General features: G+C 36.3%; 1 protein-coding gene across 2 annotated transcripts; it reads right to left on the bottom strand.

Annotated features, from left to right (window-relative positions):
- Nucleotides 1-14,757: 14,757 nt before the first annotated feature.
- Nucleotides 14,758-59,546, bottom strand: LOC149539584 (uncharacterized). Of its 2 annotated transcripts, none has more exons than XM_089800816.1 (4): nucleotides 59,284-59,546; nucleotides 59,007-59,183; nucleotides 56,537-56,646; nucleotides 14,758-15,239 (listed from the first exon to the last, which is right to left on the bottom strand). In XM_089800816.1, the coding sequence occupies exons 2-4, from the start codon at nucleotides 59,158-59,160 to the stop codon at nucleotides 14,865-14,867; spliced, it is 639 nt and encodes a 212-aa protein (XP_089656942.1). In that variant the 5' UTR covers nucleotides 59,161-59,183; nucleotides 59,284-59,546; the 3' UTR covers nucleotides 14,758-14,864. The 2 variants fall into 2 exon arrangements, with proteins under 2 accessions (XP_089656942.1, XP_089656943.1); XM_089800817.1 differs by having other exon boundaries at nucleotides 59,305-59,442.
- Between the last annotated feature and the right edge of the window lie 12,543 nt (nucleotides 59,547-72,089).

The following is a 72,089-nucleotide window of genomic DNA, read 5'->3' as shown; positions in this document are numbered from 1 at the left end:
TTCAGTGTGTAGCATTTTGCACAAGTCACATCTACATAGCAACATTGTAAATTTGCAAGTGAACCTGCATGAAGTAATTAGTAATCGATACCACTACTTACCATCATTTATATAAATTAAATCATGTGACAAAATACAAGCTTAATAGCATAGTATCTCATTTATATTACATAGAAAATTATCATGTTGAGGAACCTATATATTTTTCAAAAAGATTTTGATTGCAACAAAATTGAAGTTCAAAAATTTATAATATTAACAACTAGTTTAAGAATCTTGAGCATATGTTTATTTTTTTGTTGCATAATCAATCCTCAGATTACTTTCCTTGGTGTGTTACCTCGACATTAAGAAGCTTTTAGGTCTTTCTTATTACAATTAATAATTTCCACAATGTTTTTAAAATCAAGTAATATATTGTTTCAGGAAAAACATTCTTGAATCATAAACAATAATTCTGATTCTTATTTCAAAATTATGTTGCTTCTATATATCAAAATTGTTTGTAAATTCTCTTCTTTCTTAATATTGTTTCCTCATTGGGATTCATTTAGATTGCTTGGAAGAACTTTTTCTAACATGAGTTATTGTGTAGGTAAAGTTGTGTCTAAGTTTTGTGCCAAGTTTCTACATCAAGTTGTGAAAGCTAAGAATCATAAAAAGGGCAATATATGTGAAAGCCTTCAAGCGACATTTTTTAGGTGCTTTTCTTTTCATCATTTTGTAATGAATTGATAGCACAAGTTTTGTAGATTAGAATTGGAGAGAGATTTTTCATTTCTTGATACACTTTTAATAAAATATGAATGTCTGAATCTTATGATGGTTTGATCATCCAAATTCAACTTTTCTACAATGAAAAGTGTATAAATTGAATTTCATTGATAGTATCTTTTAATTATCATTTGGACTATGGTGTGGAGACTCCTAGGTTAAAACCTCTGCCAACTCGGTGCAAATAGAAATTCAACCAAGCTTCTATGTCCTAATCTACTCCAATGGTGTTTGTCAAACCAAAAGATATTTATTTGTTTAGGCAGATCTTATGCATTTCTCTATTTGGAGCTTGTATATACATCGCATAACAAAATATTAAGAACCAAATCTTTCAAAGTGGTGAATCTAGAATCTCCTAATCTAAAAAATTATATTGTGAGCTACAAATAAGGGAAAATGCTAAATGACTCAGATAAGATTGGGGTATCTTATCAAACTACCCAATCTTGCAGCCTTAACATATCATTCAACCCAGTATATGAAAACAAAACTAAAATGTATCTTGATTAAAACTTTCATTTGTATATTTATACAACACAATACCTGAAGAACAATTGCACACATTAAGGATTTACATAAGAAACAAAATACAAAAATTTTACAAAGGTTTCTAGACATCTCATGCCTAGATGTCTTCAAATCCTCATGTCTTCAAACCTTCTTAACTTCAATCATCTCTTCAAATTTGATTTTTTTCTTTATCCTACAGCTCTCATGGTTGTCTTGTACATCTACAACACACCTACAAAACACTTTTTCTTCTTCTATTTCTCTTCTCCTCGCAAGCTGATTTCCTACACTACTCCTTATGAAACTCACTAGATAAATCTGCAATTTCTTTTCCTTCCATTTTAAGCATCCAATTTGAATGAATAAGACAAGAATGGAATACCAAAATTCACTTGTCTCATGAACACTTTTAAAGGAATGAAAATTGATAGAATCATAAAAATAAATATTAAGTCTTCTTTACAAGTTTCCTCTAACTTGCTAATGGACCCCTTCAACCTTTCAAATCTTGAAATTGTGTAATATAATCACATTAAACAACCTAGTTGCCTTTGATTTTTGAGATGGAAGCCAAGTTTTGTCAAAAAGAATTTTTTTCCTTACAACACTCCACAAGATGTTCTTGAAATCACAACCTATACAAAAGATGCAAAGCATGAACATGAGAAGAAATTTGTTTTTTGGTGATGCGGGATTATTTTCAGCTTGGACTCTCTTGCATCACTAAACAATACTAACATATTTCATGTATTGGTATCAACTACAAGGAGTTAAGGAAAGTGGGTGAAAATGAATTTGGTTAGTTTTGGTTAAGTTATTTGTATTTTTTATATTTAGTAGTTGACCCTCTGTTGCAGACTAATGCTTACAATGCCAAGTTTTGCCTAGGAACAACATCAATAACAGGGGGCTAAATTAAAGTTTCCATTGATGCCACCCATGAATCATAATTCAAGTTTTTGGGTTCAACTGTACTTCCAAATTTGCTTCTTACCAACATCTTTTCACCATAATACTTGTCTCATCACATTCTCAGGAGGTCCACTTTTGGATCTGGAACCTTGAAGGATGGGAGTTAGTCCTTGTGTACACATTGTTAATGGCTAGCAATTGTTTAGTAGTGTTATGGTATGGAAGTTGGGTGAGCTTGACATCATCCACAATATACAATAAGTGTTATCGTGTCAAATAATTAATATAACAAATGTGGGGCAGAGTTGACAAGTGATCTTCCAAATCCTTCTCTTCCTATCGATTGCCATGTGACAAGACCCATTAAGGATGCATAACAATTGAAACTATACCCTTCTTTAATTGTATCCATGGTGTGAAGGGAAAGTAAATGTGTAGGGAAGCTAGTCATCCACTTTAAATTTAAACACCCAAATATTAATATCTTTTAACATTAAGAAATACAACTAATGTCTTGGTAGATTAAATGAGTTGAAACTCTATGGCTAGCAACAACAATCTCTTATCAACAGATGGGTCATGTTATTCACTATTTGGTTAAGACTGTATATTTTAAAATCTTGAAATATGTTTCCACAATAACATTCATGACACCCTATGCACAAATTTGCAGTGGGCCAAGGTTAATCTATAAGGCTTGAGCATAATTTATTCATCTAAAATTCTGAATTAGTAAGCTATTTCACCTCGAGACACAATTTCCCTTCAAATTTTAAGTACTTTCTAATAGATCAACGATTTGGTATTTACCTATTATCATGATCCCTACACACAACAACAAAATACAAAGACTTGAAATTGGTTAGTAAATTGTGAGTAAATAAACAAAATTATGCCCAAAGGCTTTTTTTGTCTTTCTTTTCTTCAAAGCTTTCAATTACTTGAAATAATTGTCATGTATGGCTAAATGGCTCAAATTCTATGGCTCAAAGGCAAGAATGATCCTAACCATAATTAATAATAAATAATAGTAAAGATTTAATAATATATAATAGCAAGGTTTCAAAATCTATGCTTGAACTTGGCACGAAGGCCTTGGTGTGCAAATAATTCATTCACCTTACAATGATGGCTTACCAAACAATATGTTCTGCATTATTGCTTTTTGGATACAGGTAACACCAGTCCAATTGCAGAAGTGAACATTAAACAAGAAAATGCACAATTAAGTGTTACAAGCAACAATTTTTTAAAAATTATTCGGCTATTCATCACAATTACAATGGCATGTTCCGATAGATAGCCATCGCTCCTACACCATAGTTGTCACAAAACTGTTGTAATTATGATGGTTAGTTCTGACGGTTCAATATTGCTTCCATAGCACAGTTGTCATTAAGACTGGAAGATTAAGACATCATCATTACGACAGTCTATTTTTGCAATTGCAATGGCGTAACATGAACTCTTTCTTTTTCCTTCTTCCAAGTTATGATAGTTTTATCCGTCGCAATTTGCGACAACAAAAGTCTAATGCATGTCTGACAGGAGCCAATTTGTGGTTCTATCGCTTGGGTGACAGGTGACCGTCGCAATTTGGGCCCAAATGTAGTAGTGACAATAGTATATACAATGAACATAATACAAATTATACAAGGTACTAGTAAGGCCCCTTATGAGCTTTAGTTTGGATATGCACCCTTAGTTAAGTATTTCATAATCTTTGGAAGTAAGTGGTACATTAAGAGAGAAGATCATATTGGTAAGTTTGATGCAAAAAGTGATTAAGGTATGTTTCTTGGTTACTCATAGAAAAGTTAAAAACACATGTTTTAATCAAAGAACTAAGGCTATTGTTTAGAGCGCAAGTGTTAGAATTGATGAGAAGTTTGGAATTTAGAAAAGGATACTTGATTCTAATTTTGATGAAGAAACTAATCCAAAGGCTAACCAAGAGAATGTTGAGTTGTTTTATGAGATTGACACATATTTGCAGAATGACATATTGATTGTGGAACAGGGAGAAGAACCAAGGAGTGAACCTAGAGTTGAAGTCATAATTGAGACAATGTGAGCATCACCTAAATCCAATGAGTGCTAAGTGTTCCATTTATTTCATGAGAGATGGAATCATGTACGAATCACTACTCTTGATACATGAGTCAATGAGTTTGACTCAAAAACTACACAGTTAAATCCTAATAGCAATATCACAATTTGACTTGTTGTGGAAAATATCTCCTACTTATCAATTGATGAGCTTAATGAGCTTTCTAATGAATGGTTCATAAGGCACAACCCTTGGTGAAGGTTTTCCAAATGGGATTGCAAGCATAGTGGGTTTAACCATGGAGGGAACTATGTAGTTAAGTGCACTCGAGCAGGAGTAGTATTGGGATGGGTGACCTCCCAAGAAGTCTCGATGCTTCACTAGTTTGAGCATCAACTAAATCCAATGAGTGCTAAGTGTTCCATTTATTTTTGTGAGAGATGGATTCATGTGTGAATCACTACTCATGATACATGGGTCGATGAGTTTAACTCAAAAACTACTCAATTAAATCTTGATAGCAATATCACAATTTGATTTATCGTGGAAAATGTCTCCTAATTATCAATTGATGAGCTTAATGGGCTTTCTAATGAATGGTACATAAGGCACATCACGTGGTGAAGTTTTTGAAAATGGGGTTGCAAGAAAAGTGGGTTTAACCATGGAGGAAATTTCATAGTTAAGCGCGCTTGAGCTGGAGTAGTACTAGGATGGGTGACCTCCCAGGAAATCTCGGTGCTTCACCTCTATGAGCATCACCTAAATCCAATGACTACTAAGTGTTCCATTTATTCTCATGAGAGATGGATTCATGTGTGAATCACTACTCATGATACATGGGTCAATGAGTTTGACTGAACAACTAAACAGTTAAATCCTGATAGCAATATCACAATTTGACTTGTGGAAAATATATCCTACTAATCAATTGATGAGCTTAAGGGGCTTTCTAATGAATGGTTCATAAGGCACAACACTTGGTGAAGGTTTTTTAAATGGGGTTGCAAGCAAATTGGGTTTAACCATGGAGGGAACTTTGTAGTTAAGTGCGTTCAAGCTAGAGTAGTATTGGGATGGGTGACCTTTCAGGAAGTCTCGATGCTTCACCTCTGTGAGCATCACCTAAATCCAATAAGTGCTAAGTGTTCCATTTATTCTCATAAAAGATGGATTCATGTGTGAATCACTACTCATGATACATGGGTCAATGAGTTTGACTCAAAAACTACACGGTTAAATCCTGATAGCAATATCACAACCTAATAGGAATCTGATAAAGAATCACTTTGTTGATCATATTTTTGGCAACAAGGACAAAGGAGTGATGACAAAGAACAAGGTACAAAGAGAAGAACTATGTTTGATTTCTCAAGTAGAGCCTAACGGCGTCGATGAAGCCAATAAAGATGAACTTTGAATTCAAGCTATGAGAGAAGAATTAGATCAGATTGAGAAGAATGATACGTGGGAACTGGTTCCTAGACCTAAATACAAGAATGTTATAGGAACTAAGTGGGTTTTCAAAAACAAGATGAATGAACAAGGTGAGGTTGTGAGAAACAAAGCAAGACTAACATGTAAAGGTTATTCACAAGAAGTAGATATAGATTATGAAGAAACATTTGCGCCTGTTGCTAGAATAGAGGCAATTAGAATGTTTTTGGCATATGCAGCTAACAAGAAATTCAAAGTGTATTTGATGGATGTGAAATCAACATTTCTAAATGGAGGACTTGAAGAACTCTACATTGAGCAGCCTAAAGGATTTCCTTTGACTAAAGGAGATATGGTATGTAAGTTGAAGAAAGTGTTGTATGGATTGAAACAAGCATCTAGAGCCTGGCATGTGAGATTGGATAAGTATTTGGCAAAATTGGGATTTTCTAAAGGTACTGCAAATAGTAACATGTAATTGAAGGAAGTTGAGAATGGTTTAATGATTGTTGAAGCATTTTTGGATGACATAATTTTTGGAGGTAATGATGAAGCAAGTGAAGCATTTGTTGGTAAAATGAAGAAGGAATTTGAGATGAGCAATGATTGGTGGAGTGAAATATTTCTTGGGATTGTAGATTGTGCAGAATAATGATGATATTTTCTTATCACAGACTAAGTACTTGAAAGATTTATTGAAAATATTTGGTTTGGAAAGTTGTAAACTTATTGGTACACCTATGATAACTAGTCATAAGTTATCTAGCAAAGATGAGACACCTATTGTTGAGTAGAAAAAGTATAGATCAATGATTGGAGGTTTGCAATATTTGACTCATACAAGACCGAATATAGTCAATGCAATTAGTATTGTTGTAAGATTTCAAGTTGATCCTAAAGAATCACATTATAAAGCTATAAAAATGATTTTCAAATATTTGAAGGGTACACCCGATTTTGAGTTATAGTATGACAAATCAAATGACTTTACTGTGTGTGCATATATACTAATGTGGATTGGGCAATCAGTATGGATAACAAAAAGAGTACAAGTGGTGGAGCATTTTTCTTAAGAGGAAGATTAGTTTCTTGGCTAAGCAAGAAACAAGATTGTATTCACATAGTACGACAAAAGCAGAGTATGTAGTAGCAACAAATAATTGCAATCAAATCATGTGGATGAAGCAAAGGTTGAAAGACATTGAAGTTGAGTTTATAGAGACTGTTATCATACATTGTGATAACACAAGTACATTATGTCTAAGAATCATGTGTTACATTCAAAAACAAAGCACATATCTATTAAGTGTCATGTTTTGAGAGATAAGATAAATTTATTAATTTCCAACAAGAGACTAATGAGGGTCTAAGGGACTAGAAATAGTACAAAGGGGCAAACACCAATAGAGGAGTACCAAACGGTGTTTGCAAAAAGAACATGAAAACAAAATAACAAAATAACCAAGAAAAGGGAATAACAATCGCTAAGAACTCCTCGCAGGCGAGAAGTAGTCTAGAATGGAAAGGTGGACATTAGGGCAATCAGGTACTTTGGAAGGTCGCCTCTGAGGTCTACTAGAGGGATGTTGCCAAGTGTAATCTTTGCGGGGTCTCACAGATCTAGTGTGAACAGAGATAGTGCAGAGAGGTCGCTTCGATCCTCGTGTTGGAACTATAGGACTAAAGAAAGAGGTGATAAAATACATAGGGGTTGATGTCGAGAAAAGCTAGAGTTGTATAGTGTGCTCATGAAGCTGCGTGGTCTCTTGAAGATAGAGTGCAAGATAATGTTGGTCAATATATATGAAGAATGAGGGAGGAGACCGACACTCTTTGAACAAATAGTAGAACCTCCCTTGGACCTCATAGTAAACAGGACAACAAAAAATAAAGTGAGACTCGATGTCGACCTCCCCGATGTGATAAAGCTGACAAATCCTATCCTCCTTACCAATCTGGTGATCAATCTGAATATGTAGCTGGTGAGAACCCACTTTGAAAGATCCCAAGGAGATGCAAAGAGTGTGAGTCCAATGACGGGTGAGGTACCAAGGATGTAAGATGATCTCGTCCCGGATCTCAAGAAAGTGCTCAACATAGAAAGCCATGCGTGAACGGAGCCCACCTGGGGAATTCCTCCAAGTCATGATAACATATTGTCTGTAGATGTCAAGTCTAACATGCTCATTCAACTCCCGCTGAGGTGGAAGAAGATGAGCTGGAGCATCCAGAGAAAACTGGAAGGGAGGAAGTTGATCCAAACTAATACCAATCGAACCCAAGAGAGCAAAGACCTGGGTGTACCAACAACAAGACCTGTGACCAGAGTCTAAACTCACTACTTCCTTAGAGGAACAATAAGCCAAGTAGGAATATCTATGACGATCATCTGAGGAATCAATGAAGCTTTGGAGCCAGTGAAGTAGCCAAACTAAATCAAAGATGGTTCCCAATCTGAAAGGGTAAGCACCAAACTCAACCAGAATGATGTTGTGTGGTGTGAGCCAGTGACATCTGATAATACGCTAAAGGAAAAGAGTTTGGACTCTCTCAACAGAGGCCCAATCAAACTCCAAGAGAGAGGGGCCCCAAACAATAGAACCATAGAGGACAGTTGGCCTGACCAGGGAGTCAAGAAGAGACATCTTAATCATGGTTTCCTAGAAGTGGTGTCAAAAGCACTATCGCTCAAGAATAGCAAGGGAACTGAGCCCCTTGTTGACTCTGGATTGCATGCCTGGTCTCACGCTGAATTGAGGTCTAGAAAACTTAACCCCCAAGTAAGTACATGAAGATGCAATCTTGGTCTCGGTACCCTAGAAGTAAAAGTGGATATGGGATGTCCTTAAACAATTGAAGACCATAACAGGAGTCTTGCCCAAATTTACAACTAGCTCATGTAAGTCGCAAAAAGAGACAAGCCATCAAGGAGCCCCTAAAGACCATTGGGAGAAGATGCTAGGAGAATCACATCATCAGCAAATAAGAGAATAGAGATCAATGCCTAATGTAAATAACAACCATCGCCAGGGAGCAAACAATCACGAAGAAAAGCCTTAAGCTCGTCGATGTAGATACCAAAGAGTGGGGGAAAGAGGACAATCCTGTTTCACCTTGATAGTGCTCTAGATAAGATCAAAGAAGCCCTGTGGAGACCTAAATCTGCCCACAACATGCTCGTATAACCTCATAATAGTTGTAAGAAGAATCTTTGAGATCCTAATGTCCCTAAGACGTTAAAAGAGAGCCGCCCGAGGAACAAATTCGAAAGCTTTTCGGAGGTCAACAAAACAGCAATAAACTTTCACCAAGTGGTGGTGAGCCTCCTCAATGATGGCCCGTAAAGTCAAAATGTGATCAGTGGTCCAAAAATATGAACGAAAACTAGCCTGACATCTAGCCCGACAATGTCGTTGATCGAGCTCACTGGAAAAGATATCATTCAGCACAGTCGCATAGAGTTTGGCAAAGGTATGCCCAACCATGATGGTCTTGTAGTTTCTAGGGTCAAAGGCTGGCCCAGATTTATGGATCGGATAGATAATATGTCATGACCAAGAGTCAAGGAAGCTGACACAAGCCACTCAATTAAAGAGCACTGTAAGAAAGGGACCTAGGACAAAGATACCCAACTTGAAGAATTCAACTTGAAATCCTTCATCATCTGGAGTTCTACTACTATTCATAACTCTAACTGCCTCACTAATGTGGGAGAAGGAGAAGAGGTGATAACGGGTGGGGGGGAGGATGAGATGGAGAGGGAGCTGGCTAGGAATATCATAGTGTGGATGTGTGGGAGGCGAGGGAGTAAAAGTCAGAGTAGAGGGAGGGGGGGTGGCGAGGAAACATGGTGCGCCAAAAGAGCTTTGGGAACTGGAAGAACATGGCACAAAGAGACTTACACTACATTAAAGTGAACTTTCGTTTCTTATGGCGAAGAAAGCAGTGGTAGTTGAGCCTCAACTAAGAGGAAGAGGAGGAAGAAGTAGTGGGTGGAGCAGAAGGAAACATGCGATGAAAGGATTTCCAGTCCTCATCGAACCACTGATTTATGGGGTAAGACTTATGAGTGGGACAAGGGGTGAGCGAGGAGGTACAATGGGGAATGGAGAGAAGGGCAGACTCCCACAAGGCCGACGCAAGTAAGTGAAACATGGAGGTGACGTCTCTAGAATTGAGGAAGGGGTCCTGAGGGCGAAGTCGTCAGAGGTGATGGATGAAGAGCTCAATGTCACCATTGGAGAAGTGAAAAGAAGTGCGAGCATGGGGGGAAGGGAAGAGGGGGGCAAGAAGAAGAAGATAAGCAAGGAGGAGAAGGTGCCAGGGGTCCCAAAAGGGTGATGCTAAGGAGGCATGGTCAGCAAGAGGAAGGTGAGAGATGGTAAAACAACAAATGAGGGGGATGAAGGAGGCAGTAGAAAGAACAGTCAACAACGCTAGCACCACCACCATGTGGCCAAGAAGTGAAGAGTTCGGATCCAAGAAAGCAAGAGAGTCCATTCAAGATCACTAAGTCAGAAGACTCACAAAGATGTAACAAATTACGACCATACTTGGTGAAGGGCCCCTGACAATCCTCAGAGAGCCGAAACAGAACCACAGAACTAGGATCAGAAGCAGTCGTACACATGGGATCAGACCTACAATCATGGAGAGGAGATTGTAGGTCTCTAGTCCGCGCGTTAAAGTCTCCCAAAAAAATGATGTCCCTCATAGCAGAGAATTTGGTAATGTGCTCAAGAAGGTTTTAATAGGGGTCCCCACCATCAGTGTTGTGGATTGCATAGTATGAAGATGTTGGCGGGAAGTAACAAGCAGCTATATAGGTATCTCTATAGAGCAAGGTTCTTTGATCAATGCGAATCCACATGAATTTGGCATAATTTTCAGAGTGAACCAAAGAAATTTTACTAAAAAGGTGGTCCCGAATAAGACAGGCGACCCCACTAGAACACCTTACTTCATCTCTAAAAGAGGAGAGCCACTGATAGCCAGAAATACCAGGAAGAGGACGCATGGGACTCTCATGCGTCTGTAATAAAAAGGTCAGCAAAACCAATAGCATCATCAAGTAAGCCAAACATAGACCAGAGGATACCATTACCATTCCAACAGCTGAGACACAGAGAGCCTGTGCTCAACTACCATTGAGCGAATCATTTGGCCTTAGAGGCCACCCTTGGAACCCAGCCTGTAGGAAAGGTGTCGCGGATTACTAGTTTAAGATTTTTGATGACTGCATATTTACCCTCTTTTTTTGTTGCCACAACGAGGGCATGAGCTTGCTTGAGTTCAGCCACCTATGAGTGGGTGAGGTCCTCATCTAGGTAGATCTTAGGGGAAAGAGAGAATAATTTTTTCTTTGCCCTAAGAGCTCGCAACTTGTCAGAGAGGGAGAGGAACCGAATGAAGAGAGTACCATCAAGGCCTAACCAACACCTGTCAAGAGTGATGTTTGAAATGTCCAGCTGATCCTTGAGGAAAGAGTATCCAACAGTCGAGGGATCATCAATGGAGGAGAGACCACGGATTCGTAAGTTTAGTTCATGGATCCACCTAACCTACTCATCATCCATCTTCCCTTGAACTAACTTCTCAACACCTGAAAGGGGAACCTCAGTCGCAAAACTGCATAAAGAAGCCCAAGACTTCACCTTTAATTCAATATCTGTTAACAGTGAAGAATGCCTATCGACAATCTCTGATTGTTTCTCCTTTATAGTGTCTAACTCCCTAAGTTGCATGGTAGCATATTCCAAATTAGCTTTGAGGCCTGTATTTTCAGCAACTAGAGATTGCACAGTATCTTGTAGAGTGTGGTTCTCAAATTCCAACAAAGCCAACTGTAACATAGAGTGAAGTTGACTGAGCAACAACACTTTGTAGGATAACATTAGCAGACTCCATTGTAGCCAAGCGATCAGCAAGCTGCTGGAGTGTAATTGGATCAGATAAGGGTGTCATAGCTTATAAAAGAAGAAGGTGCCCCTAAAAGCTTGTCATATTGGACCTAGACATCCAATATATTGTGTCTGAAATGATAGTTGTTGTTGTCTTGGGCCTGGATTGATGCGTTGGTAGAGATTTGCAGATTTCGCAACACTTTGTCTTACTGTTGTCTCTGTACAGGAATATTGCCACACTCCATCCATCCACGTGAGAGCCACAACTAAAAATGTGGTACAACAGTATGGGCAAACAGTTTCATTTTAAGCAAAATGTCGTAAACACAGCCGAGCCAGACAAATTTCAGGCAAACCCTCGTGTACGACCACAAATAGTTGGATCACGACTAGGGCACGAGACAATCATGGCTCTAGATCACTGGATCACTGGAAGGAGTTATGGCATCACGGTAGTTGAAGAGGGCATCACTGGAAGGAGTTACTGTCTTCAAGCAGGGTGCATGTAACACCACGACCAAGACAAGCCCAACAGATTTCACGACTCTGCAAACTAGAAAAGGCATGATCTGCACGAGATTTCATGGCTCTGCAAATTTCTTACTAGGGGATGGGACAACCACGGCAATCACCAAGTTGCAGAGAACGATAAAATCTCACTCGCGACTCAAAATGATCTTCACGGCTCTACAAATTTCTTACTAGGGCACGAGACAACCACGACAATCACCAAGTTGCAGAGAACAATGGGTCAGTACTTCCATTAATGAAGCCCTTACGTTCTGGAGAAAGTTGCAGAAAAGGAAATCGGACTTGAGTATATTATTACAAAGGAGTAGATAGCAGATATATTTACAAAACCTTTGTCGAAGGATACATTTGAGTATTTAAGTGAAATGTTCGGGGTTATCCCCCTGCATACTTATTAGTAACTAATGCAGAGATTGCATCAATCCAGTGGTACAAAGCATTATTGTTTATCTGGACTGGATGTTGGATGCTTCCTCTATGGGGAAGTATCTGTGTTTGAGCTAAGGCATGAATGACTCTTGGAAGCTAATATCTAAAAGTATCTTTAGACACTTGAGCTTGTAGAAGATCATATGCAACAGATTGACGTAATGGTGTTTTTATCAATGGGGGAGAGAAGTACATAGAAAACGTCTTTTGGATATGGCGGAGAAGTTGTTTCTATAATTGGGAGAGAAGTGTACCTAAAGATTGATGAATATTGATGGAAGTATATCAATGGGGGGGAGATGTTCCTATAAGAGATTGTTTTGATTAATAAAGAGGATTTGAAAAGAAGATGAATACAGCAGTGGAGCAATTGTAGCAGAGATACATTTGATATACATGAGACTTACATGTTTTTCATCTATATTGCCATCAATGCCAAAGGGGTAGATTGTTAGCATGAATGATGATGATATTCTTATGGGGGAGTATCCTAACATTGCTAGAGCATTGGGGAGATTGTTAGCATGATTGTATGTTGCATTAATGGTAGTGTTTGTCATTAATGTCAACACATTGGTAATTCTGTGAAGAATGACAGAGCAACAGACAGAGATTGACGTCATGAGGTTTGAGGCCTGCAAATGAGATGTTGCGCAATTGAGGACATATTCTACAAAGCATCCTGATGACGTGGTCAAGAGCGCATGCAAAAAGTCATAGACTGGTGACAATTATTCGAGATTTATTGAAGATAGAATACAGGTAGAGTTCTTGAGAAGCACATTCTAGTAATTGGATTATATCTCGTAGCAGAGATAAAATCTAGTTAAGCGCAGTTAGACAAAGGTAGAAGATGTGACAATGATGGCATGGTTGATAGCGCGAAGTTCAAGATTACAGGTGTGAAGATTTGTGAAAACTGTGAGCCAACAATGTTATGTAATTATGAAAAGATGCAACATAAAATGTATCTTTATGTGGTCCTATTGTAATTGTAATTGAGAAAGCCTCAAGGCCGACTAAATAATTAGTCTAAGGACTTGGTACAAAGGAAAGTTGTTTTCCTTGTGGTTAAGTGTGTAGAGTGGCAAGTAATTGTGAATTATAAACGAGTAAGCAATCTAAGGGATTATTTGAATGAGTGAACTTGGATATGAGATCTAGTTAACCTAATATTGATATTAGATAAGTGTTTGGTGCAGCAAAAGCATAGTGAGAGAGCAAAGTAATTGTATTTGACAGAGAGTGCTAGTGGATAGTTGTTTTGATAATATTCTGCAAAAGATAGTATAGAGATAAGTTCGACGGTGAGTTCGATGGTCTTGCCTTGAAACTGTTTGGACATTGGGTCCTTCTACCTTCCACAACAAGGTTGAAATCTCTTCACAGGGATTCAAAGTCTCCTAATAGGGACTAATATGTACTAAATGTATTTCATTGACTCCTAATAAGGTCCATCCTCTTAGAAGGAATGTATTTATTAGTACATCATTTTGTGAGTACCATCCCCCCCTAAGTTTTCCCTTTGATCAAAGGTTTCCCTAGTTAACAAATCTGGTGTTATTGTGTATGATTATCTTCTTGTGGTTATCAACCTTATTAATTACATGTTTCAGATTTGATAAGGTCAATAAGAGTTGTTTTAACTGGATAACTGATTGGCATTTCAAACACATAGCTTGCCTACTGCAAATTCTATAGGATTAGCTTTTCATAAAAATGTTATTACAGTTCTCACCTCCCTTTCACTTCCAACAGTTGATCTAATAAAAATGGCACAATAAACAAGTAATGGCCATCGACATGCTCCTTGAATTCTTATCAATTAAATTATATAATCAGATAAAGTGTTGTTTCTATCAGCCATTAAACTATATCCATAAAAGCAAAAATTCAAGTGGAAAAAACTAATACTATGCTACCATCATACATTTCCCATCTGCAGACGAAAGTTGAACTTCCATCACTCAGATTTACACATCTTAAATATGAAACCCCTGATAAGTATAATGACTCTTCAAATTTAGCAGAGTACAAACAATAATTCTGACAACAAAATATAATTTTTGAACTTCATTGTTTCCTCTCCAGATAAATGAACATGCATTATAGCTTTTAAGTTTCTATTTTCATAAAATTTGGATGCCAATCATAAAGAGTTTTAAAAAATAAGACGGCTTTTATGAACCCATATGGCAGCACATCAAGTACAGGAAACAAAATCCATATATTACCAAATAAATCTCTGTAAGTTTAAAGAAAAGTAAAAGCATAATTGCTTAGCGACCAAAACATGATGTGAATTCAAACATGCCTCAAACTACATGTTCTGCCAATGTCAAAATTTTCAAATGCTTGCGTTCTCGAAGTTCATGGGGTACAGGGCCAAATACTCTAGTTCCAACAGGCTCCCCCTGTTTACTAACTACAACCACGGCATTGTCATCAAACCTGATATGGCTCCCATCACATCTTAGTCGCTGCATAGCAGCACGCACAACCACACAATACACCACATCTCCCTTCTTGACTTTGCCACGTGCATGTGCTTCCTTTACTGATGCAATTATTGTATCCCCTAGTCGAGCACCTTTTCTCGACTTGAGGGCCTGAATGCACATCACCCGCTTTGCTCCTGAGTTATCCACGACTTTAAGACTGGTTCTCATCTGTATGAATGTTCTTCTTTGCTGTCAAAATATTAAAAAGAATCAGCAGATCAATATATGTCAAAAATTCTTATGCTTTCTATCATTAGAACTATGGTCAAGCAAAGTTACAACCAAATAGTCCCCCCATATAGCTATTCTGAGCCTCAGTGGTTCAGAACACCAGATCAAAAGGGATATAAGACAGATGATATGAAATAAAACATATACATGATTTTAGACTTCAAATGTGATAAATCATAAATGTTCAGTAACCACATACAAGAAATGTGTCAAATTCAAGTTACAAATGACACACGGCAGATTAGCAATGGTGGAGCTAGATCAAAATTGGCACTTTAAAAGGATGACCCAAAACAATGGGAAAAAAGAAATTGCCTCTTTGCAGAGAATTTCATCATTTATCTGTCTGGACTCTCTACTTTTCTAAAATTCATGATTGCAATGGTCTGGAAATTGTAAGGTTAATTTGGGTCGCAGATGCAGGTATTTAAAGTTTAAACCAAGTGCAAAACCTAAAAAGACAACTTCACTGGACCGAGCAGGTGCCAAAATCATTTATGTAAAGCTATTGTGAATTACCACCTACCAAAAGCAGCAAAAAATGCTTCAATCTTGGTAATTTAAATAACACAACCCAATGAAAGCAGCATATTCACCACAATTCAAATTGGAGGTGGAATTTGAAATGCTTTTCAGAGGTCCCTTCACGTTTTTGACCTTAGGTTTTCTCTTAGGCACTAGGGAAAATTGCAAGAGTCTATATATACAGAGTGTATGAGATGCTAATGAAAGGAAACTATACTAGATCCACTTTAGAACTATCACAGAAAAAATACAAGTCCATCCATATCTATAAGGATTTCAACAAAGTAACAACTAAGAGATAACACAAGCAATTAGACATATCCCTTAAAGGGCTCTTCTGGGAAAAACTCAGGCTTCAAAGAAAACTCAATGTACCTAATCTCAAAAATAGGATTACAATTCTATATAGCATATCAATGCTCTCAACAAAAGGTACAGGAGATCTTCAATTTTGTATTCCAGAGTTGATCCATTAGCTTAACCTTTCTATGAACAAACCATACAGGAAGATGCTTCAGAAAATAATAACCTCAATCCATGTGAACTTAATTATGGCCACATCACAATAGGAAAGCATTGAGTGGCACTAGAAAACAATGGGCATAGACCATGAGTAAACTAACCACCTTAAAAAAAGCACCAAGATATGTCATGATATTGCCCTAGCCCCAAAAATTAGTTGAGGACACAATCCATTAGGGATGTAAGTCATGCAAAATATACAAAACATTCCAAACAATATTAGGTATTACCCTCCCAAAAGCATTCATGTTCTATATTGACTGTTGTTAAGTAGAGAATTAGAATTTCCATGGTTTAAGAATCTATTGCAAGTTGTTGTTAAGCTGCTTGTGTGTGAAGACATAGCTTATCCTTGCCCTAGAAGCTTTATTAGGACTGGTAGACAGTCGAAAGAGTATCTCTAAACTTACTCTTGCTAGAGATTTCCCCCATTTAAGGTTTCTTCAAGGGATATGGTATGTTCCAGTCATTATGTTATGTTTCTTTGCACTTGAATTCTCTATTATGCATTCAATATGTTGTTGATGACAAAAAGAACAAGGTAAATTGTTGTTATCATGGTAGCATTACACTTTAAAGACTCCCAAGCAAAAATGTTTCTGACATTCTTTTGAATCTTTTATGCATACCTACGGTTAGTGATATGTAGCTTCAGGAGATATTTTTAATGCCTGCTATAGTGTTCTCCGTCTGAGAAAGCCATTTCATCTTACAGCTTGCTGGTCCCTCATTGTCCATGCTGCGTATAAAGACATAAGTTACGTTCAGCTGACCGTCTTCCTTGTATGCCAGCGATTACTCTTTCTTGTATCCCATTATTTATGTTGAAGATTGTAGCTGTGATAGAGATCTTTATCTCTGATTTTATGAAATAGAAATATGTCTGTTATGACTGATATGGTCATCTTCAGCTGAAAGAGACATTTTGTGATAATATTTAAGATGATTTTATATAAAAAGATGTGTCATATATCTATCATGCAAATAGGTGTGCGTATGGAAATATGAAGTGTTGAATATGTAGAAATATGAAGGGTCTTGTATAAGAAATTTGAAGAGACTTCATGTATAATTTGAAGAGTCTCATTTCAATCTATTTATGTGATTGCCCAGTTTATTGTAAGCAATCAAGTGAAAGCCTTGTACTTAAACATTTTATTTATCAATAAAAGACATTTTTCTGGTGTGGCTGGGTTTTTCCCTTCGAGTGGAAGGGTTTTCCCAAGATAATCTCATGTCTTTTGTTCATGTTTTTGTTAGTTCTTATTGCTGTTTATTTTTATTTCTAGGCAAAAATTTAACATGGTATCAAAGCAAGGTTTGATAACAACAATAAGAAAATTGTTTAAAGACCATATGTGATAGTTATTGTAGCTGTGAGAGGATTTATTCATGCCTCTTTTGATATTATTTCCTTCTATGTTTGGAAACTATCAAGGAAGGAGATTTCGAATTATGTATGCATGTGCGATTATTCTCTTGCAGGAATTTTTAACAGAGAAAAAGAGTTTTATGATTTCTGAAACTGGTTTGAGAGCCAATATCCTTTGGAAGGTTTATTGGAGGGACAGTGTACCATGGTCTCATGGCGTTGCCTTGACTCTTCTTTTTTATTTTTATTATCAAGGCTACTGCTCTGTCAGAGCTTATGAAGGAGGAGAACGCACTTCATTTGTGGTCTTTTGCTTGAGCATCATTGAGAAGAATTCAATGGTTTATGTTCAGGGCCTTTTGCCTCTATTTTTTCTTCTTTTCTCTGCAGCGATGTAGTCGTGTTGGGCAAGTATTCAATGCCCTCCGCATCCTTTCTTCTGTTATTGAATTTTTTTGTAGAGACACTAGGATAGTGTATTATGGTAATTCTCATCTGGTTTGTTGGGTATTGCTCTCAAAACCATCAGACTTTATATATTTCCTGCAATGAACTCCTTCTTTAGCACATTCATCAATATTTAGGAAGACAGAGGAGAAATACAGACAGAAATGGAGCTCGTGTTATTGAGTGAATAGACATGCAGTGGTAATTGTCGACTGCTCAATGTTTGAGCGGAACTCTTCAATCTCAACCTTGACCGTAATCAAGGAACTTGTGTGGTGGACAAATTTGTTTCAAAAGACAGCATATCTATTGTAGATTCATTTAAAGAACATTAAGCCAAGAGATTCAGAGCAGAGGAGAGCAGAGATGTCAAAGCGCAACATGCAGATTATTCTCCATGTCAGAGCATGTGTACAGGCACCGCTTGACAGAGTAAGTGTCACAAGATGGAGGAAATTTTAAGGATTCAGATCGACACCATACCACATCATGGAGATAGCAATGTTCAATCTTCAGTCCCTGGCGATACCGACTGACTGGCAGGGTGCCGTCTGCTCCGGTATGTTCATGGTGTTAGTTTTAGTGATCTCTGATAGATAAAACTATTACAATAAATATGAATAACAATAGATATTCTTACTTGAATAACTGCAGTGCAGATTTGTTCTTCAAATGATGAATGATCTGTAGTTGCTGAGATGCAGGATATCCTTCAATGTATATCGCTGGTAACACAGACTGTAGAATGAATATGGTGATAGTCTTCCAAATCAGATCGAAGAGGGGAATGCTTAGAATATATTCTGCAAGATTAATGTGCAGATCACTGGGTCTGTGATGCCTTCAATTGATGACATTCCCATCAGTCTGCACTTGTTTATATAAGTATGAGAAGGGTCATGCCCCGTCGAGTCATGACTCTACGTGGCCTTTGGCCAGGCAGGGTCATGCCTCTAGGGAGGCACAACTAACTAATGTTAGTTACACTAAACCAACATAATCAGTATTACCAAAAGACTCCCGATGGCATATAACCCCAACATGTTAAGATGTCTGCCGATAATCTAAACATGATACTGACTGCCGATAATATTATCAATCATCTAATACAAGTAAGACAATTATCTAAACATATATATATGTAGGTAACATCAATGACTGTTATCAGATAAACCTGATACAGATTTGCACATGTTGATGAACATCATTACTTCTACTGATGCTATACATCAACACTCCCTCTTAGCAAGGGAGAAGTAATACACCTTTAGATTTCAGAATAGAATATCTAAACACTTTATCTGATCTTAACACTCTAAAATAGTGACCAGTCAAATAATTAAAATCACCATGCTATGAACACTATCATAACATATATGTATGATCTCTAATTGTCTAAAAGAATATCTAGAGTAATCATAATGAAAGCGTTATCTATGATCTCTAATTGTCCAAAACAATATTTAGAGATGTCCATGATAACATAATGGATTTGTTATCTATGATCTCTAATCGTCCGAAACAATATCTAGAGATGTCCATGATAACAGACCTATCATTTGCAAAATTGTCACCTTACAAATGATTACCTTCTGAATATATATGTCCATGAAAGATTGTCACCTTTCATTACATATCTGATGCGACTAAACAACAATAGAAGCATAAACTCACATGAATTGAAAACGTAAATTCAATATTCAATATTACACTAAAACAATATCTAGAGATGTCCATGATAACAGGCCTATCATTTGCAAGATCGTCACCTTACAAATGATTACCTTCTGAATATATATGTCCATGAAAGATTGTCACCTTTCATTACACATCAAATGCGACTAAACAACAATAGAAGCATAAACTCACATGAATTGAAAACTTAAATTCAATATTCAATATTACACTTTAATCATACCAAGTTTTCCTCTGAAGTATTTCAACTTCACTTTAGCAAGAGGCTTAGTAAAGATATCTGTTGTTTGCTCATTAGTACTGATGTACTCCAATTGAACGATCCCTCAATCCACTGTATCTCTAATGTAGTGGTAAAAAATTTCAATATGTTTGGAATGATTGTGAAAAATTGGATTAGCTGAAAGCTTGATGCAGCTTTGATTATCATAATGAATCACGGTGGGCTTCAAAGGTCCTTTGAACAAATCTACTAACAACTTCCATAGCATACCACTTCTCTAGCACCCAAGGAAGATGCAATGTATTATGTTTCGGTAGAACTTAATACAACTAAAGACTGTTTTCTACTGAAACAAGAAACCATACCAAATAATAGACTGAAGTAACATTTAGAAGTACTCTTACGTTCAGTAGGAATGCCTACCCAATCAGAATCGGAATATCCATGAAGTTTGATGTTGACTTTATCATATTTGATTCCCATGCCAATAGTACCCTTTAGATATCTCAAAATGTATTTAGCGACATGTAGATGTATCTTCTTTAGTGCACGCATAAACTGACTCAAGGTGTTAGTAGCATAACATATGTATAGACCAGTATTCACCAAATATATTAAAGATCCAATAATCTGCCTGTAGTAAGTAGAATCTATAGGTTCTAATTTGATCATATCATCCTTCAACTTGTGTAGATTGACTTCCATAAGAGTAGAAGTTGGTTTACATTCCATCATTCCAAATTTTGTTAAAATGTCAACTGTATATTTTCCTTAATTCAGAAAGATGTAGTTGTCCTGTTGCCAGACTTCCAATCCCAAAAAGTAGTGAAGAAGACCTAAATCTTTCATTTCAAACTCTGTTGTGAGCTCTTGTTTGCATTTCTTTATGAGATGTTCTTCACCTGTTATTAACAAATCATCAACGTATAACACAAGAATAATCATATCATCACCATCTATTTTGAAGTATAAGTTAGGATCAGCTTCATTTTTAGAATATCCTAACATCATTAGATAGTTGTCTATCCTTTCATACCACGCTCTGGAAGCCTGTTTGAGACCATATAAAACTTTCTTTAATTTACAAACATGAATTTTGTTATCATGAGTGTTGAATCCTTCTGGTTGCTCAATATAAACTTCTTCTTCAATTTTGTTATCTAAGAATGTTGTTTTAACATCCATTTGATGAACCTTCCATCCTTTGGATGCTGCAATAGCCAAGATGATTCTAACTTAAGTATATCTAGCAACTGGTGCAAATGTTTCTTCATAATCGATGCCTTCTTTCTGTGAGAAACCACGTGCTATGAATTTGGCTTTGTACTTTTCAATGCTGCCATCAAATGCATGCTTAATTTTAAACAACCATTTAGAAGAAACGACTGATTTGTTTTTAGGTCTCGGTAAAGATCCCATACATCATTTTTTAGTATAGAGTTATATTCTTCAATCATTGCTTCTTTCCAAGACTGATTTGAAAGTGCTTCTTTAACATTTGAAGGTTCAGTTTTTATGAGTTCAGTTAATAATGCAACATAACATGATTGATTTATTGTTCTTTTACTTTCTCAAATCACTTCATCAGGATCAACCTAATTTTCTTCTATCATTTTACTGGCCCAAAGTGGCCTCTTTTTATTGTTGACATTTTCAAAATCTTCATGATTAGATGTAGTGGTAGAGGATGGTTCAATATCATTCTCCCTCTCAATTTCTGCTTGGTGATTTTCATCTACTTCAGGAATAGATTCAATAATAGATTCATCACTGTTTCTAGAAATATTAAAGGCGATATCTTCTTCAAATTTCACATCTCTACTAATCTCAATTGTTCTTTGACCTGGAATGAAGACCCTGTAGCCTTTTGTTGTTTCAATGAGTATCCCCTTCTTTCTGAATGGTTCTAGTTTTGTTCTTTTCTCTTTAGGAATGTGGATATAAACAAGACATTCAAATATTCTTAGATGACTTAGATCTGGTTTAATGACCGTAAATACTTCTTCAGGAGTGGTGTTCTCTAATACTGAGTGTGGACATCTGTTTTGAATGTAGACTACAATGTTAGATGCTTTAGCCCAGAAAGAAGTATGAAGGTTTTGATCGTGCATCATTGCTCTGGCTGATTCAACAATTGATTTATTTTTACATTCAACAACTTCATTTTGTTGAGGATGGTACAAAAAACTCCCTCTTAATCCCAACAGCAATACAAAAGTTTTTAAAAGTTTCAGAGATGTATTCAACTCCATTGTCTGACCTTAGAATTTTTATTTTCTGTCCTGACTGATTTTCAACTAGGGCTTTGAATTCTTTGAATTTTGATAGTACTTCGACTGATTATTTCTGTTTCAGAAAGTAGATCCAAGTTTTTCTAGGGTAATCATCAATAAAAATTACATAAAAGAGGCACCTGTTAAGAGAAGATATAGACATAGGACCGCAAAGGTCAGTGTGAATCAGTTCAAGAATGGATTTTGATTTGTGAACACTTTTAGGAAATGATTGCTTAGTGTTTTTGCCTAAAGCACATCCTTTGCAAATGATTAAGTGATCAATTTTGAAACTAGGTAGATCTTTTACAATTTTTTCTTATGGATGATAATGCACGATAGTGAAGGTGACCTAGCCTCCTATGCCAAATTTCGGTTGAATTTGATGTTTCATAACTAAGAGCTAGGTTTTGATTATTACAAAGTTTATATAGACTTCCATCTCTTAATCTGATGGAAATGGCTTTCTTGATATTATAGTTCTTTGGCCAAGATAGGACTTTGTCCTCTTGAAAAGTGATTCTAAGTCCTTGATTAACAAGGCCAAAAATAGAGACTAGATTTCTTTTTATTCCAACTACATATAAAACATTTTTGAGTTGAAAGTAATTCTTGAGTTTAGATAAATTGAACAGGAACCAATGCCTTTGATGGGATGAGTAGAGTTATCTCCATTGGTAACTTCTCCTGAGGAGTGTTCTGAGAAAGTTTCAAAATTGTCTCTAAAACTGGTGATATGCCGAGATGCTCCACTGTCTATGATCCAAGTGTTGTTGTTTTAGTTTAATTTGCTTGAAAGGGCTAAGTAAAAAGCATAGTTTTCTTTTTCTTCTTTCTCTACTTCCTCTCCTTTGATTTCTACTAAGGCTGCTTGAATTCTCTTCTTTTTAGAGCAGAAGTTATGGGAGTGACCAATTTTATCACATTTGAAACATCTAACTTTGAACCAATCATGTTTCTTATATCATTTGTCAGTTCCCCTTTTATTATGTTTGAATTTTCTTTTCTTGTTTGAATTTGCATGAAGTGCTTGAATATCTCCCTCTTGATTTATACTTAGCCCTCTTGAGACTAATCTTGATTCTTCTTGTGTGCATCCATTTTTTACTAAATCAAATTTAGGAAGTTCAAGTCAAGAGCTTAATCCTCAAATAAATGTTTCTCAAGATAGAGGAAGACCTCTTAGTGCTATCATGCTGAATTCTTTGTCATCAACTCAATTTTCCATTGTTGCAAGTTGATCTTTTAATTCAGAAATCTTTAGAAAGTAGGATGTAATAGATTCTCCATTTTTCATCTTTATATATAGTAGATCTTGTTTTAGGGATAATAATCTACAAGTATTGTTGATTTCAAATGTATCTCTTATAGTAGAGAACATTTCAAATGCAGTCTTGAAACTAGATATGGATAGAAGAATATGATCTTTTATAGACTCTATTATAATTTTCATTGCTTTGTTATTGTGTCTTTTCCATGTTACTTTTTCTGGATCATTTTCAGGCATGGATGTATTTGTTTCAATATACTCCTCTAATTCCATTTCTCTTAATATTATCATGACTCTAATTTTCCATGATGAAAAAATTGATGCACCCTCAAGCCTATCTTCTAACCTTACATGATTCACCATTTTGATTTAAGAATATAATTTAAATTTTGTAAATCTAAGACTTTAGATTCAATTCTGAGTAATAGATTTTCTTATCAGAATGGCTCTGATACCATGTCAGTTTTAGTGATCTCCAATAGATAAAACTATTACAGTGATCTCCGATAGATAAAACTATTACAATAGATATGAATAACAATAGATATTCTTACTTGAGTAACTGCAGTGCAGATTTCTTCTTCGAATGATGAATGATCTCTAGTTGCTAAGATGCAGGATATCCTTCAATGTATATCGCTGATAACACAGACTGTAGAATGAATATGGTGGTAGTCTTCCAAATCAGATCAAAGAGGAGAATGCTTAGAATATATTATGAAAGATTAATGTGCAGATCGCTGGGTCTGTGATGCCTTGGATTGATGACATTCCCATCGGTCTGCACTTGTTTATATAAGTATGAGACTCTACGGAGGCACAACTAACTAATGTTAGTTACACTGAACCAACATAATCGGTATTACCACAAGACTCCCGATGGCATATAACCCGAACATGTTAAGATGTCTGCCGATAATCTGAACATGATACTGACTGCTAATAATATTATCAATCATCTAATACAAGTTAAGACAACCATATATATATAGGTAACATCAATGACTGTTATCAGATAAACCTGATACAGATTTGCACATGTTGATGAACATCATTACTTCTACTGATGCTATACATCAACACATGGTTGACCATTCTCTTATTGTTTTTATTTTCTTTTGATCTCTTGATTCAACCATTGAGTCAGTTTTCATACTCATATTTGGCTTCGATGTGGAGAATGTAGCTATCATCAAAGTTTGTTTTCAGACATTTTTTATTTAGTTTTTGGTTTTGCTCTCTTATTGATGTAAGTGAAACTTTAGATCTTGGTCCTACAGATCTTCTTGTCCGTTCCTCTAAAAAATCAGTGAATTTTATTTCTTTTAATTGTCAGATTGATCATACCTGTTAATCGCCATCTTCTTTCATAACTGCTTCGGAGATTCTTTTCTCTTTGTGGATTCTTTGCTTCGTATCAGCAAAGTTTCTGCGTTCCCACAGCTGTCGTGTTTGATTTTATTAAATTATGGTTATATGTTATATGTGTCGTCGTTGATTCCGGCTACGTGGGTCAGAAGATTTGCTTTTTGTATCGTGCAGTCTGTATTTGTTATGGGGCATTTTTCTTAACAGTAGCCTTTGATTCTTCTTTCTTTCATCATGTCTATGTGCTTCCTTGTTGGCCTTTATTATGGTTGGAGAACTTCTTCAATTAGACTTGAAAGTAGGTTGCCAAAGTTTAAGGATTATATGCTGGTGCAATCACACTTCTGTATATTTTTGCTCTGCCTAACACCCATATTCTAGATCATTGTATCCCATCTTCTGGATATTCTCTCAGATTATCCTTCCAACCAGGCGGACTACAGAGGAAATTAGAATACATATTGCCGTGATGGGGTCTGAGACTTGTTACCAAAGCTACTGATTTGAGCTTCAGTTTATGCATTTCAAAGAACTCAGGGGGTCTTCTTTCATTCATCGCATATGTATTAACTCTTTTATCATGGATTAAAATGAGCGTCAACAAATGTTTAAGGATTATGAGAAATGTATGTCTGTGAAGAAGCTAAGTCAGAGGCTATTGCAAAGGCAGTGGATGTTATTTGCATACAGATCACAGCCAAGGTAAAAGTCACCTCTTGGCATGAGACTGCAATGATTTAATTTCTGAGATGGCATTAATCATTTTCTGGCAGAAATATAAGTTATGGACCTGCAGTTTTAATTTTGGTGGTTGTCTAAGTCAAGTGTTATCCATTGCATTATTTCTGAGTATATGAGGTGCATAAAAGAGAGATCGAATAACTCCAAGGTTAAAGGTGTACGTTGTTGATCCTTGTCACCAAGGAGAGACGCGGCTGGGCATTTTGAGGTTGTGTTGGGTGTTCTGGAGACCACGACAAGGAAATTTTGTCCCATTTGAAAGCTGCCAAATTTGCAGGTCAACTAATGTCGACCATAGTATGTCCAGGTTGCTGCGGATTGGATTGAGGAGAATCTATATCATCTCAGCCTTAACAAGAAGCTCCAACAGAGGTTGGAGAGGTAAATTTCATGTGTGCTGCACCTGCAAAGCAATCCCAACTGATTTTCGTTTTCATCTAATCTATTGACTTTGCTGCTAACAAAGGAATGATTAACACATTTGAAAGATAAGTATAGGCACTCTTTAAGTATTTTTATCTCTTTGAATATGGATCGTGAATTTTAGTTAATTTGAATTCATGCCGGGGATAACATATGCTTTTAGCATTGATCTATATATTTCTCTTCATGATAGTATGATTCTATGAACTTCTACTAATCTCTCCTAAAATGCTCTAGGACAAATTGAGAAGCAATAGGGTGATAAGAGATTGCAGCCTGAGCCAAGATTCTTGAAGAAGAGTCAAACCCAAATGCATGGAGCAACATCTAGTATGAAATCTTGAAGCTGGATCAGACATGGAAGAAGAGGATACTCTGGTATGGAAGAAGCCGGATCATGTGAAATCTTGGTGTATGTTGCTAGTATAAGCCTGAACATTGTCAGTGAGCTTCATGCTGAATTATATGACTTGATGTGGAGTATTTTGGTGTGTTCTTTGTATGGGATTCAAATTCTTAGAGATCACTTGGTGTGAGATCCTATCATGTGATGGTTTCTTGGTGGATCTAGAGACAGCTGATTCTTGTTCAAACTCCATGGTGCGGTGGGATAATTTCAGTGTTAAAGCTAAAGCATGTTCAAATTTGGCGTTGGTGTTATTCTTGACAATCTTTGTTGCTGTCATGAATTTCAAGCTTAATTCTCTGTGCTAGTAGTCTTGTGCACATCCCGATTGGTGAGGGATTCAAAATTCTTTCTCCAGTTAACAGTGCATTTCAGATTGGCTACCTGGAAGTGGTGTAAGGTGACTTGTCATTCCAGGCTTGTTGCAAAGGTCCCAGGATGCACTATAGGAGTGCAGATTGGAGCACTGTACACAGTCCTATTAACAAGGTTGAATTTGATGAAGAGGATCTAAAGTTCAGCATTGCTTGCATCAAGAAGTTGCCTGATTTGAGCGATTAAATGAAAGATCATCCAGGCTGTTAAAATGAACATGAGGACACTACTTCAGCCATGGGACTGATTTGGTGTCACATGTCTTCTTTAAAGAGGAAGAATCTATACAGTTTGTCACTGTGATCAATTTATTCTAAGACAAGGAATTAAGATTCAGAGGGAGCTTGATCAACAGAGGGAAAGTGCCAAATCCTTTTGCTGAGAATCAACTAGCTCATGTAGCAGTGTGACTGCTAATACTCATTGTTTGGTCAACATTGGAATCAACTCTGATTTATTGTGCTAATAAAAACAGTGAGTTTGCTGCCCCTATTGAGAGGGAGTCTCGGCATTTAAACAGTCCCTTGAGAATGAGTTCTTCTCTGTGAGAGAAGTTCGAGGTGCAATCCCTTGTTAATTAATGCATTCTTCTCTAGGAGAAGACTGAGGTGAAAGCCCTCGTTCCACCCTTTGCGAGTAGGTACGGTGGACCACCCTCTGCTAGTAGGCATGGTGGAAATGCATTCTTCTTTAGAAGAAGTTTGAGGTGAAATCCCTTGTTCCACCCTTTGCGAGTAGGCATGGTGGATATGTATTCTTCTCTAGGAGAAGTTTGAGGTGAAACCTCTCATTCCACCCTCTTCAAGTAGGTATGGTGAATCACCCTCTGCATATAGGCATGTGTGTGACTCCATGACTTTAATTTTATGTTCTTTTGAAGTAACTATGGTGAATTAAGGTATGCTGAGATAACATGTGTTATGTGATGTTTTACCATCTTTGGTTGCAGCTATGTGTGCCTCCCTTACTAAAGATTTCTCTCTTGCTAAGAGGGAGTGGTGAAGATAGTAGTTGCGATAGAGTTCTTTATCTTTGATTTTATGAAATAGAAACATGTTTGTTATGACCGTTATGGTCATCTTTAGTTGAAAAAGATATTTTTGTGATAATATTGAAGATAATTAAGTCGATAGGCTTATTAGTATCAGACTTGCTATTGAATTGTTATGACAATCCGGTGGTGTTGAATGCCATCATAACGAGAAAATGGTCAAATTTCAGATTTTTTGGTCAAGTTATCATACGCCAAAAAGGACATCTTAGCTTTGGTGATAGCACTTCCTAAATAGAGCCACGATGGAAAAAATACTTTACTGCAGGTGGACTTTAAATTGTATTCAAGATCTTTAATATTGACAGAGACCACAATTTGGATTGGGATGAAATTATATTGATAGAAACTTTACATTAATGCAGACACGCTTTGTAACGATGGAAAATTTATAATTATGCACATCCCCTTCGTGAAACGTGATCAAATTGATCGTTGTCAATAACTATTAGGGTTTGAATCACCTGAAATCGATCTTGCCGAAAACTCTATAGTAGCACAAGTAAGATTTGTAAATCGTCATAAGCATTATTAATAGAGACGAAGATATTAATAGAGACGAAGATTAGGGTTTCGGATTCCTTTTAAATCAATCTCAAAGAAAATTTTCTTTAGGTATTCATAAATACAGGAAAAGTCAAATGTACCACTCTTTTCCATTTTGGTAAATGGTCAGATACGTTGGAAAACATCTGTAGGATTGTTCTAATTTGTGTTTAGTTTTATACCATGTTGGCAATCTCATTAGGATTCGCGACACAAGTTGGTGATGACCTAAACAATGGATTTACACAAAGCAGCTCTAGGCTATCAAGCTTTTTGCCATATTAAATAGAATTTCTTACACTTTTCCTGTGTTCCCCACTCTCTCTTTTATAACTTTACTACTGAATTTATATGTTCATTTCCAAAGGAATCAATCTACATTGTCTGTAGAGCACTATTGTACACAAGATTCAATGCATTCTAGATTTATACAACTTAACTTTTCTAAGCTTTTTAGATTTGCATTTTTTATTAGAAACACTAATCATGAGCATTGTAAATTATTATTATTTCATGATATCTATATGTACGTTAGTAGAGTGGTAACTTATTTGGAAACAACGAAAGGGAATTTATTTAGTTAACTTTCTTACAAACAACTCTATGAAGTTTTCAATTATTTTATATAAAAAATTGTAAAAAAGCTAAAATAAATTGAAAATTTTAGCATATTATTTCTTAAATTCCGATTCTAGTATGTAATTTTTAAATAAAATTGAAATGAATTGTCAAAAATAAATTTTATTTCTCATTCATAATCAATTTTTTTTTAAATATTATTTGCATAAAATAAATCCTATTTCTCATTTATAATTTATTTTTATATTTTTATAAATGATCATCCCACATATTTTATGGCTCCACATATTTTATTGTAGTTAGCAAATCACAATTCTTCCTACATAGACATGGATTATTAGAAAAGGGGAAGGAGAAGGCACAGAAGGGGCGAGAAGGATAATGAGAAGGGGAGAATGAAGTGGAAGAAGAAGAATAAGGAGAAGTAGACAATTTGGGAGGGAAGGAGGAGAAAACCAAGCATTTCTAATAATAAATATTCAATAATTAGGATTGCAGAATTAAAACCAGAAGAAGAATAAAAAGTAGGAGTAGAAAATGGGGAAGGGCAGGGCAGGAGAGGGGAAGAAGAAAACTAATAATTATCTTCATACATAGTAATTGTGATAATCAATTTACAACATATACTTTCAATTTTTTTGTAAGATTGTAAAAATGAGGAGGCAAAAAAAAAGGGAAGGGAACAATAAAAAGGAGAAAAGATAAAGGAGGTAGAGAAGGATATGAGGATGAGAAGGGATGGATGAACTGCAAGAAGAAAAATGTGAAGTAGGAGGATAAAAAGGTAGAGGGGAGGTAAGTAAAAAGAACAAACATTTCTAATAATATATAATCGATAGTTGAGGATTGTAGAATTAAAAGGACAAGAAAAATAAGAAGTATCGGTCATGCACTAACCCATTATTCTCTATGATTTTTCCTACATTTATCACACAATCACAATGAACACAATAATAGTAGGATAGAGAAAAGAATATGTATGAAAGAGGACATATGGACAACCACACTTTTTTGTTTAGGGGACTTGGCTGGGCTATCTATTTCATACACGAATGATAGTTAGGAAGATAGACATTTCTTGTTCCCTATCTCTACTTATTCCTAACCCTCTTAGTACACACTCTCTCGCTCTTGTATGCCCTCTCTTTATCTCTCCATCTTTGGCTTCTTAGAACTATATGCATATATTTATTTGCACCTACATTGTGTTAGGGTATAGTTTTTGTCTATCATCTATTGTGCCGATAGAGAGAGAGAGAACAAATATTCTATCACATATTTTAGTAGAATTAGAAAACTTAATTATCACAAAAAAAAATAGTAATAGCTATTCAAAAACATCATTAAAGATATACAAGGCTATCAGCTTCACTCTTGCACCCTTGAATGGTGCAAGCACTGGTTTTATATAAAAAGACATGTGTCATACATCATGCAAATAGGCATGCGTATGGAAATATGAAGTGTTGAATATGTAAAAATATGAAGTGTCTTGTATTAGAAATTTGAAGAGACCTTCATGTGTAATCTGAAGAGTCTCATTTTAATCTTTTTATGTGATTGCTCAGTTTATTGTAAGCAATCAAGTGAAAGCCTTGTACTTAAAAAAATTTCTTCATCAATAAAAAACATATTTTGCTGGTGTGGCTGGGTTTTTCCCTTCAAGTGGAAGGGATTTCGCAGGATAATCTGTGTACCTTTTGTTCATGTTTTGTTAATTCTTATTGCTGTTTATTTTTATTTCTGGGCAGAAACTTAACAATCTAAAGGTGCTGAATGGAAAGCTCACTCTATAGAGGCAACTGAACAGTTCATGTTCTCATCATATGAGTTATTGAAGAGTCACTTTCTACTATGAAATGTGGTCGGTTTTACTTGGCACTTAAGTTGCTTGAGGTCAATGAAAGGCTACATGCCATGGCATCCCTTGTGTAGTAACAGAAAACTCTTCATTATCATAGACAATGAAGAGTCCGCTCTTTCTTGATAGTAGCATATTACTTGCTGTATGACAGAGTCCTGTGCTTGCTATGTTTTATCGTATCTGAGAGCAGTTGAGTACAGTGAGTTATCATTATTTTGTTCATTTAGCAAGAAAAGCTTTTTTGTGAGCATTGTAATATCAGACTGCTACTATTACTGATCAATAAAGTATTGTAATGTCAGATGTTTGTGGTCTTTGTCAGAGACCTCAAGGAGGCTGAGAGCCGTGGGGTGACGTTGGACAATCAGCCACTCCTTCGTGAGTATGCTGACGTATTCCCTGACGAAATACCAAGTTTGCCACTAGAACGCAACATTGATTTTCGTATTGATCTAATTCCAAGAGTGGAGCCTATTTCATGACCTTATCATATGACTACTTAGGAGTTGAGTGAGCTCAGATTGTAGTTGGAGGAATTATTGGCCAAGGACCATATTCGTCCTAGTGTATCCCCATGGGGTGCACCAGTCATCTTTGTGAAGAAGAAAGATGGGTCATTACGTTTATGCATTGATTGCCGGTAACTGAATAAGGTGACAGTGAAGAACCGGTACCCCTTGTCGAGGATTGATGACTTGTTTGATCAAATGAAAGGAGCAAGAGTGTTCTCGAAGATTGATCTTAAGTCGAGATACCATCAGCTTCGGATTCATGAGGATGACATTCATCAAACAGTTTTTCATACACGCTATGGGCATTATGAGCTTACAGTTGTACCCTTTGAGTTAACCAATGCGCCATCGGTGTTTGAGTTTGATGGATGGATTATTTAGCACGTACCTCGATTGGTGTGTCCTTGTTTTCTTAGACGACATATTGATCTATTCTAAAACTATTGAAGAGCACGAGGTCCATTTACGCCAGGTGTTGTAGTGCTTACAAAACCATCAGTTGTATGGCAACTTGGGTAAATGTGGATTCTTCCAATCTGAGGTGAAGTATTTGGGGCATATCATTACAGGTGATGGTATGGCAGTGGATCGGGAGAAAATCCAAGCTATCATGCATTGGTCGGCACCCACTAGTGTTTCTGAGGTTCGTAGTTTTATGGGATTGGCTGGTTACTACTGTCGATTCATAAAGGACCTCACGAGTGGCTCATCCTATCAATTCTCTTCAACAGAAAGGAAAGAAATATGTTTGGTCAGATCAGTGTGAGTCAACGTTTGAGGCTCTGAAGGAGCGACTGACCAGTGCGCCAGTCCTTATGGTGCCTAATCTTATAGGTGATTTTATGTTTTGCACAAATGCATCATTGGAGGGTGTAGGTGCAGTGTTAATGCAGGATGGACATGTGATTGCATATGAGTCTAGAAAACTCATGGACCATGAGCTTAACTACCCCACTCACGATTTGGAACTTGCGGCAGTTGTGCATGTGCTTGTGCACTGGAGAAATTTCCTTTTGGGACACAAGTTTGAGTTGCATAGTGATCATTGTAAATTGCAGTATATCTTTACTCAGCCAAACCTAAATGCACGACAGTGACGCTAGATGGAGTTTTTGTGTGAATATGATTTTGATGTTCACTACATCAAAGGGAAAGAGAATGTAGTTGCAGATGCCTTGAGTAGGAAACAACATGATATATTAGTTTTGTCATTGGAAGTGGATTTACGGGGCTGTATCTTGGAGGTCTTACCTAGTGACACGTGGTATCAGGTGGTGAGATCAGATATTGAGTCTGGGGGGAGGTTTTCAAGTTATTTCCTGGAGTCCGATGGACTGTTGCAATACTTGGGGCGCATTTATGTGTCGGCGTGTTACATCCCAAATTTTGACCTAATTTTAAATTTATTTATAGCCGTTAGACTGAACGGATTTTTCATTCATAATCATGTGAAGTAGGTAGTTATTTATATCTGTTGTATTAACTATTAAATGAAGATAGTCGTTATCCATTTTTTGTCATGTGATGTTTAGCAGTAACTTGATTTTGGAATTATGGTTAATAATTAAATTTTTTAAATGTTAATATGAAAATTATTATGGAACTTATTATTATTGTGGAAATATTGCACAAGTGATTGCAGAAGAAGATGAAGGGGGGGAGCATTGCTAAGCAGGATCAACGAAATGGGATACTAACTCAATCCAATCATTAGATTGACAGGTATGACTTTAAATTGCCTTGCTAAGGACCTAGCGACTTGAACTTCAGAATACAATTGAAGGACCCGCATGAGCTATTAAGTAAACATTTTAAACATAAAATAATTTAACTAAAATATAATACGTACCTCAAAAGTTTTGATTAATCTTTCCACATCATTATAATAAATACCTACGTACGTACACATAAATATAAGAATAAAGTCACACCATAATATTATTTTTTATAATAATATGATGTCACCTCATAAGTATATTTACGTGCACGTAATTAGATATAAACCATAATTACTTTCGATTTATAACCTTCAAATCTTTTTCCATCTTTTTATTCATTTTCTTACTTGAAACCAATTGAAACACTTGGCATATTTATTTGGCGTCCAAGAGCCAAGACACTTCTTTTATGTTACGACTTCTTGGAAGTCAGAGAGACATATTATCTCTTTATATTTTGAAGTCGAGGGAGATGGAAGACATCATCTTTTCCACCACCCGACTTCCTTGTTAAAACATCTGACTTCTGTGTTCATCACCCATCTTCTTCCATATTACTGACTACATTTTTCATAGCACCAATATCTCTGTTGTTATCAATTTGTAACTATTGCATTCTTCCTTTCCACGATTTCTTTATTATACTGTTATTCTGCCGAAATCGTGAGCAATTTTCATACTGGTAGCATTCAAGATCTTTACAGTCAAAAGTGAGGCAAGTTGTTGAGCATCTAGCAAGACTCCATTCCTTTTCAGATTATTCCAGGTTATGTGGATATCCAAAATCCAAACATTGCAATATGATTTTCTTATTCAGTTGTTACAGTAAATCTGATTTACATAGCAGTAAGCTACAACATCTATCATGATACAAAATATCTTATTTAATATCATAGGTTAGACCTCCTCTAAGTTAGAGTTGTTTATGACAAATAAAAGCCAAGTAACGATGTTATGAAATCATGATTTATTATGCCATTAGAGAATTAGAATTCAAAAGATATCTTCTACAAGTCTTAAAGAACACATTCTTCAAATCACAGATTGTGATAAGTTGGAATGTGTATATATATATATATATATATAATTCATGAATTAGTTGAGAATCAACGGGTAAAGTGTAGTGCCTACCCCTGGTTTACATTTTTGCTATCATTGCCGAACTCTTTTAGGTCAGTTTTATGCTTGATAATTAGAAGCATTAGTTTTGGAATTATCAAATATTGTTTCACATTCAGTTGATTTTATAATGAGATTACTTGGTACTCTATACTTCATGTATGCATGATGATTATTACAGTGATTTCAGTTATTGATGATGATTAGTTAGATGGATTATTATATGTGTTTTCTTATGGATACTTACCCCATACTGCATGTGTATGGTGTGCGTGTATATTTTTTTTATGTATGACGTTTCTAATGTGGTTAAGGAAGGGAGTCGTAGTCACCTGCTAATCAGGATCAACACAATGCACCACTTCCTACCATTGCCTATTTAGCTTAGTATATATGTGTTTGTATATACATGAATTTTATATAGATTGCAGGTATCGGGTATCGACTTCCCTGAATTGCCAAGATGAACATACCCTATTGCATTATCTCAATGGTAAGAGAGGGGAGATAAATTCTTAAGTTCAAATCTTAACCTTTAAACCATTTGTCCTAGAAAATCAAGACAAGTATCTAAGTTGTTTACCTTCCAAATGCGTCGTATGACGTTAATTCGTGATTATAACCCTTTAGTTAGATCTTGTATGTGTTTTTCTATGATGCATTTTCGTATTTTGTCCTATAAGTCTTTGGTGATTTTTCTATTAATTAAGTCAAAATTAAATGATTAGATTAATGATTTAATTTAATGAAAAATTGTTATGATATTTTAATATTTAATTATATTTAATTAATTTGGAGAATTAATTAAATAAAAAGAATTAAATTTAAAGATATAAGTTATAAGTTTAATTTTAGAATGTAATAATATTTATTTAATTTAATAATAATATATATAGAGTTCATTTTTAATAAATGCTAAATATTATTATTATTTAAGTTAATAAATATTTTATCAATTACCGTTTCGAAAATAAAGTAAAACATGGAAAAGATATTAATTTATTGAAAGTTTAAAGATTGCATAAAGTGTGCATGAGATTAAAATTTAATAAATTAATTAAATAGAGAAGTCAAGTGAATTTAATTAAGATATTTTATATTTCAATAAATGTGCATAAAAAAGATAAAGAAAAGTTAATGAAGAGTTAAAGACTATTAAGCAAGGAGTCCTCTCGAGTGATCGCACAATTAATGCCCCGAATTTAAGAGAGAACTACTTATCGACAATTGAGGGTTCATTTTCGAAAGACCGCAAATTTTGGAAGGCAAATTTTCGGAAGAGAGAAGGTTTTGAGAGGAGAAATTTCTCTCACAAATCTTTTTAGGCATTGCGTTGTTAGCATCAGAATCCAAGTAGATTATTGTGATTAATTCACAAAGTTATTTACGTTATTCCTTTTCATGTCTTCTTCGTGTCTACAAAATGGTCATCTGAATAATTCTCTGTGACGAGTGTTTCAATATGGTGAAATTCTAGTATGCATGTTAAATCTTCTGTATATGGGAAGATTAAAATATCAATATAATCCTCCTTCAATAAATTTAAAAGTGAAAATTGAATGAGGAAGAGTTTTGTATTAAATTCGAAAAATTCAATAGAGAATTAGATTGGTTGGTCGTATTTTCCCTATCAAATTAAGGCTAGAACTTTTTATAAAAAAATATATTTTTAAAATGTTTTAGGGGGGTCAGGTCTGATTTTTAAATAACAAAATATTTTTAAAAAAAATTAATTTATAAAATATATATATTTATTGAGGGAGGGGGTTTTACCCCACCTCCCCCTTTCCTATACTAAGAAGCTACTACCACTGACGCAGGTACTGCGACAGCGACAGTATCTGAAGTTAAATTTCAGATCTGCATATTTTATCATTTGAATCTCTACTATTTTTTTGTATTTGCATTATTTTCCAGAAGTTTTTTGGCCATTAGGCTAGTAGGAGAGATTTTTTGCAGGCAAAGATTGAAGCTTGTTGGTGCTAATCAGATATTGGCATCATATTCAAAAGGTCAAAAAACCCCCAAATTGACTTTTGTTTCATCAAAATCAGACATCTGAGGTGAAATCTAGAGTCAATTGATTTTTGGAGGCGCAATGGCGGTGATTCAGAAAAAATAATAACAGAGGTGATTTTTCAAATAGCGATATCTCCCTCGTACAGATCCTTTTTTCGAGCAATTTTTTTTGTTTTGGGGTAAAATTTTTCGATCTACACATTGGTGCAGGTGGTTTGAGATCTCTATTCCTGAATTTTTTTGCCACTTCAAATGCTTACTACAGGCTCATCTGGACACATAATCAAGTTTCTTTTTTTTTAAGTGCATAATTTTTTGTCTACTTTCCAGATCTACGATCAAATTACAAGCTTGTGTGGATAAAAATACTACTTTCAAAAATAGGCCCTAAATTGGCAAGTGGCTATAAAGTGCCTGAATCATCCATTGGGGGGGGGGGGGGGGGGGGTGGTTCTTTGATTCTCTCTTGCATTTTGGGAGGTACATACATTCATTGATCTCATAGAGGAGTTTTGTCACTCATATCGACGAATTAGACCTTGACAAAAAGAAACTATCACAAATGGAGTGCTTTAATCATTGATCATCTAAGAAGCGAGCATAAGGAAGTATTTCCTTATTTATGTTCCAACAAACTAATCTCTGACACTGAAGAACAACCACCTATTAACAAACTTTTGGATATCATTATATTGAATTAGTTCAGATTGTTGGCCTGTCATTAAAAAGCTCATTCACCCTTATGATATGTGGATGGCTCTTTGGAAAGAATATGGAGATCCAATAGTTCCTCCTTTTCCAAAAGACATTCTATCATTAGTAACTTCAGCTATGGTTCCTTCACCTCCACATGCGATCACACCTCTTGATGCTCCTGTTGCTACTACTAATCCAGTTCCAGCCATAGATACTTCTGATTCAATACAACAGGAAACACTATGTCTTCCTACTTCAACTTCATAGGATGACTTCCTTTCAGATATTGTAAGTTTGTTCATGGAGTCTCACATTGAAGGTGTGGGAGACATCATCGATGATATTCGTCTTCTCTTGGTTGAGGTGAATACTTCATCCATAGCCACAATGATAGGTCCAGAACAGTAAGGTACACCTTGTCTTCCAGCTCCGGCATCAGTGGATGACTTCTTGATAGATATTTCAGGTTTGTTGTGGAGTCACACATAGCAGATTTGGGAGACATCATTAATGATATACATTTTCATCTTTTGATGAAGAAAATCCTTCTTCAGTTGTTGCGAGAGCTCACTCTAACCCTCTTGTCCATTCTCTCCATGATCAATCTTCACAGGTTGATGTGATTGTGGATCTCGATGTACAACAGTTGCAGGAGGTCTCTTTATCATTTTCGGAGATGGTTCTCTGGGACATGTTCTACATCCATCCTTGCTTGATCTGCACATGTTCTTTTTCATGGTATTAGAAGGGGCAACCATCAGCATCGACACAGGGATAGTTGAGCAAGTTTTAGAGACACCATTCATCATCAAGATTCTTTCTACACATAGTGGAAGCATCTCATTTGTACCTCTGCCATTGTTTCTTCCAAAGGGGAGGAATATTATTCAGCAACATTGGATCAACTTCTACATTGGAGCAGCTATCATTGATTAGCACTCTACATTTAGAGGGGGACTTGCTTGTCTCCTCTTTTATGGGGGGGACTTTTTCCTTTTATGGGGTTTTGTCCTTTTTCTCTTGTGTATATACCTGATGTATGTTGTAATGGGGGGTCTTGATTGCTACATCCATCCATGCATCTTGTTGTTCAATCTCTCTTTTTGGGGGAGGGTTTTTCCCATGAGGTTTTCCCTCTTTCTCTACTTTATGAGAGATTGCATTGTCTTTTGTATATGGGTACTGTCGCGGTCACAGGCCCTGCGGCAGCCGTAGAGTGGCCACAACCCTCTTTAAAGGCCAGCAGGCCTTTTCAAAAAATAAGCTTTGCTTTTTTTTTCTTTCTTTTTTTAATTTAAATTATTAAAAATTATTTTTATTAAAAATTATAATATTAATTTTAAAATTATTATTTATTATTAACTTTATTAATAAGTTTGATTCACATTTATTAATTTAATAATTGATTAAATAATATTAATATGGTTCTATTTATATATAATTAGTAATTAATTTAGTCAAAGTTAATTAATTAAGATTAATTAATAATGGAAGTTGTTTAATTAAGTTATACATTTATTTAATTATTATAATACTGATTTTAATAAAATCGTAAATTATTTTTATTTGAAAATCGACAAGTATTATTTTAATAATTTAAATAAATGATTATCCCTAGAACTTTAGGAAATTGACTTAAAATATAATGGGGGTAATTCTATATTTGATTTGAATAAATGAATGGGCTAACTTGTAGGTAAACTGAGAATCTCTTTTACTTGAAACTTACATTAAACGAAAACTGAAACCTTACATTTAACTCATCATTATGTTTTCAAAATCAAACCAAACTATGAAACCTACACTACGTTGTCTATATGTTGTCTATGTTTTGGGTTTGCGTTAGCTAGAGTGTTGACCAGTTTTAGGACATCTACCAAAGGCTTAGGACTTTTGTGAATGTGGTATTATGTTGAACTGATCTTGATCATTTAAACTCAACCATGGTAATGTGTTGGTATGCTCTTTGATGAGTTTGTTTATATTGTTGGTTATTGTTTTCAGTGTTATTATGGGATAATGGGATGAAAGTTCTGACCTACTTGACTTAACCATTTGAGTCTTCAATCAGTATTTTTGAGATACTTTCCAATTGCTCATAGAGAACGATGGGTATCATGATTTATCTTTTGATGCTTTCCAGTCACTTGTATAGGACTTAGGTGATTTACTATGATTCTTTGATTTGTGATTTCATGAGCTTGGGGTAGGTTATCTATATACAATGAAGAGAAGTGACTTGCAATGGAGGCTGGGGCCCTAAGTGGCTGCCAGGGTAACCCATTGTAAGTTGTTTAATAAGTGAAAACACTACACTAAATGAGAGTAAAATGAACCTAATAAGAGTCTTTGTATGTTCTCGCTCATGCCTCGAGTGCTAGTACAGACCAAGATGGGAGTAGAGAGAACACTTGGTTGCGAACATGCATCATTAGCATGCCTTGTCAGTATGAGAGGATACAAGTGCCGCATAGGGTCACTAGGGGGCTGGAGTCTTGAGAGACTACCAGGGTAACTCTAGCATTGATTCGTGCGATGACACTTGCCCGCTTACATAGTAGGTTTCCTACGTGTCTTTGTGTGCCTCTGGGTCTAGATGTCGATTTATCTTGGAACCTTTGAGCTAAATTACTTTTAAGATTTCCTGGACTTAAGTACTTTTGATATTTGGATTGATATCCTGTTTGGGACTTGAGACTCTCCTTAGCACGGTGGGAGTGAGCCTTTTTGGGCTACCACATGGTCGGGTGGTAGTGCTTTTTACTCTTACCATTGAGATCCGTCCGTTGGTACCGTGGCTGGAGTTTCCTTGTCTACATTTCCTTTCATTCTATCTTTATGTATTATGATGGATGGTTGTATCTTTATGATGGATGGTTTCACGTATTGTATTGTACTTTATATCATGGATCCGAAAGGGATAATGTAATTCAATTTTTATAAATGTATATTCTTTTAGCCTTTCATACCCTGTAACATGTACAGTGGATGATTGAGCATTCCGAATTTTATTGTCAAGTGGCATTCGGAACAAATGTATATTATTTAAATGGACTTTGGACTTTTAATTATTCTTTCATGTGGGTGTGGTAATTGTTAGACTTAATATTAATTAAATTTAAATGTGATTCAACATCTTGGGATCCTTAAGGAATGTAATCTGTGATGTTTGCTTAATTACGATTGTATGTTATTGCTTCCACTACTTTATATTTGATGTGTATGTTATTCTTTCTTTAAAAAAAAAAGTTTGGCAAACTTAGTTAAAACTTTAGGTTAATTCTTTTGGATCCCTTGGCGGGCCGTTACATCTGGTATCAGAGTCAAGTTTCTACATTGGGAGCTCTGGGTATATTGGAATGCCACTAGTTGAACTAAAACTGAAAATTAAACTATTATGTATATCTATTACAAACTAAAACTTCAATTAGTTGAATTGAAACAGAACTTAACTTTTAGTAGTATATTTTCAAACTTGAACATTTAGACTTAAACCTAAATTAAGCAAAACTCAAAATTGAACTTATACTATTTTCAAAACATGTGTCTTTTATCTATGCCTTACAGTAGTATGTCCTATGGTTATTATAGCATCTTGTATCTTGGATATTATTGTAGTGTTCTCAGTGGAGTCATATCTTCCTACGGGGGAAACGGGTCCAATGGGACCCACAAAGTGAGTTCTTTAGTTTTACCTTTTCTTGTAGGCTTCCAGGAATAAGCCTAAGTCTAGGGGGGGTGGATGTAGTGCCTGCCCCTAGTTTACATTTTTGCTATCATTGCCGAACTCTTTTAGGCCAGTTTTATGCTTGATGATTAGTAGCATTAGTTTTGAGATTATCAAATATTGTTTCACATTCAGTTGATTTTATGATGAGATTACTTGGTACTCTATACTTCATGTATGCATGATGATTATTATAGTGATTTCAATTATTGATGATGATTAGTTAAATGGATTATCATGTGTTTTTTTATGGATACTTACCCCATACTACATGCGTATGGTGTGCGTGTATATTTTCTTTATTTATGATGTTTCTAATGTGGTTAAGGAAGGGAGTCGTAGTCACCTACTAGTCGGGATCTACATGATGCACCACTTCCTATCATTGCCTGTTTAGCTTAGTATATATGTGTTTGTACATGCATGAATTTTATGTAGATTGCAAGTACCGAATGTCAACTTCGCTGAATTGCCATGATGAGTGTACCCTATCGCATTATCTCAATGGTAAGAGAGAGGAGATAAATTCTTAAGTCCAAATCCTAACCTTTAAACTTGTGTTCCCCCGAATTTCCAGGATCAGGACAGCAAGGGACAGCGAGACGAGTTTCCAAGATGGCAAAATTGTTTGCTGATTTTGGGGACGGGGGGGACAGCAATCAAGGACAACAAAAGTGACATTTGTGTTTATTATTTTAATTTTGGGACAGATGCAAGTCCAATTAAGTCCCCGGCACGAGGACGTCCCTATCCCTGAAATGTTGGCTTTTTGGAGGGGACGCATCCCTAGGGAACATAGCTTTAAACCATTTGTCCTAGAAAATTAGGACAAGTATCTGAGTTGTTTACCTTCTGAATGCATCGTACACATTAATTCGTGATTATAACCCTTTAGTTTGATCTTGTATGTGTCTTTCTATGATGGGTTTTCGCATTTTGTCCTATAAGTTTTTGGTGATTTTTCTATTAATTAAGTCAAAATTAAATGATTTAATTTAATGAAAAATTGTTATGATATTTTAATATTTAATTATATTTAATTAATTTGGAGAATTAATTAAATAAAAAGAATTAAATTTAAAGATATAAGTTATAAGTTTAATTTTAGAACGTGATAATATTTATTTAATTTAATAATTATATATTTAGAGTTCATTTTTAAATAAATGTTAAATATTATTATTATTTAAGTTAATAAATATTTTATCAATTAACGTTTTGAAAATAAAGCATGGAAAAGATATTAATTTATTAAAAGTTTAAAGAATGCATAAAGTGTGCATGAGATTAAAATTTAATAAATTAATTAAATAGAGAAGTCAAGTGAATTTAATTAAGATATTTTATATTTCAATAAACGTGCATGAAAAAGATAAAGAAAAGTTAATGAAGAGTTAAAGATTGTTAAGCAAGGAGTCCTCTCAAGTGATCACACAATTAGTGCCTTGAATTTAGGAAAGAACTCCTTATCAACAATTGAGGGTTCATTTTCGAAGGACCGCGAATTTGAGAGGAGAAATTTCTCTGACAAGTCTTTTTGGGTGTTGAGTTATTCACATCAGAATCTAGGTAGATTATTGTGATTAATTCGCAAAGTTATTTACGCTATTCCTTTTGTTGTCTTCTTCGTGTCTACGAAATGGTTATCTAAATAATTTTCTGTGACTAGTGTTTCAATATGGTGAAATTCTAGTATGCATGTTAAATCTTCTATATACGGGCAAATTAAAATATCAATATAATCCTCCTTCAGTAGATTTAAAAGTGAAAATTGAACGAGGAAGGGTTTTGTATTAAATTTGAAAAATTCAATAGAGAATTCAACCAATTGGTCGTATTTTCCCTATCAAATTAAGGCTGAAACTTTTTATAAAAATATATATTTTTTAAATGTTTTTTTTTTGGGGGGGGGGGGTCAGGTTTGATTTTTAAATAACAAAATATTTATTAAAAAAAAAAAATTAATTTAAAAAAAAAAAGTATATATATATATATATTGAGGGACGGGGTTTTACCCCACCTCCCCCTTTCCTATACTAAGCAGCTACTGATGCTGATGCAGGTACTGCGACAACGACAGTACTACGTACTATTGTGGCCGCAAGCCCTATGGCAGCCACAAACTGGCCGCGGCCCTCTTTAAAGGTCGACGGGCCTTTTCAAAAAATATGCTTTGCTTCTTTTTTTTAATTTAAATTATTATTTATTATTAGCTTTATTAATAAGTTCTATTCATATTTATTAATTAAATAATATTAATATGGTTATGTTTATATATAATTAGTAATTAATTTAGTTAAAGTTAATTAATAATGGAAGTTGTTTGATTAAGTTATACATTTATTTCATTATTATAATATTGATTTTAATAAAATCGTAGATTATTTTTATTTGAAAATCGACAAGTATTATTTTAATAATTTAAATAAATGATTATCCCTCGAATATTTTAGGGAATTAACTTAAAATATAATGGGGGTAATTCTATATTTGATTTGAATAAATGAATGGGCTAACTTGTAGAGTAAACTGAGAATCTCTTTTACTTGAAACTTACATTGAACGAAAACTGAAACCTTATATTTAACTCGTCATTATGTTTTCAAAATCAAACCAAACTATGAAACCTACACTATGTTGTTTGTATATTGTCTATGTTTTGGGTTTGGGTAAACTAGAGTGTTGACGAGTTTTAGGACATCTACTAGAGGCTTGGAAATTTTGTGAATGTGGTATTATGTTGAACTGATCTTGATCTTTTAAACTCAACCATGGTAATGTGTTAGTATGCTCTTTGATGAGTTTGTTTATATTGTTGGTTATTGTTTTTAGTGTTATTATGGAATAACGAGATAAAAGTTATGACCTACTTGACTTAACCATTTGAGTCTTCGATCAATATTTTTGAGATACTTTCCAGTTGCTCGTAGAGAACTGATGGGTATCGTGATTTATCTTTTGATGCTTTCCAGTCACTTGTATAGGTCTAAGGTGATTTACTACAATTCTTTAATTTGTGATTTCATGAGCTTAGGGTAGGTTATCTATATGAAATGTCGAAAAGTGGTTTACAATGGAGGTCGGGGCGCTAAGTGGCTACCAAAATAACCCCTTGTAAGTTGTTTAATAAGTGAAAACACTACACTAAATGAGAGTAAAATGAACCTAATAAGAGTCTTTGTATGTTCTCGCTCATGCCATGCCTCAAGTGCTAGTACAGACTAGGATGGGAGTAGAGAAAACGCTTGGTTGCAACCATGCATTGTTAGTATGCCTTGTCAGTATGAGAGGATACTAGTGCCGCATAGGGTCACTAAGGGGTCAGGATCCTGAGAGACTGCCAGGGTAACTCTAACGTTGATTCGTAAGATGACACTTGCCCGCTTAAATAATAAGTTTCCTGCATATCTTTGTGTGCCTCTGGGTCTAGATGTCGATTTATCTTGGAACCTTTGAGTTAGATTACTTTAGGATTTCTTAGACTTAGAAAGTACTTTTGATATTTGGATTGATATCATGTTTGGGACTTGAGACTATCTCCTTAGTGTGGTGGGAGTGGGCCTTTTTGGGTTACCACATGGTCGGGTGGTAGTGCTTTTTACTCTTACCATTGAGATCCGTCCGTTGATACTATGGTTGGAGTTTCCTTGTTTGCATTTCCTTTCATTCTATCTCTATGTATTATGATGGATGGTTGTATCTTTATGATGGATGGTTTCATTTATTGGATTGTACTTTGTATCATGGATCCAAAAGGGAAAATGTAATTCTATTTTTATAAATGTATATTCTTTTTGTCTTTTCATACCCTGTGACATGTATAGTGGATGATTGAGCATTCCGAATTTTATTGCCAAGTGGCATTCGAAACAAATGTATATTATTTAAGTGGACTTTGGACTTTTAATTATTCTTTCATGTGGGTGCGGTAGTTGTTAGACTTAATATTAATTAAATTTAAATGTGATTCAACGTCTTGGGATCCTTAAGGAATGTAATCTGTGATGTTTGCTTAATTATGATTGTATGTTATTGCTTCCGCTACTTTATGTTTGATGTGTATGTTATTCTTTCTTTTAAAAAAAAAAATTTGTTTGGCAAACTTAGTTAAAACTGTAGATTAATTCTTTTGGATCCCTTGGCGGGGTGTTACACAAAGCCGATTGCTTTGAGATCCGAGCACCTAGGACTCATCGATTGTATAGCCATGGAAAAGGTGAAGAGGTGAGATGAAATCTACAATGACATAGAAATAAAAGTCAGATATGATGAAATAAAACTAAAATCATTCTATTAATAGCTCATGCTCGTCCCTATTATTGTTTTCCTGTTGTCAAGTCCAGTGGTGGTGATCAGGTCAATGAACCCATCTGAAAAACTTTGGCCAAGGTCGTTTAAAGACATGTTTGCCATCTATGATCACTTGATGTCAGTGGTGCTAGTTATTCAAACATGTCCATCCATAATTGTGCGACATTCTAAACACCGGAATGCTCAAGTAACTAGACTAAAAGTATCCCAAGCCTAATCCCAGGGTAAGGAGGGCCTTTCTAATTGAATAGATTGTGTGGGGATAAGTATGGTCCAAGGTTGAGAGGTTAAGCCTAAGTCAATGCTTCTCTTCTTACCGAAAGTCAAGGCTTGCACAACCAACTAAAGACTCGTCGGATATTACTTGTACGTTCTTCTTCTTCTCATGTTAAGCATTTACTTTACTCATATGTAGAGAAAGATAGTAAATTGTTATTCCAGTTATTACAAATGATCATTATTACAGTTATTTTCAGTTAATCGTTATTATAGTTATTACAATTGATCATTGTTACAATTATTTTCAATTAATCATTATTATAGTTATTACAATTGATCATTGTTACAATTGTTACCACTTATATTTTTCTCGCGTCCTAGGGCAGTTCAGTCGTGAGTCATTTCTTAATCGTGAAGTTGAACTTGAAGTTTCAATTAACTTCAAGTTCAAGTTCGAGCTCCCTTCTGTCTTCCATATGACAAAGTCCACTTTCTTTACCCGAGTCAATCTTGGTGAGGTCGAAGTCGAAGTTGAAGCCCGATCATCTCAAACTTCAACTTCCATATTGATTTTGTATACTGACCTTGTGTTTTCATGCAGGCATTCAATTTTTGAAATAAAAAGGCAAAGTGGGCCCCAATAAAGTCATTTACCAAGGCATGTGAGATTATAAATAAGAACATCGAGGTGGCACGTGTTCTGATACGGCAAGATTTGGCGAAAAGGCAAATTTGTCATTTCATGATGACATGGAGCATTAATAGGCGTGCGGATTTGATGGGCATTTATAACAAATCACTCAAAGGGTCTTCCGATGTGCGGCACATGAATAGTAATTATTATATTTACTTGCCATATCTGTACTGCGATTTCCTTTGTAAGTTATCCCTTAAATGCATTTAGTTTGCCATTTCATTGCTCATTCCGCCATTTGCAAAAGAAATTCCAGCATCATCTAGCAGGGAGAACGAGTCGCAGGATATAGCTCTATCAAACTGTAAGTGCACTGCCATTACCCTCTGCAATTTTATTTGTGCTTTTTGAAGTATTTCCATTTGTATCTTTTAAACCCTGTCATCTCATAGCAAGACATGACGTTGTTTTCCCAAATTTGAAAAGCCATGTCTCCTTAGCTCTTTGCCTAAAATTCGTGACACATTTCTGGTTAATAAAAATTTAATTGATGTCATTGAAAGAGCCAGAAACACCTAGTCAAGCCCCATTTACCAAAGACTAGTCAATAGTGGGTTGCTTGAAGCCGCCATCTTTCCTGCAGCAATCACATGCCCAGAGCTAGTTATTGAGTGCGCAAATTATTATGATCCTAGCACAAGGTGTATCAAGAAAATTTTTGGGGAAGTGATAGTTAAGATCAACAGAACCAATGTTTATTCGGCCTTTAGGATCCCTTACAAAGAACCCCATGAACCATGGACGTTTGAGGAAGCAGAACGCCTATATGCCGAAAAAAAACAATTATGATAATAAGGTAGCCCAGTCTTGGCTTCTAAAACCGGTAGAAGGTGGTTCAAGGTTGCCCAAACCGTTAACCATTGAGCATTTCATCAAGGAAAATGCAAACATTGTACTTCTGTTGAACAGAATTAAGGGAAATGAACATGCATTTCATTGGGAGACATGGATGTATTTTTTCATCCAAAAGATTGTTGAAGGAGATAAGTTCATTGACTGGGCTAACCTAATTGCTGACTGGGCTAACCTAATTGCTGAGAATTTGCACAAGGGTTCAGTGGCCATCAACAATTTTGGTCCATTTTTCTTATCTTCCTTTTTGATTTATGTCCTAGAATGGGAAAGCCTCCCACATTCACCATGGATAGATGAAATGCCCATTTACCAATATTGCAATGACCTTCAAGAAGCTACTTTGTGTAAAGAGTTCAGAAAGGTAAATGATGTCTTTCTGGGAAGGTTAGTCTTTGAACTTCAAGGTCACGAAAACAATGTGCTGCCTGAGGAAGCTATGCAAGCTATACAAGTCTATGACTGCTTTTACATTCAGTTCCCTAGGTTCACATATCTCAGGATGGGTGGTTTTTCTGGTGAACCATTGAAGTTGCCTCGTTACTGCTTAGACTTTATTGTTTTATCTGAAATGTGCAGACAATTTGTCTCTATGATAGAGTCTTTTGAGATTTCTAAGAGGTCTTCTTCTGTATTCTTTCCTATTGAAATCAGCCACTATAGGTGTCCTAGTCTAAAGCAAGCCATGTTAACAAAAGAATCATTGACCCGTTTGTGCTTTAAACCCTTCTCCCCTCAGGAAGATTTTGATTATATAGGGTTTGTCAGGAACAATGTTAAAAATGCAGTCTCTCTTGTTCACATTCCACAGTTAGAAGACTCCTGGGCAAATTGCCCTAATGAGTTTGAAGTAAGGAAAAGGCTATGGTCAAGGCTAACTATTAAACAAATTAATATGTTTAATGTGGATCTTGATACATGCAGGCTGAAAGAGGAAGATTCTGAAGAGGTGCTTGACCCATTTTACATTGACCAGATTGAGTGCATGCCTATTCCCGAAATTGATTGGGGAAGAAGAGAAGAGGATGATGTATTCTCTCGCACTAAGGATGTGCTGGCTAGGACTGCAAGCTGGATAAAATCAAAAATTGTTGCCACCCCTGACCCAACTGGGAAGTCTTCAAAAACCAAAAGTAAAAAGGCTCCTCGAAAGCAAAAAGTAATCACTAATCAAGATATTCATGGTCCTATTGCAAGTTCGGTTGAAGTTGAAGTTGAAGCAGTTCCATCACCACTTCAACTTCAACTTCAAGCAGGGACCCCTAAAACTAAAAGGGTGACCCATTCAAGCACAAAGAGGGCATCAACAACTAAAGGCAAGAGTACAATGACAGTTGATCTCGAGGTTGCAGAAGAACCACCTATGGCGGACAGTGTACCTGAACCTCAGAAGTCACCGGTGAATATAGAGAGCCAAGAGAGTAATCTCGCCTTGGCCAAGTTCTCCCCTACCACCGATAAAGAACTAGTCACACCTAAATGGTTGAAAACTTCTGTTGAAAAGAAGCGAAGCATGGTTCCCCTTTCGATGCCAATTGATGATTTAGTTAGTAAATGCTTGGGAAAAACACCTAAGGTGAAGAAAGCCAAGACGGAATCAAGGATTAGATTTGATAAAAACTCAAGGCACTAGTCAGCTGAAATAGCCATGCCACCGAATGGAAGCTCATGCAAATCCCTAGCTCCTTAGGACTACTAGATAACAAAAGTTGATTTGGGAAAAGAAAACCGTGAAGTGGATATGGAATTCTTCGAAGCCTCTAATAAGAAAATTGCACACAGGGTGTGGATGGATGGACAAGATAAACAGGAGATGAAGGAGACAATAAAGAGTATGGCACAGTGTATCAACGCCATCCTTCATCCTGAAGCAAAACCTATCAGCAAGATGTCAGCAATTGTTGATGTGTCCTCTGCAACCAACCAGCAATCTCTTGATAACCTGCACAAATGCAAAGACAGCAGAGGAATGGGTGCAAGGCTTCCTGGATGACACTGTGAAACATATAGGTCTCCTGGATAAGACTTCGAAAGAAATCTCCACCATCACTAAAAAAGTAGAACTGGGCAATGAAGGATATGAGAAGGAAAGAAAAATTGGGCAAAGGTAGTGATATAGCTGGAAGATATCCAAGAGTTTGGATTACAGAAGTTTCGGGCCGAATGTCCTGTGGCAGGTTTAGATGAGAAAGCCTTGTACGTAATCATAGATTGTATTGAATGGAGGAATGAAGCATTAATACAAGGCATGACTGAAATCAAAGAAACACTGCAAGAACTTAAGGTTATACACCAAATAATTTAGGGAGACCTTAAGTGGTTTGTCAAGCATTGCACAGGAAAAGAAGAAGACTCTGTTACCCAATCTGAGGAAGTGATCAAAGAGGTTCAGAAGAAATTCCAAGAACTTCAAGACAAGAAGACACCAACTAAGCAAGACTTTTCGAACGTAACACACACTGAAGCCATGCTGATAATTAATCTGAAGCACTTGGAAATGCATGAAGAAAAGATAGTGAAATTGAATAAAGAAAAGGAAATCTGGAAGCAATGGCTTGCCTACATTGGTCTGCCCCATCAGTTCGTTATTTCAGCATTTTCAACTGCCTATGAAGCATGGAAAGAGGCAAGAAACGTGGCCAGCGGGGATGGTGCTACCTAATCAAAAGATATAGTTACACATAGTCGCTTAGTTGTTCTTTTCTGTTGTTTTACTTTTCTTGCATTTCAGTTAGCATAGTTATGTTAACCAAAAGACTATTTTACTCTTGGCGGGGTAATTTTGGCAACTGTCCAGCCCCATGCCTTATAAATATGTAATAATTAGTATGGCATAGGGTTAATCTCCAGCAGATCGATAGACAAAACTATTTTTGTTTTAGGTTTAATCTTAAGTTTTAGAAGTAGCATTTCAAATTTCAGCAAATACAAAGAAAACTCTGCAGTTTGATTTTGTCAAAAGCTTTTGGAAGTAGATACTGTTATCTGCTTGTTTGAATCAGTATTTCTGAAGATACTATTTATATAAAAAGCTTTTGTTGTGTTTGTCGCCAATTCTGAAATTGCCAGTTCAAAATTTGGGAAGCTGTGAGAAGTGAGTTTTATTAAATCTGCCTGCTCAATTACTTAAATTTCAATTATGTGGATAATATTGATAGTTAAAATTGAGTGGTTCTTTAGCAAAAAAATCTATTTTATATTGATGAGATAGAATAAGTTGATTCAACATTGTCAGCAGATTGTATTTTGAAAATATCTTTCTGGTTAGTTAAAAGATCAAAAATCATTATTTGCAATAAAGGTAGCTGCGCCTATTTTATTGAAGAAACTTTAAGCAGAAAACTCCTTAGTCCTGTAAAGGAATTCATTTGTTGGTATACATTTTTCTCTATTTTGCATATAAAACCATTTGAGAAAAACTGTTTACTAACAACAGTTATATTCAGTTAATCGTTATTATAGTTATTACAGTTAATCATTGATACAGTTATTTTAGTTAATCGTTTTTATAATTATTTCAGTTAATCGTTGGTAGTTAAAAACAGTTAATGTCCTATGAAAAGGTATTCAGTTGGGGAAAACCCTTTATCGATTGTCTTTATTTTGTTATGAAAAACCGTTTGTTACACGGCCTCTGGTGATCTTCATACCTTGATTTTGTCAAAAGCAAATCGTGCACCATATTCCACACATCCCAACATCAAGAAGATGCATGTCGACCTTAGACAGTTGTACTTTTGGGTAGGGATGAGGCACGATGTTGCTGATTTTGTTGCTCGATGTCTTAAGTGCTAGAGAGTGAAGGCAGAGCATTAGCATCCGACAGGCCTATTGCAGCTGCATACCATTCCAAGGTGGAAGTGGGATATATATCCATCGATTTTATCACAAGGTTGCCTATGTCATCACGACAACATGATTGTATCATGGTGACAATGGACAAGTTGTCCAAGATAGCACATTTTTCACCCATGAGAGCATCCTACACAACTTCTTCTGTAGCGCATGTTTTCTTGGAAGATATTGTTCAATTGCATAGAATCCCTCGTCGGATTATATCGGATAGAGATCCAACGTTTACTTCATCATTGTGGACATCTCTCCAGCATGCTTTGGGCGTGCAACTCAATTTTAGTTCGGCATACCACCCAGAGACCGATGGTCAAATAGAGAGAGTGAACCAGGTTCTGGAAGACATGCTTCCCATGTATGTGATGGACAGGCAGGTGAAGTGGGAGGACTATTTGTACCTTGTTGAGTTTGCCTATAACAATGGGTACCATAGTTCTCTTAGCATGTCACCTTTTCAGGCCTTGTACGGTAGACCATGTCGTATCCCTTTGAGTTGGGATCGTTTAGAGGACCAAGTAATTTTAGGTCCAGAGATGCTTTAGGATATGGAGCAATAGGTTGTTTGCATTAGAGAGCATTTGGTTATTGCTCAGGACAGGCAGAAGAAGTATGAAAATGCCCATAGGTTGGATTGTCACTTTTCAGTTGGTGACAGGGTGTTTATGAGAGTGCGTTCACGGAAGAGCCCTATCCGTTATGGGAAAGGCTCTAAGTTGGCACCACGTTTTGTCCGACTATTTGAGATCCTTGAGAGGATCGGTCTTGTCACTTATCGACTAGCGTTGCCACCTAGCCTATCACGCATCCATGATGTTTTCCATGTTTCTATTTTGAGGCAATATATTCCCGATGTGACCCATGTACTTGACTGGAATGCTTTGCGGGTGGAGGGCGGGCAGCTTTCTTTGGAGCCCATTCGTATCCTTCAGCATTGGAGGCTGACCCTTAGAGGTCGGAATCTAGAGCTAGTAAGAAAGAAAGATTTACTAGTAAAGTGTTCCCCCCATAGCCAATGGTAGCTACTTTGGCTGAAGATAAGGGTTCAATGCTTTCCAATTCAGCCTTTGTGGGAACTTTGATTCCCTTCTTCATTTGTGTCCACTCTTCTTTGCTAATCCCTTCTTTCTCTGCAATCTTCTCTACAGACCTTCAACTTTCCTTTTCCTTGATGTCTGTATAATTCCTCTCTAACTTGGCTAGATTGTTGGCAAGTAGTCAAATGTGATAATATAGATGTTTTTGTTTATGACAACACTATCAATTGATAAGGTTGCATGAACTTGAGTCTAGTTTTGACTTTGGTTGAATAAGAAAATTGCCCAAGTAAAATTCAAGAATATTGTCAGCAGAGATATTGTTTTAGTTAGTGAGCTTCACTAGATGAGTATTAATTGCCACAATGTTGTATTATGATTTAATAGAGACTATATGATGTAATTATGTTCGTTGGTGTTAATATTTCAGTTCACATATATTTAGCAATGATAATATGAAGAAAAGTCTATCTTGTAAAATATAGAGTATGAGGTAGAGATCCTAAGGAATTTAATTGCCTTGTCAATTCAATTACTTGACAATGTAGGAATGACATCCTAGATGTTAACCCTCAATTAGCAAGTTTTGGTAAAAAAAATTGGACAAGTGTTTACACATTTTATCATTAACGCCAACTGGACAGTATAATCAAAAGGGTATATAAGGACATTTTGATAATGCGAAGTATGGTTATGTTATGCACATGATATGCGAGCTTTATGTATGATGGTATATTGATGTTTTGATGGTTAGATGCGATCAGTAGTTGCATGGGCATAATCGGATGCGAGATACACAAAGGACTAATTAGATATTGATGATGTCAATACAGTCAATTTTGGCATACTATCTATAAGTCATTGTATAGATTATATATCATTGTATGAGCAGTGAGCTCCATTGCAATACAACTCCTAACAAGGTTGAGACTTCTAACAAGGACTCGTGTACAAAATGTATGTAATAGACTCCTAACAGGGTCAACTGTCCTTACAAAAAATTATCAGATTAACGCATTTATGTGGGTACCATCCTCACCAAGGTTTTCCCTTGGCAAGGGTTTCCCTAGTCAACAAATCATCGTGTTGCAATGTATGGTTTCCTATTGTTGTGCATCATTGATTTAATTATTGGAGTTCAGATTTATAAGTTCGGATTTAAGTTTAATTGGTCACAACTGATTCCACTTTCTTAACTGAGGAAGCTCCTCTTGCAAGCGAGAAAGAGGATCTTATTATGGAGTGTATTCTTTTGATGGTCTCTAATGAGTTGAATGAATCATTATTCAAACCTACCACTTTGGATGAATTAGAGAAACTTGTGTAATGGATGAAGAAAAGGAAAGTCCCTAGGTCTGATAGTTTTCTGATAGAGTTTTACCAAGAGTTATAGGAAATTAAAAGGCAAGAACTTTTGGAGGTAATGCAGGAACTTTAAAGGAATAAACAAATGCTACAAACCATGAACAATATGTTCCTTGTTCTTACTCCAAAAAAGAGGAGTTAATAGACCTATAGCCCTCTGCAAAGTTGTCTAGAAAATTATTACTAACCTGATAGCAGAAAGACTCAAGTTGTGGCTTAGTCTTTAATTTTGGAGGAGTAAGGGGGTTTTCCTGTTGGCAGACAAATTCTGGATGGGATTGTTCTTGCAACTAAGGCTACTCATTCCTTGGCAACCTCCAAAGAAAAGACTATGTTTATCAAGCTTGACATGGCCAAAGCCTATGACCATGTTACATGGGTTTTCCTACATAAGGTTTTGATGGCTTTTTGGGTTTGCCAGTGACAGGATCAAGCAGGTCATCAATAGTGAGCCCTCAGCCCTCTGGGCTCTTTGGAGACTCTCGGAGTCTTCGTCAAGCTGATCCTCTTTCACCTTAATTCATTATTTTCATGGTTGAAGGCTTGGAGAGATTTATCAAGTCTCAAGTGAGACATGATTTGATTCAGGGATGTAGATGGGGTAACAAATTGCCTCCACACTCTCACTTGGATTTTGTGATGATACAAATTTGATGGAATTACCTAGAATTAATGATCCAGTCAATCTAAGGTCTCTAGATATTTAGCTTTCAGCCTCAAGGCAAAAGATTAATGATAGCAAGTCCTCCATATTCTTCTCTAATACTCTCAACTTGTGAAGACTAGTTTTACTCATTAAATACCAGATTGGCTCCCTACAATTTGTTTATCTTGGCATTCCCATTGTTGTAGGCTCTGTGCCTAGAAGGTTTTCGCAGGGCCTTGTAGAGAAGTTCTGCATAAGAGTTACTCATTGGACCTGCAAGGGGCTCTCTACTGTTGGGAAAGTGACTCTTCTAATTTATGTGATTCAGGCACTCCCTCTATAGTCTGTACAAGTGTTTTATGCAGGTGGCTCCTTCAAGCTTCATTAAAGAGTTTGATGCCCTCTCCTGCCAATTCTTATGGGCTGGTAATTTAAACTCAAAGAATTAGAGGTTGCTTAAGTGGGAATTTGTTTGCAGGTCAAAACAAGAAGGTCGTCTTGGTCTTCTACAGACAAATCTAAATGGTTATTTTGGTGATCAAGTGTCGGAGGTGATGCATTAATGAGGACTACAATTGGGCTAGGACTTAAGTATCTCAGAGGACTGGACATTAATCAAGCAAGGCTATTTTGGATTTGTAATAGCAAAAACTCTACGATTTGGAGCACTCTCAAAAGTGATGCTAAGTTGATCAAGCAAGGGCTATTTTGGATTTGTAATAAAGGCTCTGAGACTCTATTCTGGTTTGATTCCTGGGATAAGCTTCCACCTATTATTTCATTTTTCCTGCATTTGCAATCTTTATATAATGATTTTCTTGAAGCAGGTTGTAAAAGGATGCAGATTTCAAAATTTTCTAGAATGTGGGTCAAGGGTGTAAGTGTTTACATGGAATGAACCTCATGAGTGGCCTCTTGGAGGTTCTAAAGAGGATAATCAACAGCTTGGTAAGATTTTGTGAGTCAAAGCTTGTAATTCCTTAGATGTTCTTACTTAAGACCATAATCTAAAGGGAAAATTCTCGATTGTTTCAAGTTAGTAGGTGCTAGAAAAGAAGATCCACAGGTGGATGGTTGTTTCTTGCTCGAAAAAGATGTGAACAATTTACATGGCCTAAGTGCAACTTTATCATGTGAATGGTTGTGCAACATACGTGCCTCAATTCCAAGAAGTCGCAAAAGAAAGAATTTCAGGGTCCTATGTGTATTTTGTGCAATAACAGTGAGGAACGTTCCTTGCATATTTTCTTCTAGTGTGCCTTCTCTAGGAAAATTTGGCACTTCTAGTGGGGGTCTTGGAATAGGCTGTGTGTTCACTGTTCCTCTTTGGTCAAGCTCTGGGGTCTTCTAGAAACTTCCCAGCTAAGACTTCCTTCATATTGCTTGGAACATTGGTCCTAATTTTATTCATTTGAAAATTCTTATTGGGAAGAAACCAAAGGACTTTTCAGTACTGAAAAATATTGGGTCATCAATTGTGGATAAGAATCATTAGTTTTCTTCAGGAGACCTTATCAGCAAAATGTGATTTGTCCACCCCTGTGGATCTGGGTGATTTGGACATTATTCAGAAGTTGGGGTTGGGTGTCCATGGCATGAGATTCCGCTTTTCCAAGGTGGGTCAGCATGCCAAGAGCAAGGTCCAGTGGGTTGGTTGCTAGTCAACCACTCCTCTTGATGTGTTGAAGATTAATATTGATGGTCTTTCCAAAGGAAATCCTAGGCATGTTGGGATTGGTGGTGTAGGTAGAGATGGTTCTGGGTTGTCCATTTCTTTTCTTTTTTTGTATAAATAGCTGCATGCTAACAACTATATGGGAGCTCTTGCTATTCTTGATGCTCTGGAAAGAGGTTGTGCCCATGGTTGGAAAAAAGATCATTTGTGAATCTAATTCACAAATGGTGGTTGAAATGTTGAATAAGCGGCAGGAGGGAATGAGTTGGCAATTGGTTTCGATGGTCAATCAGATTGTTAAACTTTGTAGTTCATTGGAGTTTGTTACCTTTTGTCATGTCCCCCAGGAGTGGAACAAAGTGGCAGATTGTTTGGCACAATGGGCTTCTGAGCAGATGGGATGTTAAATTTTGGGGACTGGGAACATTTGTCTTTTTGAGTATTCTTGGACATTAGAAGAATTGTTATGGAGGACATGAAAAAATTATTTGGGGACTCTGAGAGAGCCTTGATTGGCTGGCTGTATTCTTTCTTGTTTTATAACCTATTGTTGGGCCTGCTGGTCCTTTCAGCTTTGTATTGACCGTTGCTTATTGATAAACTTTTACCCCTCTTTTAAAGCAAAATAAACTTTCCAATTTGTTTAATTGCTGTCTCAGAAATGCATCCCCCCTCCCCCCTGCCATCATGTCCTGAAAACTTGGTGGATGATTGTAATTAATACACATACAAGTTAGTTTTCTTGTCTAAATTTCTACAGGAAAAAGTTTCTTGAATGCATGTATGGATATATATTGACTTATTAATGTTAATCCTGTGCACTAGTTCAATTTTCTTTCTTAGTGGCCCATGCAGCATATGGTAATTTTTGTAACATTTGAGTACTAAAATGGAACATGGAACCATACATTATCGTTTCATTAATGTAAAAACAACGTAAGGAAAAAACCACAATGTTGACAAACTGGAGTGATGATAGAAATTAGGTAACGAAACTCAACCATGTCCCTCAATAGGCCAACACACATCTAATAAATCATACGACCACCTCATGACAGAAAATTTTCTAATGAGTAAATATGCCAAACTGAACAGGGAAAGTGTACAGAGAATTGGAATTTGAAAGTTCAAGAAACCTGAGATAAAAGTTGATCTAATCCACCAGATGGCTGGCAAATTGATTCCAGAAATGCTGATGATCTGCCCCATACATTGTTTCCATAGCATCCCATTAAGCCAGGCCCATCTATTTCAGATTTAAGGAATAAACCCTCAGTTCATTGATCACATCCATTATAAATTACAATATCAGCTTTTTAATAACATGGGAAATTGAAGTATTGATAAAGAAGACCCAAAACATAAATTCCAATGCATTGTACAAATTTTCATGTTAGAAAGACCCAAAACATAACTTAGTGAAGCCCCTGCAAGGCGAAAACACAAAGGAGAAACTTAGAGTGCTCAAGTATGTCCCCTAGAAAAGCAAGGAGTAATCTTTTGGGCCTAAAAGTAGGCATTAAACTATAATACATAAGACTCTGAGAGCAACTTAAGCACAGGAAATAGGATATCAGATGAGCTTTATGGCTGCTTGTAGCATTGACGGCTGCTCTGTTTCCTGAGTCCTGTACTATCTTCTGCATGCTGACATAGCAAACTCCACTTTATGGGGTTCCAAGTGATATGTACTTTTTGAGCTAGTAAATTCCTAATTTGAGCACAGGCATTCATGGAGTAATCAGCTGTCTGTTTTGCTCATTGATGGCATCTCTGTTCAAGGGCCTTGGCAAGCCTCCTTTTGTTCCTTTTGTCTGAAGATGGATGCTCTATAAATTTTGTCTTATTGCGGACATCTTGTGTCTCAATAGGTTTAGACACTCAAGCTCATGTTTCATATAAATTTGAAGGATTGCTCCATTCTCTGATGCATAAATAATGTGGATAACCATTAACTGACCAAAACAAATCTTATCTTATCTTATAGTGTTTTGACTAATTCTGTTGCTATCCTATTAAGAAGTGCAGAAAAAATGTCATTGTGTTTTAAATTTGTAGAGTGCAAAGTCAAACATACATAAAGGAATAATACATCAACCAACTTGAGAGAAAGAACGACTATAAAATGGAGAATACAAAGCTTTTGGCCTGGAGAAACAATAAACAATTAAAAAAACTCCAAAAAAGTGAGGATCTCTTTCTTATGCCACCATCTCCTTTCACTTACAAACGGTTGAAACCTTATTGAGGACTTTGAAAACATTTTACACATTCAAGAGTATGCCATAACACCTACACAGCACTACTACTCTCTAACCTTCCCAGCTACATTTCAACTTCAATATGATAGCTTGATTGAAATAACTAGATACAATCGAAACAACTAAAACTGAAAATAAATCCCTTTTAATGTGTCCTAAAGTGTATGCCGTAACACTTACACAGCACTGCTACTCTCTAACCTTCCCGGCTACACTTGAACTTCAATAAGATAGCTTCATTGAGGTAACCAGGTACAATCAAAACAATTACAACTGAAAATAATTCTCTTAGAATACGTCCATTGAGGCCTAAAATTTCTCATATGTTACAAGAGAGCTTTAAAGGGATGCCCAAGTGTATTTGAAATGTCAAAAGACGGAATCCCAATGCTTCAGCTCCCTCTGTCCCTGCATGCTCTATCTGTCTGTCCTATCTGGGACGGTTTCAGTAGTAGGCTGTCACAAAAACATCCTGTTGGCACAGAGTTCATTAACAAACTCAGCCACAGCCAAAACTGTGATATTTCAACTGCAACCAAAAGCACGACTAGTGCTTGCTTTTCTTCATGCTGATAGACCCAAGTGTTTGAATAACTAAAGTGAAATTATGTACATGCTCTGACCTGCTGAGCTTTCTGCAACTCTATTTGTTGATATTCTTCCTTAAATAAGTTTAATAAGTGGCCTGTTATTCTTAAGTCTTTAGTATCAATTGACCAAATTAGCAGCAATTTAGCTTACTTCACTAACATGTCTGATCCATTAAGGATCATTCTCATTTTGCCACCAGATTGAGGTAAGAAGTAAACACGCTCGCAAAAGAGTACCATGTCGGCTATTTGCTCCTCCGCCTTCTAATGCATACCTTGAAGAGAGTAATTAATTTTTGCCTGAGATATAATCAGAGAGAAGCTCAAAGAAGAGGCATACTGTGTGGGTTTTTTCCCTAAATAATTTAGTATGCTTGGTTGAGCGACATGGAAATATGTTGCAGTTGAAAGACGAAAATTGGACCTCTGGCCAAAGAAGAGGAGGTTGGCGTGTGAATATCAGGGTTAGGCTATTAATAGTCTTCCATTAATGATCCTTATTAAAAACATCTCATTGCCATACACATTCATCGATCATTTCCATCATCTACTCGTCCCATTTAAATTTAAGCATTGCAAGACTCAATTCAAACCCAAAAAACAGATAAAATATCAAAATGCGGCAAAGAAATCAACATAAATTAACTAATTTGAAAGCAATGCGCGATGTTTAGCAAAACTGCAAGCTGAGTAACCAACATGTCGACGGAAAAAATGAATTGGTTCAGCGGCATTGTGTTTGCTGAAGAGAATACCTGTTCTGTTAAACAGAAGTGCCGACGACTGAATGAACGATGATGACGACGAAAGAAACCTTTGGCAGCTCTGCCCACTGCCAGATCCTGGAACAGCTGCACGCTGTTTAAGCAAAACTAGGGTTTCTAGATGGGTTGCTGCCCTTCTCAACATTCTGCCTCCCTTATTTTCGTCTCCTAACGAAACCAACAAATTGAAAAATAAAATGAGGAGGAAAAACGCTATACTCAAACGATTTGACGGGGTTGTATATTACAGAGATCGAAGAGAACAAACAGTGAATAGAAGTACACAAACTTCAGAGGGGATCCAAATTGTTGTCGGTTTCCCCCGTTTTGTAAAGCCACGATTTAACCTCCTCTCATAGAAGAAAGATACTATCCAGCAGCATAGAGGAAGTTCTTATAATGCATTATCTGTTATTGTCAACTCCATTCTCATCATGGCTGTTTATGTTGCCTCGTCGGAGAATTGCATTTTACATTCGTATAATTTCATACTTCATCATTCGGGGTTAGGGATTGAAAATTATAGTCGTTACTATAGGCCGATAATCTCTTTCAAACAGATATAGTTGTTAGTATGCCTCTTCTTTTAAATAGATTGCATATAACATTCCAGAATTGTAAATTTGATCTTGTCTATTTTCTCTACTCATCGAAAAGAAGTTCATAATGAGTGCTACTCTCAATTCAACGGAGAATTGGTTTACCTTTTTTTGGAAGGTCATGATTACTAATTGCGAACAATTATAGCCATCTAAAAGTATAAGCAAAATAATAACACAAAACGTCAAAGTTCTTGCCTAAGTATAGTTTTTGCATATGACGAGTAGCAATTTAGATAGTGTTTTATACATTGGATATGCAATAGGATAAAGCATGTGATGCAATTTTTCATTATATTTCAACAATAGTTTACATTAGCAAAGCATCTACTCAATCATGTTATACGACTTGATAGAGCAAAAGTATGTCTCATAGCATATCAATGCATATACATTATTTCATTATACATATATGACACTGAGAGTGTACTTGGATATGAGACTCATGCATATATATTATTTGATTACACATCTTACTTTATATTGACTGGTATCTTTTGTAACTACCATTAATTATAGCTCGATATGTCATTATAGCTTTCCAAGATACCTGCAAATTCTATTTTGTGCATGTTAGTATATTGTAACTATGTCTCATTATAACTTGTTTTTCATATTTTAAATAAATACTAATTTGTGACTAGTCATATTTGTAGACACCTAAAAACCTTTAGAAAATAAAGTATTTTTATTTTCTGAAAAAGTCCTGATGACATCATCATTTATTAATTAATTATTTATTTAATTAATTTATTTATTTTTATGCCATTAAATTCCTTTATCTTAATTAAAAATATTTTTAATTAAAAATATTTAATTAAGGAATCCCTCCCAAAAATGTTTAAATCTTATTTAAACATTATTTTCTTATTTATTAATTATTTAATTAATAAATTGACCAAAAAATCCAAAATAAATAAAAAATTTATTTTTTGCCCAAAACTTGGCCAATTTCCTTATGACCAATAACCTCTTCCAAAATCTTCTAATCCTTCTTTAATTTCGATTAAAGGCTAAACCCATCATTTCCTACCCCTAATCCCAACTCAAAATATTTAATTAAGATTAAATATTAATCCTCATGTTTATTAAAAAAGTTTTAATAAATATCTCCTCAACCCAAACCCTTGAAATAAATAAAACTTTATTTATTTCCTAAAAATCTAATTTATCCTCATCCTAAGAAGTTCTAGACTCTTCTAGAAAGTCTTTATCCTCATCCTAGGAAATTCTAGACTATTCTAGAAATTCTTTATCCTCATCCAAAGTCTAGACTCTTTTAGAAGATGTCTTTAAACCTAATCCTAATCCCTTCCTAACCTTGTCACATTCCCTAAACATGGGTTAAGACTTACTAACCCAAGCCAAAGTTAACAAATATTTCCTCCTTCACCCACCCTCATTAAATGCCATCCACTTGCCTATCCCTAAGCTAATCCTAAACCATCCTAATCCATCATCTAATCATTTGCACAAGCTTAAGCAAGCTCAAAACCTTCCTAATCAAGTCCAAGTCGAATTTGCTCTCATCACCCTCAAAATATCTCAACCATAAAACTTTATGAAGTCCACTAGGTCATAAATGACTCTTACAAGCCCTTTTATTGCTCTTACAAGTCATTATGAGGGTCTTTATGAAGATTTTATCTCTTGAGCCTCCTTTGTTGACTCATCCTTGCCCTTTCCTCCATCCTCTCACCATGTGACATGTGTCACTCCTTGATTGGCTATAAGGAAGCACAATCCATGTGCTCTCCTCTCATGCAATCTGAGCCCTCCATAAGCTTTTTCTCATCCTTGCATCTTAGCCCTCAAACCCTCAAGCCTCTTGCCTATAAATTGGATCCTTCCCCTTTGCAAAATAACACAATCCATGAAGTAAAGTTATAATGCTATTTTGAGAGCCAAATCCATACTAAAGCCATCTATCCACACCAAAAATCCACAATCATCCATTGAAGCCTTTGGAAGCATATTGAGCATACATCCTATCCATTTAGATAAAGCCACTCAACAAGAGAGCTTCTCATTGAGAGAGCCCATTAATGGCTCATATTTTCAATTGAGAGTTCATCTTAGTCTATCTTGAAGTTTATGAATTTTGTTTAGTTTGTAGAAGCTTTATTTAAATTTGGTTTCTATTAGCATACTAACATTGCTCATATACTAACATTGCTCATATACAATTCCCTAGCACCAACAATATAGCTGAATATGAGGCCCTCATAGCAGGATTAAAGATAGCTGTAGAATGGAACATTGTTGAGCTACAAATCTTTGGCGATTCTCAGCTCATCATCAAGCAAGCCCTAAATGAATATCAAACCAAAGATGAAAAGCTATTACCCTACAAAGAGCTAGTTGATCAGCTAACCCAACATTTTACAAAGCTTCAGTTTACACAAGTGCCTCGAATACAGAACAAAGTAGCAGATGCTATGGCTACTATAGGCTCGCTCTTGAAAATTCCCCAAGCAGCTACATAGTATGAGTTTTTAGTGGAGCAGCTCCTCACACCCGCCTATGCGAATGAGGATTCAAACCGTGTTTGTATCTTGGTTGGTCCCCAATCCCCTTGGTACCATGAGATTCATGCTTACCTTAACGATGGTATCATATCCCCTCACCTCACACGTACCCAACGCCAGAACCTCATCCGAAAATCATCCCGCTATGTTATCATAGCCAATACCCTATATCGTCGGGGTTATCACGATACTCTCTCTCGATGTTTAGACCAAAATGAGGCCGCGATGGTGTTAAAGGAAGTACACTCTGGACTTTGCGGTGCCCACACGAGTGGTATTGTCCTAGCGCGACAAATCCTTAGAGCAGGCTACTATTGGCCTACCATTGAAGAAGACTCCTGTGACTTTGTCAGAAAGTGTCTCCCATGTTAGCAGCATGCAAATCTTGTGCACGCTCCAGCACAGGATCTACAGCCTATTGCACCACCTTGGCCTTTCGCTTGTTGGGGCCTTGATCTAGTTGGAACTATCACACCCCTCTCATCTGATGGACATAAATGGATAATAACAGCTACAGACTATTTCACTAAATGGGTGGAAGCAGTCCCCCTAGTCTCAGCTACAGGAGTTCAGGTCTCCAAGTTCATCTTGTACCACATTGTTTGCCGCTTCGGCATCCCATCCACCATCTTCACTGACCACGGAGGTAACTTTGAAAATCTCAACATGGAAGAATTATGCACTTCCCTCCGCATCCATCACCGCTTTTCTAGCCCATATTTCCCACAAGGTAACGGCCAGGCAGAGGCAACTAACAAAACCCTCCTCAAAATTCTAAAGAAAGTTGTCAATGATTCCGGCCGTGATTGGCACCTACAAATAAATCCAGCCCTATGGGCCTATCGAACTTCCTTCCGTACATCCACAGGCACAACTCCATACTCCCTAGTCTATGGTGCCGAAGCAGTACTACCTATAAAGGTTGAACTTCCCTCCTTGCGCATATCTTTGCAAGGGCAAATATCAGATGAAGAATATAGAGTAGCTCGGCTCACCCAGCTAGATCTCTTAGACGAGAAGCGACAACAAGCCTATGATCATCTCACAGTCTATCAAACTCGTCTCAAAAGGAATTTCAACAAGAAGGTGCTTCCACGACACTTTCAGCCAGGTGACATGGTCCTTAAAGAAAACATGAAAGTCCAAGCAGATAGAGAAAAGAAAGGCAAGTTTGAACCTACATGGCTTGGTCCTTATGTTGTCACTGCTTCCTTTGGCTCCGGAGCTTATCAGCTATCTACACCAGAAGGAGAACTCTTGAATGATCCTACTAACATCATTCATCTCAAGAAGTTCTATGCTTGAAGATCCTTGGTATACCCAGCTTTTGAAAAATACAAAAGAAAAAATAGTAAAGAGAAATAAGCATCCAATGGTGAAAACTTGGCAATTCAAGCACCTTGGATAGGTACCTTGGTGAAAACCTGGTAATTCAGGCGCCTTGTGTACTAAAGACTAATCCATTATCTATCACTATCCTATCCCTCATCCATTCACCCACCATCCCATAAGACACACTTGCTTGTTCCCTTGGTGTTCCAACCAAATATCCAAAATCTGATGAAGCTTGTAAATACCTCCTGTACAGCTTGTAAATCTTGTACCAAAGCTTGTATTATACCTTGTAAATCTTGTACCATACCTTGTCTATCCGAATCTTGTCCAAGGTTTGTACCATATTCCAGCCTATAAATAATCTTGTATCCTAGCTTGTATACTATCACGTGCACACACAAAACCCCATTTTCACTTAATCTTTTCGCAAACCATCTACCTATCCACCTATCACCTATTATAGACATCCCATCCTTCACAAACATTTCCATCTCACAAAAACCAAAACATGAAAAAACCTGTACATCCTCTTTAACTTAGTACCATTGTATCTATCCAGCTTTCGTGTCATTTCATCCTTGATCAGCATCTTGTACACACCACACAGCTTGTTTAGCTATTTCAATGCATCCTTTAGCTAGATCTCCTATCACCAAAGTGTTATCCTTCTTAGTTCAGCTTGCCAGATGCACCACTCATCCCGATCCACCAACTTAGGTGCTCTCCGATAGATCCTTGTAGGATATAGCTTTCCTCATGTCTGATCTTGGTCCGTTAGTACCTCGTCGTACCCATCTCGTTGGCAAACGATTCTCTTTTGGATTTTTGCTTTCTTTTGATTTGGAATCTTCCCTTTTGGGTCTTGAAATATCTTTTCTAGGCAATCTTTTTGTTCCCTCCTCAAGGTTTTCACGATCTTCCATATCATGGTATACTGCGAATGGGGCACTCTGAGCGTATGGTTTTGATCAAGTCTTTCATTTGTTTCTTTTTTGCTTGTGGGTTACCCAGTGTCGGTTCCACACTGTTTCCTCCAAGTTTCATGTGTGATGCTGGAGCAATCCTTGCGTGTTTTTTTTGAGTTAGTTCGTCAGTCCTCTTGACGGTTGGTGAAAAGGCCTTGATGTTCTTGGTAACCTTGGCAATTAACCAACAGTCCTATAGCAAATCTAGTGCTCAACTACATGGTGGTACTTCTCTTTGAAGTATCCCCATGCTCAAAAAGCTTCAATGGTTTTCCTTCATCTCCATTATCCCCCATCCATATCCAGCATCTGTCTCTCCTACCCCAGCTGATGCATCAGTATCTCTTTGAATCACTCATCACTCTTAACTTTAGGGATCCACAATCCTAGTCTTAGGGATCCACCAATCCAAATCAACCCACCAAGCCTCATCTTTCGAGATCCACAATCCTAGTCCTAGGGATCTCCGAAACCCATCTTTCGCCAATCTAACTCTTTGAAATCCTGTTGCATCAACTTTATAATCCCCTCATCCATCTCCCTATCCTAGATTCCTTTTTATAGCACTCTGCTCCTTCATCCTCCACCTTCCCTAAAGTCTTAAGCTTGCTTCCTCTTGTGCATCTGATTCTCCTATATCATTCTCCCATAGTGAGAGTTTGAGCTAATTCAGCCCCTTCTCTTTGCCAATCTGAGTTTCCTTGCTCATCCGAGATTCTTGTAATTTTCAAGAAGCCATCGAGCCTTGCTTTCTCTCCCTGTTGCCTTCTTGAGGGGGCATCTCACAGTCCATTCTCTCCTCTTCTGCTCTAACCTTGGGCATCTTATTTTCTTATCTTTGATGCCATGCCACTTGCGACATCACATCAAAGAGGGGCAAAATGTAGACACCTAAAAACTTTTAGAAAATAAAGTATTTTTATTTTCTGAAAAAGTCCTGATGACATCATCATTTATTAATTAATTTATTTTTATGCCATTAAATCCCTTTATCTTAATTAAAAATATTTAATTAAGGAATCCCTCCCAAAAATGTTTAAATCTTATTTAAACATTATTTCCTTATTTATTAATTATTTAATTAATAAATTGACCAAAAAACCCAAAATAAATAAAAAATTTATTTTTTGCCCAAAACTTGGCCAATTTCCTTATGACCAATAACCTCTTCCAAAATCTTCTAATCCTTCTTTAATTTCAATTAAAGGCTAAACCCATCATTTCCTACCCCTAATCCCAACTCAAAATATTTAATTAAGATTAAATATTAATCCTCATGTTTATTTAAAAAATTTTAATAAATATCTCCTCAACCCAAACCCTTGAAATAAATAAAACTTTATTTATTTCCTAAAAATCTAATTTATCCTCATCCTAAGAAGTTCTAGACTCTTCTAGAAAGTCTTTATCCTCATCCTAGGAAATTCTAGACTATTCTAGAAAGTCTTTATCCTCATCCAAAGTCTAGACTCTTCTAGAAGATGTCTTTAAACCTAATCCTAATCCCTTCCTAACCTTGTCACATTCCCTAAACATGGGTTAAGACTTACTAACCCAAGCCAAAGTTAACAAATATTTCTTCCTTCACCCACCCTCATTAAATGCCATCCACTTGCCTATCCCTAAGCTAATCCTAAACCATCCTAATCCATCCTCTAATCATTTGCACAAGCCTAAGCAAGCTCAAAACCTTCCTAATCAAGTCCAAGTCGAATTTTCTCTCATCACCCTCAAAATATCTCAACCATAAAACTTTATGAAGTCCACTAGGTCATAAATGACTCTTACAAGCCCTTTTATTGCTCTTACAAGTCATTATGAGGGTCTTTATGAAGATTTTATCTCTTGAGCCTCCTTTGTTGACTCATCCTTGCCCTTTCCTCCATCCTCTCACCATGTGACATGTGTCACTCATTGATTGGCTATAAGGAAGCACAATCCATGTGCTCTCCTCTCATGCAATCTGAGCCCTCCATAAGCTTTTTCCCATCCTTGCATCTTAGCCCTCAAACCCTCAAGCCTCTTGCCTATAAATTGGATCCTTCCCCTTTGCAAAATAACACAATCCATGAAGTAAAGTTATAATGCTATTTTGAGAGCCAAATTCATACTAAAGCCATCTATCCACACCAAAAATCCACAATCATCCATTGAAGCCTTTGGAAGCATATTGAGCATACATCCTATCCATTTAGATAAAGCCACTCAAAAAGAGAGCTTCTCATTGAGAGAGCCCATTAATGGCTCATATTTTCAATTGAGAGTTCATCTTAGTCTATCTTGAAGTTTATGAATTTTGTTTAGTTTGTAGACGCTTTATTTAAATTTGGTTTCTATTAGCATACTAACATTGCTCATATACATTATTTACTTTTTGTTGTGAGCAATTGTTCAATCTCGATTTGTCACAACATTATTGATGGCATTGTTCTGGTTCAATGTGAATTGACCTTTCACAGTGAAATCTCAAAAGATAAAGATGAACTTTGATTTGTCTTGTGTGTAGTCCTCAATTTTTGTGTCTTTCACGCTTGGTAGTAGTTGTTCAACAATGGACTTGTCTATTGAACATTGGATGATTTGTTTGTTTTCAGTTGTGATTATAGTCTTTAGGTATAATGCATATACATATGCAACCTCTTGATTGCATCTATTGTAATAAGTTGTTTTGTCTTCTAGCATTCCATAATCTTCAAATTTTAAGTTGCATTGGGAACAAAATGCATGAAATGGATTTGTGAATGAGTTGGCTACTTTGAGAACCACATCAACTTGCAAGATATGTTTTGATATTAATGTAGCTTGTGTATGAAATAATTAGTAGTTGAAGTGTTGAATTATCTGAGTTTGCTTACCTGTAGTGTTATTTGTAGCAATGCATTCAAGGCATCCAATGTTCTCTTGTCCTTTAGTGTACAGATGTATGTAGCAACCCCTATTCAAAATGTGTTGTCCATGTTGTTCTGTCATACAATGTTTCTAAACAACATTGTAGGAGTCTCGCCTCTTTGCAATTGGATTGCTATTTGCATGGATTCTTCTTAGAATGCAGAGTTGATTTAGAGCTAGTCATTGACAAGAGATTTTTATTTTCTACTTTTAGAACTCTATACTCAATAGAAACATGACTACTCTACATGTTGCATAGAAAGAAGGCATGTTTGGTGTGCTTTTTACCTATACTTTGTCATCATCATTGTTTTCGTCTTTTATGTCAACAACATATTGGGAGCCTTTCTAACGTCCTGCAACTACTAGTGCACCTATTGTACCAATGGCATAGGTACTTGTGCTCGTGAGTAGCTATTTGATTGTGGTGCTTGGTATGAATTTGTATTCTTGGCAAAGTCGTGGTATAGTTTGAATTGTGCTTGAATCTTGGAGCTTCAAGATGCAATCAGTATCTTCGTGGTCATAGGTTGTTTTGTGTCCTATTTGAAATCGTGACACTATAATGGATGTTCCTGGAACTATCTTATTTTTGTACTCTTGTACGAGGTTCCCTATCACATTTAAAGTTATTGTCATTTCTCCTTTAAAGTATGTCAAGCCTACACATAGCACCTCTCGTGTTTTGTTGTCTCTATCCAATGTTGCTATATATACAATAAGTATGTCTCCTTCAAAAGTGTTTCCTGCTTTTCTTGCATTCAAGTCCTCAATTGATATTGCATTGGGGTTTCCTAGTTTAGACCTGCACAAAGTATTATGGTGTTAGTTCAGTATTGTAGTGGTTTGATATTTAACATTTCTTCAAATACTATAAATTCATGTATTGGTTGATCATTTTTCATGTGGGAATTCATATTATTGGAGATGAGAAAATCTTGGTACCTTGTTGTTGTTTGTTGTTGCTTGACATGTGTTCCATTTCCTGTTCTTTTGTTTCCTTCCATTATTGTACTGCGCAAAACGTAGAACATTGAAATATATACTGTTAAATTAGAGTTATTGTTTTTGATACATAAAACTTGTAAGAATTGGCTTAGGCCAGAATTCACCCAAGAACTAAAGAACTCAACACAAGCACATAATAGACCAAAATAGATAGAGTATGATCAGAATGATGATATTCATTCAATATCCAGCATAGCCAACTTGAGAGTATACTAGGAGTGCATGTATATAGAGGCCTCAAGAGAGCTTCTAGAATGCATAGAAGTCAGCATCATGATATGTCATACAACCAGGCACATGTCCACCAGATATGGGTTATCCTCTATTGAGCACGAGATTAAGTGCGGTGATGTGAGGATAAGCCTACAATGGTGTAGCACGCAAATCAGTGGTGTAGACAACATGTACTAAATGAGGAGTGTGGATAATTGTGTTGTCAACATGACAACTTAGTGAATGATGCATACTCCTGTGGTGTAGACACCATGTGCATAATTAGAGTTGCGTAACTCAATGAAAGTACACAAACTCCTAAGTGTCTCACCTAAAATAATAATTAAATAATGCATTAACCTAAGTAAACTTAAGTAAGTGTAATAAGTAAATACTTATTTGTACACCAACACCCCTCCTTAAGTGCAACTTAGGGGAATTCCCTTAAGCTTACAAAATCTAGGATGATATGCAATATGGGTCCCGTCTACTAGGCCATGTTAGGTACCCATGTACATAATGATATGCAATCTCTCATAAAGTGGAGAAAGAGGGAAAACCTCATGGGAAAAATCCTCCCCCAAAAAGAGAGATAAATGGACGCATGGATGGATGGAGTAATCAAGACCCCCCCATTACGACATACATCCAGTATGTACATAAGAGAATGAGAGAAGGAAGAGAGATAGAAGAGGCTCCCCCCCCAAAAGAAGAATGTCGAACAGTGACTGCTCCGATGAAGAAGCTGATCCAAGACTGCAAAATGGTGTTCCTCCCCTCAGGAAGAAACAAGGCCAAAGGTACAAACGAGACGCTTCCACTGTGCGTGGAAAGAATCCCATGGATAAGTGATGTCTCTGAAACTTGCTCAACTGGCTGAAGAACCTGTCCCAAAGAACTGTCTGTCTCTAAAACTAATGAAGAACCTTGCTGCAACTGTTGATCATAAGTATCCACAATCACTTCAACCTGTAAGGATTGATCATGTAGAGGATGAACAAGAGAGTCAGATAGAACCCTTGTGACAACTGAATAAGGTAATTCTGCATCAAGAAGAAGAGGCAGATCTTGAATACTGTCCCCCAAATCTGTCACTGAACCTATATCTGGAAGACTGGATGTACCCTGTTGTTCGGGACCTATCACTGTGGCGATGTATGCATGCAGACTGAACTAATGGAGTGACCTCTCACTGTAACTGTCAATAGAACTCTACGTGTTTGAATCTGTTGAAGCACTATCACTGGTGTCACTATCAATTTCCACACTGTATGATGTGCAGAGAGGAGTAGAGGACAAGCTTGGAGAACTTTCCTCAAAATGTACATCCTTCTCCACAAAAATTTGATGTGTCTCTGGATCTAGAAGTCTGTATGCCTTCACACTGTCTTCATAACCAATGAAAGTACAAGGTCGAGATGGATGTGCCTTGCATCCCCTAGAAGATACCTTTGCCCATGCAGGACAACCAAAGACTTTGAAGTGTGTCACAATAGGTTTTCTGTCGCACCATGCCTCAAAAGGAGTTTTGTCATCTAAGGCTGGATGAGGAGAATGATTAAGAATGTGAGTGGCACATGAGATTGCTTCCACTTCTAATGATGGATCAAGAGACTTGGCATGTATCATGCAACTTGCCATAGACTTAAGAGTTCGGATCCTCAAAGCTACAACATTTATCTTATGCGGATTGAATGCTGGCAAAGTTTGAAGATCAATTCCCTCATGTCTACAAAAGTCCATAAGTCTTCTGTTCACATACATGCTTCCATTGTCCATTCGAAGTACTTTGATGGCCTTTCTGGATTTCTGTCCAACATGAGTCTTGAAGTCTAGAAATTTGTCCAACACTTCATTCTTGTTATGTAGAAAGTAGACCCAAGTGAACCTTGAAAAGTCATCAACAAAAGTGAGTATGTAGTGACCCTGGCTGAATGCAAAAGGAACTACTAATACCATGTGAACCATCTGAAGAACATCTATTTCTCTTGAAGACTTCCCTTTGTGTAACTTTCCCTCTGGATGCATATCCACTAAATTTTTTGAACACTCACCCTTAGAAAAGTTGATTTGAGGTAGACCTTTGACCATATGGTTTGTGCAAAGTTGCTAAAGATAGCGGTAGTCAAGATGACCATTCCGCTCATGCCATAATTGCATGTTTGAATTTGATTGAGATAACAAGGCCTTTGAAGGAGACTTGGGCACAAAATGAGAGAAAGAGTATAACCTTTTGTTATGATTCACTTTCCCCACTGCAACCAAGGAATCGTCATTAAGACTGTGCACTTTTATTGAGTCGAGAAAGAACTCAACTCTATGTCCATCTCCAAGGTGAGTGATTTGGTAAATTGCTAGGAGATTTGAACTTAGGTTTAGAACATAGAGAACCTCTTGAAACTCTCCATTTTCCATCTCCAAGTTTCCTTTCCCTTCAACTTCCATTTTGCTATCATTCCCCATGAAGATGTGTGGTACCTTTGAGTGATTCAATGAAGAAAAATCCTCCTTTGAAGAACCCATGTGATATAAGGCACCTGAGTCAAATATCTATTCCTTTGAAGAGTCTGAATTAGCCATGAGTGCTTTCCCTTTGCCCTTTGAATCAGAAGATGACCCTTTATCCTTATAAGCATTAGGCAATGGAACATTATGCTTCTTCATGATGTTAGTTAACTCATCAATCTTCTTGAGATAACACTCATGCTCTTCATGACCCAATTTCTTGCAATAAGTGCACTTCTTCTTCTCCTTATTCGTGTACCCTTTCTTGTTGGAGTTCAAGGACTTGTCTTGTTGATTGGATTGTGGTGTTGTCTTTTCTGCATCCTCAGATTTTCTCTTCCATTTCTTCTTACCCTTTCCTTTATTTGAAGATTGTGTAGCTAAATTTTGAGAACCCTCACTAGCCACCAATGCTTTGGACCGAGGTGATTTAAGAATCCCCATTGATTTCAACATCCTTTCTTCATCATCCAATAGTTTAGCATATTCATCAAAAGTGACTTTCTTGTAGGTAGACCCTAAGGTAGTCTTTGAGGTGTTAAAAGAAGATAGAAATGTGGAATATTCTGATGGTAGCTTGTTATGAATAAGATAGATCAGTCTATCATCTTTGATAGAACTCCCACAATCAGTAAGCTTTGTCCTTAGTTCATTCACCTTGATGATGAAATCCTGAATTGAGTCATATGACTTAAGATCTAAGGATACAAGCTCATCTTCAGTTTTGAACACATCCTCTTCAAACACTTTACCATAAAGGCTTTCGAGGGTATCCCAAGCTTCCTTAGATGTAGAACACTTCTTGATTTGATACATGATCTTATCATCTACCCCCAGATATATATCACCTAGGGCTTTCCTATCCATGGCTACCCAATCTGAAATATCACTTGCTAAAACATTATCACCTACTAGTTTAGGAAGAGTGCCATTTACATATTGTGAAACTCCATTATGCATTAAGTGATACAACATTTTGATTGACCACGAAGCATAGTTATGAGGAGTTAATTTAGGAAACTTAAAGTTGCC

Source organism: Cupressus sempervirens, chromosome 9, assembly GCF_028749045.1.
Source record: "Cupressus sempervirens isolate cs-2001-9-10 chromosome 9, ASM2874904v1, whole genome shotgun sequence".
Taxonomy (NCBI): domain Eukaryota; kingdom Viridiplantae; phylum Streptophyta; class Pinopsida; order Cupressales; family Cupressaceae; genus Cupressus; species Cupressus sempervirens.
The sequence above is the reverse complement of the archived record's forward strand: the minus strand, read 5'-3'. Positions and strand labels throughout refer to the sequence as shown.

Excerpts from the sequence above, each read along its gene's own strand:
- LOC149539584 (XM_089800816.1), bottom strand. The coding sequence starts at position 59,160 with ATGTTGAGAAGGGCAGCAACCCATCTAGAAACCCTAGTTTTGCTTAAA. Across the intron at positions 56,647-59,006 it reads ACTTCTGTTTAACAGAACAG|ATGGGCCTGGCTTAATGGGA; the intron begins GTATTCTCTTCA and ends AATCTGAAATAG. Across the intron at positions 15,240-56,536 it reads TAGATCAACTTTTATCTCAG|CAAAGAAGAACATTCATACA; the intron begins GTTTCTTGAACT and ends ATATTTTGACAG.